This window comes from Hibiscus syriacus, unplaced genomic scaffold, assembly GCF_006381635.1.
Source record: "Hibiscus syriacus cultivar Baekdansim isolate YM2019G1 unplaced genomic scaffold, ASM638163v2 tig00112496_pilon, whole genome shotgun sequence".
Lineage (NCBI taxonomy): Eukaryota > Viridiplantae > Streptophyta > Magnoliopsida > Malvales > Malvaceae > Hibiscus > Hibiscus syriacus.
In genome coordinates this window covers 136657-197863 of record NW_024063346.1, presented here as the reverse complement: position 1 = coordinate 197863, position 61207 = coordinate 136657, and the positions used below count along the sequence as shown (strand labels likewise).

General features: G+C 36.6%; 2 protein-coding genes and 3 pseudogenes across 5 annotated transcripts; 2 read left to right on the top strand and 3 right to left on the bottom strand.

The window, feature by feature from the left end:
- Positions 1-5155: 5155 nt before the first annotated feature.
- Positions 5156-15414, bottom strand: LOC120180439 (annotated as a pseudogene).
- Positions 15415-31991: 16577 nt separating this feature from the next.
- Positions 31992-41092, top strand: LOC120180421 (serine/threonine-protein kinase STY8-like). Of its 2 annotated transcripts, none has more exons than XM_039185746.1 (16): positions 31992-32446; positions 32582-32696; positions 34142-34254; positions 34410-34529; positions 35442-35514; positions 36421-36531; positions 36872-36922; positions 37213-37352; positions 37445-37552; positions 38297-38370; positions 38720-38811; positions 39667-39762; positions 40084-40164; positions 40259-40309; positions 40681-40821; positions 40891-41092. In XM_039185746.1, exons 1-16 carry the CDS (start codon positions 32265-32267, stop codon positions 40948-40950), a joined length of 1608 nt encoding a protein of 535 aa, XP_039041677.1. In that variant the 5' UTR covers positions 31992-32264; the 3' UTR covers positions 40951-41092. The 2 variants fall into 2 exon arrangements, with proteins under 2 accessions (XP_039041677.1, XP_039041676.1); XM_039185745.1 differs by having other exon boundaries at positions 38636-38811.
- Positions 41093-43133: 2041 nt separating this feature from the next.
- On the bottom strand, positions 43134-45980 carry LOC120180462 (RNA-binding protein 2-like). Of its 3 annotated transcripts, XR_005521687.1 has the most exons (7): positions 45680-45980; positions 44867-45000; positions 44490-44775; positions 44300-44361; positions 44090-44171; positions 43850-43999; positions 43134-43535 (listed from the first exon to the last, which is right to left on the bottom strand). XR_005521687.1 is itself a non-coding variant. In XM_039185778.1 (6 exons), exons 1-6 carry the CDS (start codon positions 45771-45773, stop codon positions 43435-43437), a joined length of 756 nt encoding a protein of 251 aa, XP_039041709.1. In that variant the 5' UTR covers positions 45774-45978; the 3' UTR covers positions 43134-43434. The 3 variants fall into 3 exon arrangements, 2 of the variants coding, with proteins under 2 accessions (XP_039041709.1, XP_039041708.1); XM_039185778.1 differs by lacking the exon at positions 43850-43999 and having other exon boundaries at positions 44867-45003; positions 45686-45978; XM_039185777.1 differs by lacking the exon at positions 43850-43999 and having other exon boundaries at positions 44867-44999; positions 45682-45971.
- Positions 45981-46752: 772 nt separating this feature from the next.
- On the bottom strand, positions 46753-49436 carry LOC120180461 (annotated as a pseudogene).
- Positions 49437-52644: 3208 nt separating this feature from the next.
- LOC120180419 lies at positions 52645-59844 on the top strand (annotated as a pseudogene).
- The last annotated feature ends 1363 nt before the right edge of the window (positions 59845-61207 follow it).

Here is a 61207-nt window from a genome sequence, read left to right as displayed (position 1 = left end):
ACACCAGTAAGGAGAACTCGAGTACCTTTTTTAGAACCTAAACCGGGAGAGTGCAAGGAATTAGAGCTCACCCCAAGACCTCATTCCAAACCCTAAGATGCTTTGTTTCCTGCTTTATTTTCTGTTCAAAGCATGCGAACTAGACAAATATACGGCTAGGATTTGTTTGAAATTAGCATGCGGGATAGAAATCATGTCTGTATAGGAATATTAAGCATGTTCGGGTAGATTATCATGTGGGGTAGGATTTTTTATTTTTTTTTATTTTGATTTACCTCACTAACCCCTTTTATTTTTTGTTCTATTTCATTTTGTTTTCATCATTCGCATCATTTAAAACGAGGTGTTGATCCACCAAAAATATGTTTGTTAAGCATGAATAATCTGCATTAATGGACAAAGGGATTATAATACAAAGAGATAAAAAGCTCAGAAGCCCAGCCGTGGTCAAAGAATACTCGGAGGCAAAAGGTGCAGGGGCAAGACGAGGAAAATGTTACTGACCCGAAGAGTCCTTTCGAAAACTGCGAGATCAAGATGGCGAAACCCTTGTTAAGCTGGAGATCATTATTGATAAATTCTAGAAACAAGTCGATAAACTTTGGGTGGAGGGCTCCGATGGCACTTTCGTTTGGAACAAGCTCGACATAGAGTGAAAGTCGGCGATGTAGTCCTTCGAGACCTTTTGGGGGCAAGCAGCTCGTTATTTGCACATTTTAGCCAAAGGAGCCGGAACGGTTTGACAGGGTATTCAACCGGTGACAGACGAAGGCAGAAGACTAGTCAACTTATTAGAAGCTGTTCGGGGTCTATGCCTTCAAAATATTTTTGTCTCTTAAGACGTAACACTTTTGCCCCAATAAGGATTATTTATAATAACATGTACATTTTTTGGATCAATGCCTCGAACATTTCATGCATCATGCATTCAGACATATTGTGCATTTTGTTATTTTTCTTTACATTCACATTATTTTCCCTTTTTTTACATTCACATGTCTCATAAAAAATGAGAACATTTTGATCCTATGACATATAAGGAGCTTTACCAACAGTTGTTTGACGCACACGTGGTGTCACCATATCCAGAGAAATCCATGAAACCCCGTACCCCAGGTAGTATGATGAGAACACTCATTGCGAAAATCATAGCGGAGTCCCAGGGCGCACTATCGAGAATTACTCCACAATCAAGAGAATCATACATAAAATACATAACAAGAATCGGATCGACTTCAACAACTTGGGGGCATCCAAGTGAGGAAGACCATTTCATCATTTGAGACATTTTGTTTGAATTTGTTTTTTTTTATTTTTTTCTCAAGTTTTTGTAAGGACTTTTAAATAAATTTATGTTACTTTAAAGATGTTAAACAATGAATCACATTTGCAAACTTGCAATTCTTTGAATATCATCTGAATTAAGAAACTCTGAAATGGTTCAAAGTTACATATCTTTGACGTAGTAACATGATTTAAAAAAAGGAATTTGACTTTACCCAGAATATACACTCAAACACCGTACCCTGCTCTTGTAATTAACCAATATAACATTTTCCTTTCATTAGGTGCGGACAACATGGGGCATCATTTTGCATATGACATTATTATACTTTTTATTTAAGACGTTCAGTGATGATAATGATCTTTACAGATGGAATAGTCGAGTAAGTGAATCTAGTTTAGGTCAGTTGCTTGAAAATTGAACTCTAAAGATGAAATTTTTTACTTTCAACAAACACCTAGACTATAACAGATTCTTCTTGACAATCTTAAGAAATTAAATCCGTAAAACTGAGCTATTCCACTAAGGCAATTGGTTACAGAGGAAACTCGAAAGCCCTGGCTTTATGAATAGATTGTATTCAAACCATGACATTGCTCGGACACTTGGCAATTCGATGTTTGCTCCACTGCTTTTGTCAGGCCGAAGACTTTGTGATGAGATGAACCCTTCATTTAAACCTGATAAAAGTGATTATAATGTTAAGCTGTCCATCTAAAGTAATTGGTTAAACGCCCGACTTTATGGATTCAGCTAGCCAGACAATGGAAAATTAAATCAAATTTATCTGAGCAAGAAATTTTCGATAATGTTGGACTAAGGGAGTTAATGAACACCTGTTATAGTCGACTACACACGAGCACTCAAGAATTTCATTTTTAGACCGATATTTTTCGCACTGCCTTTGTTGGAGGAGCCTACAAAGCTTGAACAAATGAAAGATTTCAGAGGACCAAAATAAAATGTCTAGTAATTGGTCATTCTAGTTGCGTCATTATGTCCGCACCCAAATGAAATGCCAAAGCATATTTCGATATTTAAAAAAAATGACATTTTGGGTTACCAAAACCTTAGAAAGGAGGCTAACCTAAAACCAACTCATCCATTTGAACATTTGTCAAAGATTTGTAACTCTAAAAGCATTAAAAGAGCTCTTGATTCCTTTGATATTTTTTGAACTCACATTTACAATTTGATTCAATTGCGAACAATATTTTACAACATTTTTATCATGTCTCTCTCCTAAAACAAGAAAAAGGAGAAAAACATTTTCAAGCAGAACAGTCTCAGATATGAAAGGTCTGTAAAGCCAAAGCTCGGGAAGCAAATGGGACACGATCCATTCCAAGGACCTGATTGACAGACAAAGCACGAGACTCCATCCAGAAGATAACACATAATTTATTCATATTGCATGCATCTTAAACATACTTAGGTGCATCACATTCATCATTTTAGCATACACGTTTTTGCAGCTTTTAGAGTCAAGTTTTGACTTCAGGATGAAGGATACTCGATTCTCAAGCGCCTTCAAAGAAGGATGGTGGTTGATTAACTCGGCAGTAAGAAGCTACACCTCAACCGACTTGACATCTTAGAACCAATTTCAGATAGGTTCGAGAACCAGTTCAAAACAAATCCAGTTCGACACAAACTCAACCATGAGCAGTATGTTTCCAGTTAACACTTTCAAGCCTGATTTCAATTCCACGACGAAAGATATCCGGCTCACAAAATTTGGCGAAAGGGGCCATCATTTATTTAAAGGAAATTTACAGCACAACTTAAGTCAAGAAAAGTTGTATGTCAACAAACAACTTTCCAATTTCATTCAGAGTCTATTTCAACTTCGCAGCGAAGAAAATTGGACTCCAGACAACGCATGTTCAACTTCACGACGAAGGGACCGCTAGTTGTCAACAAACAACTTCTCAATTTCAGAGACAATTTCAACTTCACAACGAAGGATATTGGACTCCAGACAACGCAAGTTCAACTTTACGACGAAGGGACCGCTGGTTGTCAATAAACAATTTCCCAATATCAGAGCCAATTTCAACTTCACAACGAAGGATATTGGACTCCAGACAACACATGTTCAACTTCACGACGAAGGGACCGCTGGTTGTCAACAAACAACTTCTCAATTTCAAAGCCAATTTCAACTTCACAGCGAAGGATATTGGACTTCAGACAACGTATGTTCAACTTCACGACGAAGGGACCGCTGGTTGTCAACAAACAATTTCCCAATATCAGAGCCAATTTCAACTTCACAACGAAGGATATTGGACTCCAGACAACGTATGTTCAACTTCACGACGAAGGGACCGCTGGTTGTCAACAAACAATTTCCCAATATCAGAGCCAATTTCAACTTCACAACGAAGGATATTGGACTCCAGACAACGCATGTTCAACTTCACGACGAAGGGACCGCTGGTTGTCAACAAACAACTTCTCAATTTCAGAGCCAATTTCAACTTCACAACGAAGGATATTGGACTCCAGACAACGCAAGTTCAACTTCACGACGAAGGGACTGCTGGTTGTCAATAAACAATTTCCCAATTTCAGAGTCAATTTCAACTTCACAGCGAAGGATATTGGACTCCAGACAACGCAAGTTCAACTTCACGACGAAGGGACCGCTGGTTGTCAATAAACAACTTTCAATTTCACGACGGAGGATATTGGACTCGGAACAATGCTACTTACTTGGATTTCAACTTCACGACGAAAGATATCCAATTTTAGGCTCAACTTCACGACGAAGGGGCCACTCGCGGTTTCAACTTCACGACGAAGGGAATCGTGCACACAAGCATCATCCATCTTTAGATTGGATTTCAACTTCACGACGAAGGATATCCAACTCGAGAAGGCTATCTACCAAAGACCCCCGAGTTCGATTACACTCAGCTTCGAGGGCACATCATTTACAGCATAACTCAAGGCTAGAAGGGTTATCTGTCACCAAAAGACCTTCGAGTTCGACTACGCTCAGCTCCAAGGCACATCATTTGCAGCACAGCTTAAGTCGAGAAGGGCTACTGCCAAAGACCCCCGAGTTCGATTACACTCAGCTTCGAGGGCATATCATTTACAACATAACTCAAGGCTAGAAGGGTTATCTGTCACCAAAGACCTTCGAGTTCGACTACGTTCAGCTCCAAGGCACATCATTTGCACCATAACTTAGGGCTATAAGGGTTATCTACCAACCAAGACCTTCGAGTTCGATTACACTCAGCTCAAAGGCACAATATTTGCAGCATAGCTTAAATCGAGAAGAGCTATCTGCCATCCAAAAGACCCTCGAGTTCGTTTACACTCAGCTCCGAGGCACATCATTTGCAGCATAGCTTAAGTCGAGAAGGGCTATCTGCCAGCCAAAGACCTGAAGAGTTCGATTTTATTCAACTCGATGACAGCGATGAACTACTTTCTGAAAGAATTTTCAAGCCGAAATCTTTAAACCAAGAAGAAGACAACGATCCAATTCCAGGAAGACCAATCACATTTGAGAATACCAGACAAAAACTGGTTGTCTTTTTCGTCTTTGCCCTATTCTTGTTAACACAAGAATATGCAAAGAGTGGCAGCTGTAGACACCCATTTTTGACCGGGTGATTCCCATATTACAAATAAATTTATCATATTATATGCTTGAACAAAATCATCTAATCATTTTAAATGAAATAAAAGATATGTGTAGTCTATATGTTGATTAAATGGGTTGATGTATATAATTTTTAGTGAGAAAATTATGCATTGATTGAAAATTTCTAGGCCAAAAACATATATGCTGAGCAGACTGAATATTATGGGCCTTGGGCGAGCGCCCCTACTGCCCCGGCCCAAGGCCCTGTAACCCATACAAAGGGACAGATCCGAGCAAACACACTTTCACAACCTCAACTTGCAATGCATATACATATTTCTATGTACAAGATGATGCCTTTAATGAATTTTCTTCCAAAGTGAAACCAAGTGTTGTGGTTAAAATCCATGAAGCGAGTTTGCGGCTGTCCATTGAGAGTTTGGTTGTTGATGGATGATGGATGTATCTGTAGCTGCTGGTGCTGTGGGATCTGCTGGTCACCAAAGTGTGGAGCAGGTTGGTGGGGTAAAAATTGAGGAAGCGGTCCTCTGTTGAATGGATTTCTGTTCGTAGCTGACATTTGACTGGCTTGTATCTTAAGCCGTTGCACTTCTTCCCTCAATGCATCATTCAGTGCTGCAAACCATAAGAAAATAAATAGTACATAAATCTTTAAAATAAATAAACAAATAAAACATAAAGAAGATATCTTCAAAACTTAATTTGTTAACTGTACGGACTGCGTTGATGACCTAGCAGGGATCGGTTACATTAAAAAATGGTTTATGACGATATCCATATGGCATCTGAATACCATATGAAAACAAAAAATGTGACATCTATATGGCAATCACTTAAAGTTTTTATGGTTACAAACATCATATTTGACATTTGACTACAAAACGGTAATAAGTCATAGGTTAAGTTCACCTATGGCGCTCTCACCCACTGCAAAAATGAGAAAAAACATACATACCATCTCTAAGCTTTGATTGTTGTTCCATAGCCTGCAGCCGCAGTTTGAGTTCCTTATTCTCAGTAGTCAATCCAGTAGTGTCTCTCTGCATCATAGTAAAAATATATATATTTTTTTATAGAAAGGGCCTCATTAAAATCCTCCTTCAATCCCTCCATGTTATGAGAGTAACATGAAGGAACAACGAAGGAGGAAAGGAGAGCCAAGAAAACTTTTATTCACAAGAACCAGATTACAAGATTGAACAAACTCCTACACTTCCAACGGAAGAACATAAAACTTAACACAAAACATCCAACAAAACAGGGAGAAACAATTCCTGTTAAACAACACCACAATAACCAAAATCACCCTATCCCATCTTTAGCAAGTTTATCAGCTTCCCAGTTTGCCGCCCTTGAAATATGCCTAAAAATAATATCCTTTCCAATCAAAAGCGAAACTATATCCTTCACCAAGGATAGATGCAAATGAGGGGTTAAACCCGGATTCTGAATCCACTTCAGAGCGTTAGAAGAGTCTGATTCCAAGATAACTCTATGATTTGTGACAAAATCCAACTCCCCCATAAGACAAATCCCTCTTTTGATAGCCAACAGCTCTGCCAAAATAGGAGGACCACCCCCTACTGCTTCAGAAAACCACTGAAGCAATAGACCTCTGTTATCTCGAAACAGACCACCAATACCTCCTTTTTCCCAACCCGAAACCATCGCTCCATCAACATTTAACTTTAGAAACCCCTCCAGTGGAGGAACCCAGCAAGCAGGTTGAGAGCAAACATTTCCTAATCTACCAATCGAATCAGCAATTTTCAAATCACCTACTAGAGAATCTAGAGGAATACCCACATCCTTGAAATGAGCACTAAACCAGGAAGCCACTCTAAATCTAACAATGAAAGATAATCTGACCAAATCCAGCTTTTCTTTCTGAAAGATAATCTCATTTCTACACTTCCATACTGACCACATCACTGCCCTAGGAATGAATCTCCAAATCAAAGAGTTAGTCATAAAATCATCCCACAAAATTAGAAATTCCATGGTACACTTTGGAGTCACCAATGACACATTCCACATTTTCAAGAAGGAGGACCACAGACCCCACACAACCCTGCAATGCAGAAACAGATGAGAAACTGATTCCACCTCCCTACCACACAAAACACAACGTTGGTCAACAATCTCTGCAACACCTCTCTTTGCTAACTCCTCTTTAACCGGTACTCTATGTTGCACTAGTTGCCAAACAAACAATTCCACCCTTGGAGGAGCTAAACCAGACCAAATAGTCTTATCCCAATTCACTTGATTTTGATCAGAACCACGTTGTACATAAAAAGCGTTTATACAAGATTTAGCTGTAAAATTTCCTTCACCATTCCCTAACCAAATCCAACAATCATCTTCAGTAGGAAAAGGAGAGGTATTATTCAACATAGAAATCAACTGCATCCACTGTTCTACTTCCCAATCAGCCAAATTCCTTCTCATTTGGATGTCCCACACCCAACCCGAAGCATTATTTACCCTAAACTCTTTCACTTTACCCGATTTATTAATTGAGAGAACATAAAGTCTAGGAAACAACGATTTCAGGGGAACATCACCCAACCATACATCATTCCAGAACTGCACATCTTCCCCTTTCCCCGCCTTCAAACGCATATTCCTTTTAAGACACTCTCCAAAATCATCACTGTTGAAGAAGTTTTTCACCACACCTTTCCAAATCCACGATGCACGAGCTGGCACCGAATTCTCCAAAATAATGGACTTGGGATCCAAATTGTAGGCGGCACAAATCACTTTCTTCCACCAAGATTTCTTTTCAGAAGAAAACTTCCAAACCCATTTTCCTAATAAAGCTCGGTTCAAAAGTGCTAGATTAGGGACCCCTAGACCCCCCAGATTTCTTGGTTTAGAGACCGACTTCCAGTTGACCCAATGGATTTTCTTCTTATCAATCGAATCCCCCCACAGAAATGAAGCCATGATAGAGTTAAGTTTGAGTATCACAGTAGCTGGGATTCTGAACATAGACATAAAATAGACCGGAAGAGAGCATAGCACCGATTTGACCAAAACTACTCTTCCCGCTATCGACAGAGAATTAGCTATCCAACCACTCAATTTAGCATTAAATCTCGCCACTATCGGATCCCACATAGCAGCCGAATTCCTCTTGTACCCCAGAGGCAGACCTAAATATTCAGATGGAAGATATCCAACCGAGCAGCCAATAACTTCAGCCCAATTAGTTAGCTCCCCTTCTTCAACATTGATTCCAAAAATCCTGCTTTTACCTAAATTTAACTTCAGCCCCACCAGAAGTTCATAAATCAGTAACACTCTTCTAATATTCCTCAACTTACGAATGGAACCTTTACTGAAAATTATAAGATCATCCGCAAATTAAAGGTGTGACAGCTTGAATGCTCGGTCATGCAGTCCTAAATCAAACCCCGAAAACAATCCCATATCCACTGCTTTAGTTAACAGTAAATGCAACAACTCCGTAGCCAAATTGAAAAGCATAGGTGAAAGTGAACAACCCTGTCTCAAACCTCTGGAAATATGAAATTTCTCCGTTGGAGATCCATTTAACAAGACCGAAATCTCAGCAGTTGACATGCACTGGAACATCCACGACCTCCACTTTTCACCAAACCCCATTTTGCTCATAATTTGAATCAAAATTTTCCAATCTACTGAATCATAAGCTCTCATAAAATCCACCTTGAAAACTACTCCCTTCAGCCCTTTCTTCCTCCAAAAATCAATACTCTCATTAGCAATAAAAGAGCAATCCAAGATATTCCTCCCCGGAATAAAAGCAAATTGGGACTAACTTATAATATCATTGAGATACAAACTCAATCTTCTAGCTAAGACCTTAGAGATGACTTTATAAAGACCTCCCACTAGGCTAATTGGCCTAAACTCTTCCAACCCCTCCGGATTTGCCTTCTTTGGAATAAGAGAAATGAAGGATAAGTTAACCTCCGGCTCCCAAACCTTCCCCACATAGAAATCCCTAAAAAACCTCATCATATCAACCTTCAATTTAGGCCAGAACTTCTTAAAGAACCCTAAGTTCAGACCATCCGAACCCATAGCTTTGTTGATATCCGAATGAGCAATAGCTTCCCAAACTTCCTCTTCAGAAAAAGGCTTCTCCAAAGCTAAACACTGACCTTCGGACAGCTTGAGAAAATCCAGATTTAATTCCTCTGCCTCCAGGGTGTTTGTTTGATTATACAACCTCTTGAAAAACTCCACCACTGAAGCTTTAACTGACCTAGGGTCTTCAACAACTTCACCATCAACTTTGATAGCTTTTATGTAGTTTATCCTCCCTCTAATTGCTGCACTATGATGGAAAAACCTTGTGTTCTTATCCCCCTCCAATCTCCATTTCAATCTAGACTTTTGCATCCAAATTGATTCTTCCTTCTTTTGTAACTCCCATAATTCTCTCTTTGCTTCAACAATAGAATTCATTGACACCAAAGAAGACCCTTGTTACAATTTCATTTCCATATCCTGTATCACAGACTCCAAGGTTCTGATTCTGCCTGGTAATTGGAGAAAACCCTTACCAGCCCAATTTTTTGCGACATCCTTCACCCGGTTAAGAATTTTGGAAATGGGTATCGAGTTTTCCTGTGTACCCAGATTGAACAGTTCTTTTGTCAACAGTTCACTAAACCATTCCTCCTCCAACATATAATTAAACAATCTAAACGGATTCGGCCCCCAATTGCACTCCCTATTCTCCAGCAGAATAATATTGTGATCAGAAATGGACCTAGGCTGCAGATTTTGATTGATCTTTGGGAATTGCGAGAAAAAACTATGATCAACTAAAAACCAATCCAATCTCTCAAAAGTGGGAACTTCCCTATTATTACACCACGTGAACTGACCTCCCAATAAAGGCAAATCGATTAGATTTGCCTTAGAGACAAAATCTCGAAAAATATTCATCGACATCAAATTCACATCACCACCCCTTTTCTCTTCCTTCGTCAAAAAGGCATTGAAATCCCCACCTAAACAAACTGGGCAATCCACCTGTTCCAGAAAGGAAAATAAATCCCTGAAAAATGGCTCTTTATCAGCCTCCACACTTGGACCATAGACATTTATGAAACAACAATAGTTTGGCATACCATCCAACCAACCCTTTAACGCCAGAAATCTAGTTCGGATGACCTTTTCCTTCACCACAAATACCTTCTGATTCCACATTGTTATTAGACCATCAGCCGAACCTACAGCAGGCACAACTGCCCAACCATTAAGGATTTTACCTCCCATTTTCCTACCTAACATAGTGCTAACAATTTCCAATTTGGATTCTTGCAAAAATAAGATAGTTGGTTTTTTCTCCTCTACAAATCTCCTAATGGCACGTGCTTTAACCTTCCTACCCAGACCCCTAACATTCCAACACATAATGGACCATTCTACCATCAAAAGCATTTTATGACCATAACCCCTAAACCAACTACCACCCCTCAAACATCTCTATCCTTCACCAAAGGAACAACTTTGGTCAGGAATTCCTTTTCTCCTCCTTTAAACTTTACCCCCAATAAATTGGATATTTTCCAACACTCCATTGCTTCTGTCCTCCTCTGATTCTTTTCTCCTGCTCCAATACCATCATCCATACCATCACAACTTTTGGCAGCCCTCCTCCTAGCATAAACTTTATTATGATATCCTCTCTCGACATTATTACCTGATACACTCCCCCCAAAAGGTCTTCTCAGTGATAGAGACACATACCCATTCTGCATACCATATCCAACCTGTGTATCTGAAATTGAAGGCTCATTCTTATTTCCATTCTTATTTGGTGATTGACTAAAATGCTCAGGCCCAAATACTTCCCTCCTTCCCATGTTGGAAATAAGCCCATCCTCTTGAACCACTTTATCTTTCCCCGAGGTGTCTCCTTGTAAGCTGACCACCTTTTTTCTCCCATCAAAAAAAGTCCCTGACACAGTCTGCTTGCTGCAACCTTCACCTAGTACTGTCCCCTCGTTACAAAGGTCAACATTTGAACTGTCCTCGGCTTCAACGCTATTTTTCAAATTTCCCTCGTTCATTGGGCCACCTCCCTGTGAAAAACCTCGAACCCACTCTTCAACCCTGCTTCTAGAGTCTGACATCTGCTGAGAATTAAACTGCCCTTGCAGACCACCTCGATCCTCCCCTTTGCTCCCCTCTGACGAATCCCTCTCCCAAGGAACCACTGTTCCTCCTTGAGAACCATCTTCATCGACCCTTTCATCATCTTCCCCTTCCTCAAGCTCAGGGAAGAAATCATCACTGCTGTCTACCTTAATCTTGATAGTAAAAGACCTTCCAAGAGTATTAAAAATGACATATGGAGGGATGTCAAACGGACTTTCAACTCTTAATAACATCTGAGCCACCCTGCAATCAACTCTTTGAGCTGTCTGTTCTTGAATCTTCACTAATTTGCCCCATCTCGATGCCAAACTAGTAAAAAAAGAAACTGACCAGCAGTTTAATGGAACGCCCATCATGGATACTGAACAGTAAGGTAATGGAACACCCTTCTCTTCGATCACAGGCTCCAACCTTTCAAACCAAAAGGACAAAACTTCTCATTTATCTTCTATAGCTGCTTCTTTCTCCTCCACAGACCGGAAAACTACCAAACATGCATTTTTCGTATAACCCCATCTAACTACCTTAACATTGATTCCCTCTGTTCTCAATGCCCTTTGCACAAACTCAACCTCAAATATCACTTTAACGATACCTGTTAATGAAGTCCTCAGCCATGCTCTTTCCTCCAAAGGAATGAAGAAATCCATGTCGTTCTTCTCCTCTCTCCTGTCCCCAAGGTTTCTGGATTGCTGACCCTCCTCTTTTTTCAAACCTACTACCGTATCCTTATATGTTCTGCTATCCTGGAACCTGTTCATCATCTCCTTCTTCCTAGCCCCAACCACTTGGCTAGATGCATTTTGCCTTTTCGAAACCTCGACACCTACACCTCCAGCCTCCACTACTCTATTGCGATTCAAGTTCCTCGGACCACTACTCCTCTGATATTTCGCAAAAGATACTAATATTCTCCTCCCATCAACAAGGACGTTGTTCATCTTCTCCTTAGCAGCAATCAAATCCTCCTTACTCGCAAAATGCACAAAAGCAAACGTCTTGTTCTTGTAGTTGGGTCTGCTATTAACAAACGGAATAAAAACTTTAATCACCTTACCAAAACGGCTAAACCGATCCCACAATACCCTCCTATGCACTCTCCTACTAAGAGAAATTAAGGCAAGGAATCAGCAGAAGCAACTATCAAACCAATCATCAATTAACAATTTGGACAGAGACACGAATATTATCACATCAAGTCATCAACCAAATGAAATCATGTAAAAGATGTACATATTCTTTATAGTTAAAATTTAAAATATCACATTGTCTGCTTGATAATAATGAATGTAGAACTGGAAAAGTAACAGATGAGGGGAAAAAGAAAGTTGATTGAACAATCAAACTACTAAGGATTTTATGTCATCGATTATGATATTTTATATTCATCGTATTTCGTTATTCAGTTATATTAGCTGGAGTAACAAGTCAAGGCTTAGGGTCGCACAGGGTCTTTGAGAGATTATGAATTGAGATTTTTCAGGCTTATATCTATAACCAAGTTGTATGAATGCATCTTTTCTTGATCAAAGATTCTTTTGAGAGGTTTTTCGTTATTTATTTGAATGAATGAATGCATCTTTTCTTTATAAAAAAAACAAGTTGTAAGTGCAGACCATCCATGAGATCAGAAGGAAGATCTGCAGAGAAAAGTACACTGTTTTTATTTTACTTTCATAATAAGGAAAAGGTAGAGGATGGGTTTTTTGCTTATTTATGCTCTAGAGAAAAAGAGACATGAAGTCAGCAGGAAAGTGCACCATTTTGTTTTTGCTTTCACAAGAAAAAGCTAGAGGAAGCCATTTCCCCCCATTCAAGCCCTAGAGAAAAATGATGCATAAAGTCAGTGAAGTATGTGATTTGCAGGATATACATCTATATGTAGTAAAATGCATCTACATACAACACGGTAACATACAGAACAGACAAATGTTAATTAGATAGTAATACTATATTCATTCCTCAACTTAAGATCAGGTTCTTGAAAGTATTTGGATAACTCAAGAAGCTTTGATATGAAACAGTTGAAAATCCATGGAAAAAAGGAGATTTATACATTACCTTCATTCCTTAGCAGGAACAAGGAAAGTGCATAAAGTTTCCTTACTCTCGGCACTTAAAATGACATGAATCCACCTCAAGAGTGTTAAATACTTATTTTCATTTAAATATTCTGTGATACACCTTAAAAGCATTAAAAATTATCATATAACATAAGTACTCAAGTTTTAATGTTTTATCACTAAACACGATAGATTATTTGTCTGGAAATACACCTGTCACTTGGTTCTCATTTACCCTAACATATCCCCATTGACAGAAAGGTTCAAAGTAGAGCTGCTTATCATGAATCACAGATCTGGCTCCCAAAGTGTGAAACTATTGAAAACTAGATTTCACATGTGTCAGATGCATACCATCCAAAAGTAGAGTCCCAGCCCATGCGAGACAGGCATACACCCTCTAATACCAAGGTGGTGGATACAATGAACTGACTGATAGATTTAAGAATGAAAATGATTCCTAATAATAATGCCTCAAAAATTTTCTATGGTGCAAGTATTTCAGTACGCATAGCAAATTTCCCCTCGTCTTACCTAGGGATTGATCAATGATTATTATATAAGGTAATTATGTCAGAAAATTTGTAAAACAAAAGACAATGGAACTTTTCAAGAAGGTACAAAGTGGCAAAAGATACTGGCAACATAGATTAGCTTACACAGAAGCAGTAATACAAGTCCATCATTACATTGAACTGCTCTTGCAATGAAGAGGATTCTATCCATATGGAAATTGAAAACAGTCGTAGAAAGATTTTCCTCTTAAAAATTCAAGTTGGTTTTAGGGTTCTTCCCCCTCCCCCCAAAGGAAGAAATTAAAACCTCTACTTTTTTTACATAGAACAACTAGTTCTTCAAAATAGTAGTAAATTCTATAAGTTCCAAATAAAATGGGAAAAGTCTATTCCAATGATCACAGAAGTGATTTGACCTATAAACGAATAGGTTAGCAGGAGTTTCAAGCATATGATAATACATGTATAAAGCTCCACAACCAGTAGTAGCTATGACAGTTGCAATTAATATACAACTAGAGAACAGGAGACTTTGCAACTGGAAAACCGTTTATAAATGATTGAGGTATTATATTACAATAACTAAATGTAAAGAAAACCATTTGAATTGTACCTGGAAAGTTTACGTTCTAGAAAGGAGCAACGGTCTGAGTTTTAGACTTTAGAGTCGTAAAGCCAAACTGAAAAGGCAAAAATTCAATCACCTGTAACGGTTTGACCTGCGCGCAGAGATTGGTAGCTTCTTTCTGAAGTGTCTGAACCTTCCTCTCCAGCTCATTTGTGTATCTAACCTTCCTCTCTTTTGAGCGTGCAGCTGATTGCCTGTTAGCCAGAATCCTACAACACAAAACAAACTTCATTTAGTAAGCACCGAGTGACATTCATAAGGCAACAAGTATTCAACATTTCCCCCCTTCGGTAACCTAATTACTAGTATACTGCAAACTAAAATCCAAAAAAATAGTGCATCACAAAACAAGGGGAAGGGTCTACCAAGGAAACAAAAACAAACTTGTTTTTTGTGAAGAAAATATCAAAAGGAAAAAGAAGAAAATCATATAATTACCGGTCCTTTTAATCAACTAAAAATAAACATTTGACAAATTCCACTTAATAAAAAAAGGTAGTTGTAGATAAAAAAAACAGAGAACCTTTTAGCTCTCTTGGGATCAATAAGAGCAAGCTCAGCAAGCCTTTCAGGAGCCATAGCTGTCTTAACACCGTCAACAGCCATCAAAGACTGAACCTCAAAGGACCCATCCATGGTGTTAGTATGCCTATGATGAGCCCTCTTCTCTCCCACCCCTGCTTTCCCGCCAAATTTCTCATCTCCAGCTCCTCCGGAAATTGCGGGTCCAGTGAATCCTTGTCCCTTGAAGAAATCAGAGTAAACAGAAAGACTACGGTGATGAGAAAAGATATGCCTAGGTTACCATGGGAGGAGAGAGGAGGGTGGCCGCCGGACGAGGAGTCGTCGGAGGAATCGGTAGGAACGGGGATGACAGACGGCGGAGTGGGATTGGATGAGAAAGGTGGAAGGTCAAGGGAGGAAAGATCGAGGTCGGAAGGGTCGAAGAGGAGAAGATCGTCGAAACGGAAAGTTGTATCGGAGTGACCCCGCCGGTGGTGAGCTCCACGGGGAGGCATTTGGTCTATCGATACTTTCAGCTTTTGCTCCATCTTTTCAGTTAAAATAGGCGGAGGATACGGTGGCGGGGCGGTGGTTTACTGGAGCAGATTATTACTATTATAGTTTTATTAATTCTGAAGGAAATGAGCTGAAGAGCAGTGGTGAGAAATTATTAAATTAATATAAGCGGATTTGAGATACATACTATTACAATGGGAAACAGTGTTGAACTATTATTATAACAAACCCCAAAAAGTGGAGGGGGCTTAATTCACATGTCGGTACCCAAATTATATCTTTTTTTCTCAATTAAGTGCTCTTTCTTTTAGTTAAAAGTGGTGGTATGATGATGTGATTTGAATATAAACTTGGGTCAAAAATCCATACATGATATAATTCATATGATGATAAGATTTGATTTTTGAAATATCAATATTAATATTTTTAATTAATAATAATAATAATTAATTTTATTAAATAAAAATATAACAATAGATTTATAAGACGAGATTATAAAAAATAAAATAAATTAATTATGTCATTTAATATTTTTTAAAAATTATTGAAGTGCATAAACCAATGTCTAAATAAATAATAAGATACCATCATACAAAAAATGGTGAAAATAAATCAAACAGTTAAAAAAACGATATATACAAAATCACGATAATTGGTGAAGAATAAATCTCAATATTAATATAAAAATGTATACATTTGCAATATGAATTTATTACAATTCAACCGTGATTTATACTTGGTGATACTTGGTGATTGTGAATACCTATAGGCCTAAGATTTTATGTTAGAGAGATGAAAAATAAACTATCGATAGAAAATACATTAAAATAATTTAAATTTTTTAGGAAAATGATTACCTTCACCTGTCCTCCCCTTGATTTATTGTTACCTATTAATATGATATAACTAATCTGATGATCTAAATTAAGAGTATATAAAAAATATTTAAATAAACGTCAACTACGTTAAATTTAACTCTTAAAAGAAAAAATATAATAAATATAGAAAGAAATATCTATTACTTTTTTTGGGAAAATGATTACTACAATGATTCTAACGCATAAACAACACATTAAAAAGAAAAGAAAAAATGAAAGAAAAATTGTTAAGGAAAAATATATTTTTTACATTAAACTTTTTGATCAATTTTTTAAATTTGACTTATAATTTTGTTTATCGAGTAAAGAACAAAGAAATAATGAAAGTAGTTCATATTTCAGGAGACAATTGACAACTCACAGATTCTAGACATTATAAAAATACTTTGTTAAGGAAATGGCGGTGAGAGACCCAGTAGCTATTGACGTTTGATAATTAAAAATTGGAACAATTGCATGGACCGCCCGCCATTTGGCAGTTAGCCTCCGCCTTTAGCCTTGCGTTACGCGTATTCATCCCTACCACCTTCGAAAATTCTTTCCTAGCATAAACAAACTTTTTAACTTCAAATTAAATTTGACTATAAATATTCAGCCGATTAATTAAATTGTTTATCTTTATTTTTACATATTTTTTTAGGTTACGAAATCTAAATCCATTAAAAATATATTATTTCCTTTCTCTAAATTCATCATTTTTCTCATTTTTACGTAAAATTAAAATTAAATTTAAGACTCGTCAATATATATATATATATATATATATATATGGATTTTACGTGTTATATTATGATTCTTTCATTAGTGGTTGAATACAAGATAAATAAATCAACTATATTTTTAAAAAAAAAGTGATTGATAGTAAATATATTTGATATATAAAAAGATGTATTTTAAATATTATTGTTGGGTAAGCAAATTGGAGGGTTGGGTAGTGTGGAACTGGGGGCATTGGATTACCTTATTATTAAATAGGTAAACATGTTAGAGAGAATCATATATTAAATAGGTAAACATGTTAGAGAGAATCATACTAACTTATTCTGTTCACCCACCCAAATACGAACGTCTAATATACTAATATCAACACATTTAAAAATGATTAATAAGGTGCTATCATAATGCAATAGAGATTAAAATATGTCATTGCATGGCAGCCTCCAACAGCGGATTGGTTCAGGATAAATGCGGACGGTGCCCGTAATAACTCTACGGGAGAGACCACATGTGCGGGAGTTATAAGAAACCACATAGGAGAATGGAGGATAGGTTTGGTATATGTTCTATTCTCGAAATTGAGTTGTTCTCAACTTGGCATTGGGGGCAGCCTACTATCCTACCTCCCACTTACCTCATTACATATGGGAATAAGGGTCAACTAATTTTTTATAGGAGAATGGAGGACATGTTTGGTATATGTTCTATTCTCGAAATTGAGCTGTGGTGAGTTTATGAGGGCCCCCAAAAGATGTGGGAGATTGGAGTGAAGATGGCAGTGTTAGAGACGCATAGCAAAGAAGCGGTGAACCTAATGGAAACAGGATCAAATGAAGGCATCTAACGTTGTTACAACACATCGATAAACTGCTTACAAAGGATTGGATAGTCAAGATGAAACATATCCCTAGAAAATGTAATATAATTGGGGATAGGCTAGTCGAATGTCATTAGTGCCTGACTCTGAGATGTGGATCATCCAAGGCACATTAGCACGACGTACTTCTCTTGTTCGAACAGAGTCTGATAAATCCAAAGAAAATTGTTATATCATCTATTCAAAAGGGAAAAATGAATATGGATATGTAACCCCCTAGACCCGGCCTATGCGTTTCGACTAAGTCTAGTGGATCACATTATGATTATTAAAGACATTTTTCGAAACCGTTATTCCATCAATATAAAATCACATTATAAATAACATGAAATTATAAACAAATTATACTATCAAAATCCAACTCGTAAATATAGTACCAATAAATAATAATTTAATTTAAATCATGTCTTCAAATTCAATATCACAATAAACCGAGCAGTATTAGCAAAAGAGTTATCATTATAAAATCCGATATTTTAAAATAAGGTCCATGTCACCAAAATAAAGTCAACTTGCCAGATAAAAACATTACAATCTGATTTACTTCAAGAGATATGTTGATCCTCCAAGTGCTCGAACCAAGGTATCTAACCAACAGTATCTGAAAGGGGAAAACATTTTCAAAAGGTGAGCTAGGCTCAGTGTGTCCCAACATTTCCATAAAATCACAATAGGTACAAATCATAGTCCAGTAATCTCACAAATTCGTAAAAGAGTTTAACTTTTTGAAAATCATAGTTTAAACCCTTTTCCGGTACACCATCAGTAGTTCCCAAAATTATTTTCCATATAGCTTACTTTATGTACATAGCAAAAAGAAAGCCGACTTAAGGATAGGCTCTGAAGCTTGTATCCTTAAGCCCAAGTCAATAAGTCCATATAGCTTACCCTAAGCACACAGCAAAGGAAAGCCGACCTAATGAAACATCTTGGGGCCCTCAAGAGTCACATTAGGCCCAGTTAGCTTGATCAGAGCTATTCCATCGTAATTCAATTCCAAAATTCAATTGCACCGTGACATAAATTCCATAAATCCAAAAACATGGTAATCATATACCATTTCAAAACAAAAATTAGATAGCAGCCATATTCCATAAATTATCACATTAAATTGGTGCATCAATAAAACAATAACCAATGAATTCGGTGTACCACATATTAAAACCAATAAAACAGTTCAGTAATAAGTAGGGAACACACCTCGACAATAGATTCAAATAACAAATCTACTGATTGCTGGTTTCACCACGCTCTGCTACAGTTTTCGAACGGGTGAATACTGGCACACGTGGTTTAACTGATCTAGAAGAGCTGGGTCGAGCTGTCGAACGATCTGGAGAGTCTCTTGTACCTTCAAACAATAATATTTATCAGTCCCAAATCCTATTTAATTGTTCAAAGCTAAACTTCTTAAGTATATAAGCATTTTTCGGGTTTGACTATCAATTTGAGGTATTTCGAGTCTGAATTTGGCCAAACAGATTGCGGAATCGGAATCAAGGCGTCGAAAAACATAAAGTATGACTTTCCGAAAATTCAAATTCTTGGTCAAAGTCAAAGTCAACCACTTTGACCGTAGATTTGGAGACCTTCGGATTCGAATTTGACAAAACGGACCACGGAAACGGACTCGGCACGTCGAAAACTATCAGGATAGGTATACTCGGAAAAGATTAACGGTCGTTTAATGCTCGATCAAAGCCATTTTAAGTTTTGGTCAAAGAAAGTCAACGGTCAACGGTCAACAGTCGGGTCGGGTCGAGTCAGACCGGTCAAACCGGTTCAAACCGGTTGAAACCGATCAAACCGGTCAGAACCGGTTGAAAACATGTTAAACCGGTTTCCAGCAGCCACTCGCCCTGCGGCGGCGCGTGTGGCGCGTGAGGCGTCCTCCGGGGCCCTAAAAATCCCGAAAAAATTTCTAAAAATTATTTTGAGCGATTTCGAGATACTTACAACGATCGGTTCAAATTTTTGAACAGCGGAGAGCTCAATTTCAAATCGGCCGAATCTTTGACTGCACCACTTCCTCACGCGCCGCCGTTTACGGCGGACAAGGTTGACACCGGTGAACTCGGAACGGCACAAGGAACACGATGGTGCGGGAGGTGTCGTAAACGGAGCAACGATCAGCGGTGAATTTAAGATTTCCTCGGCGATAGAGCTAACAAAACCGTCGCTACTTTGACTGGAAATTCTCGACGTTTAGCCGCGTTTCGCTTCAATTAAATTGAAGGGTTTGTTCCTCGCTCGATGATGAACACAACGGTGGTTTCAAAACAACGATCGGAATTCGGACGGCGTTTGGATCGGACTTGAAAGTGGAGGTGTGAGAGGAAGAAAATTAAAGAAATAGCATTTGTGATTTATGATTGTAAATCAGAAATAACGCTTAAATCATCAAGCCTACCGACAGTTTTAGGGGAAATTCAGGGCTTGGTCCCTGAATTTCCTTTACTTCAAAAATGGCATACAAGTTTCCATAAATTTTAATTTAGTCACTTAATTTCACTCATTTTCACAATTTACCTCTAATTTCAATTAATATTATTTTGTAAATATTCGGGTTGTTACAATTCTCCCCCTCTACAAGAAATTTCGTCCTCGAAATTTACCTTACGAGAATAGTTGAGGAAACTGAGCCTCCATTGACTCCAATGTCTCCCAAGTAGCTTCTGAGAGGCCTCGATTACTCCACTGAACTTTGACCATTGGAATTCGTCTATTCCGAAGAACTCGTTCATCTCTCTCTAAGATCTGAATGGGCTCCTCTTCATATGACAAATTAGGTCTCAGCTCTACTTCTTCAACCTGAATAATGTGACCTGGATCTGGACGGTATCTCCTCAACATTGATACATGAAAGACATCATGAATACGACTTAGCTCAGAAGGCAAATCAAGCTGATATGCAACATGTCCTACCCTCTTCAAGGTACGAAATGGTCCAATAAATCTTGGACTCAATTTACCCTTACGCCCGAATCTCAATACTTTCTTCCAGGGTGAAACTTTCAAAAAGACCCGATCTCCCACTTCAAACTGTATGTCTTTCCTTCTTTGATCTGCATAAGATTTCTGCCTATCAAATGCCTCTTTCAGACGGTCACGGATTAATCTGACTGTGTCCTCCGTCTCTCGCACTAACTCAGGTCCCAACGTTTTCCTATCACGCAACTCAGTCCAACAGATCGGAGTGCGACATTTACGCCCATAGAGCGCTTCATAGGGTGCCATACGAATGCTGGTCTGATAACTGTTATTGTAAGCAAATTCAGCCAACGGCAAAAAGTTCTCCCAACTACCATGAAAATCGATTACGCAACCCCGCAACATATCCTCCAGAATCTGAATTACTCTCTCAGATTGATCATCAGTTTGTGGATGAAAGGATGTAATATAATCCAATCTTGTTCCCAAAGCCGTATGTAACGCCTTCCAAAATCTCGAAGTAAATCTCGGATCTCGATCAGAAATAATAGACAATGGAACACCATGCAATCTGACAATCTCTGAAATATACAATCTTGCCAGCTTATCCAAAGTATAATTTACTCGCACAGGAATGAAGTGAGATGACTTTGTAAGTCTGTCAACAATCACCCAAACTGAATCTTTTTTCGAAGGAGTCATAGGCAAGCCAGTAACAAAATCCATAGTAATACGCTCCCATTTCCATTCAGGAATCTTGATAGGCTGTAACAAACCTGATGGATGTTGATGTTCTGCCTTAACTTGCTGACAAGTCAAACACCTAGCCACAAAGTCAGATATGTCTTTCTTCATACCAATCCAATAATACCTCTCTCTCAAATTTCGGTACATCTTATCTCCTCCGGGGTGCATAGCATATGGACTACTATGAGCCTCAGTAAGGATAGTCTGCCTCAACTCAGCATCATCAGGCACACAATATCTACCTTTAAAGAATAAAACTTCATCCTGATCAATTGCGTAATCTGAGTTTGTCCCTTGCTCTACTTGCTCAAAGATGGAAAGCAATGAGCTATCAAGGGGCTGCTTAGCTTTGATCTCATCAACCAAGGTCGGCTTAACTTGCAATTCTGCTAACAAAGTGCCATCGTCATATAAATTCATCTTGGCCATTAAAGACCTCAACTCTGATACCGTCTTTCGACTCAAAGCATCTGCTACAATGTTAGCTTTACCAGGGTGGTAATCAATCACGCAATCATAATCCTTTAGAAGCTCTAACCAGCGACGCTGTCTCAAATTAAGTTCCTTCTGGGTCAGAAGATACTTTAAGCTCTTATGATCTGTGAAAATGTAACACTTCTCTCCATAAAGATAGTGTCTCCAAATCTTCAAGGCAAAAATTACTGCTGCCAACTCTAAATCGTGAGTAGGATAGTTACTCTCATGCGGCCGCAGCTGACGGGATGCATAAGCCACCACCTTACTTTCCTGCATTAAAACACAACCAAGTCCTGAATGTCAAGCATCACTATACACTGTAAAATCCTTCCCGGACTCTGGTTGAATCAACACCGGTGCTTGAGTCAAAACCGCCTTTAATTTCTCAAAGCTCTCCTGTTGTGCCTCGCCCCAGTCAAACAACACATTCTTCCTTAACAACTTTGTCAAAGGAGAAGCAATGATCGAGAAGCCCTCAACAAAACGTCGATAATAACCAGCCAAGCCCAAGAAACTGCGAATTTCAGATACGTTCTTAGGTCATTTCCAATTCATAATAGCCTCTATCTTGCTGGGATCCACCTGAACACCTCGCGCAGAAATAATATGCCCCATAAATGACACTTCTTGAAGCCAAAACTCACATTTGCTTAGTTTGGCATATAGACGATGCTTTCTCAAAGTCCGCAGAACGATCTTCAAATGCTCGTCATGCTCTGCCTCAGTACGAGAATAGATCAGAATATCGTCAATGAAGACCACCACAAATTGATCCAAATATGGTCAGAACACCCGATTTATCAAATCCATAAAAGCTGCAGGAGCGTTCGTCAAACCAAAAGGCATCACTAAAAATTCATAATGACCATATCTAGTGCGAATGGCCGTTTTTTGCAACATCAGATCCTTTAACTTTCAATTGATAATACCCCGAACGAAGATCAATCTTAGAGAATACAGTAGCTCCTCGCAATTGATCAAATAAGTCATCAATCCTGGGTAATGGGTATTTATTCTTGACCGTCATCTTGTTCAATTTCCGATAGTCAATACATAATCTTAGCGACCCATCCTTCTTTTTCACGAATAAAACTGGAGCTCCCCATGGTGAAGTACTATGTCGGATAAATCCTCGATCGAATAATTCTTGCAATTGTACTTTCAACTCCTTAAGTTCCTTTGGAGCCATACGATAAGGTGTCATAGAAATAGGTGAAGATCACGGATAAGTCTCAATCTCGAACTCTACCTCTCTATCAGGAGGTAACCTAGGCAACTCCTCCGGAAAAACATCAGGAAACTCGCTAACTGTATGAATCTCCTCGATCGTGGACAATGCACCTTTGGTGTTCAAAATACAAGCAATGAAGGTCTCATATCCCTTCCGGATCATATGATCAATTTTCATCGCTGAAACTATATTGGAGAGATAACCACGCCGTTCACCAATTAACACAACAGTCCGACCATCTGAAGTCTTCAGAGTAGCCCGCTTGTATTCGCAATCCAGCTTTACCTTGTGTTTATTCAACCAATCCATTCCAAGAATTAGATCAAACTCCCCTAAAGGAAGTTTCATAAGATCAGCGAGAAAAATTTCTCCCTGAACCTCGAGAGGACAACGCCGAAATACTTTATTCACTAATATCGCTTGTCCTACTGGACTTGTAACTGTAACAGTATTTTCAGTGTTCTCGATCGGAATCTGAAGGTTTCGAGATACTGAGCTCGATACATAGGAGTGAGTGGAGCCATTGTCCAATAATGCAAAGTATGGGGTAGAATAAATAGTAAATGTACCTGCAATAACCTCAGGCTCATCTCTGTCATCACGACGTCTAGTTGCATAAACTAAAGCTGGATGTCTAGCCTCAGAAGCTGTTGGCACTCTATTTTGCTGAGTTCGGGCTCTACTGTCTGTCCTGAACGCTGATCCTCGAGTCTTTCCTTGACTACGATCTCTAATTGGGGTCTGTACTATAGTCTGCGAACGCACAGGAGTTTGGGTAGTGGTCTGCTCAAACGAAACTAACTTAGGACAATCCCTCCGATAATGACCACTAGATCCACACTGATAGCAAAGACCCATCTTCTTACGACACTCTCCTGAGTGCTGTTGACCACAATACTCACAAAGGGGCCCATTATAATACGACGAGGAACCGCCTCGACTGACAGCTAAAGGTGAGGATGCTGCAGGCCTGAAACGTGTATTGCTTCTCTGAGGGGCTGAAGTACGAGTCCTCTTTCCGGACTGTGCTGATGACTCCATCGGGCCTGAAAATTTCTTAGATCGATCTTGATCAACACGCTCTCTACTAGAAGCTAAAACCTCCACCTCTTCCGCATCTTTGGCTCTGCCCACCAGCACATCAAATATCTCATCCTGATGGGTTACAACTTGCCTACGCAGCTCGTATCTGAGTCCAAGGGCAAATTTACGACATCGATCTCTCTCCGTAGGTACCATACTGAATCCATACTTCAGCAACTTCAGGAACTCGATCTCATATTCAGAAACAGTCATGTCTCCCTGAACCAGGTCTTGAAACTGTTGTAGTCTCTGAGCTAAGTTGCGCTCTCCCAGAAAACGGCTCCGAAAGCGATCCTTAAAGAAATTCCAGGTCAAACGATCGGTAGGAACACTACTGGTCACTGACTCCCACCAAGTGTAGGCATTGCCATCTAACATCGCCACAGCACCCTGATATCTCTTAGTTGAGTCCAAACCCAACTGATCCATGTGTCTCTCTGTATCCTGGAGCCAATCCTCAGCTTCAGTAGGAGCTCCACCTATTTGTCCCCCAAAAGTTCTAACTCCATTGGCAATCAAAGTCTGCGAAATAGAAACCTCAGATACAACACCAGTAGCTCTGACTGCTCCCTGTATTAACTGCAGAAATTGTCTACCAAAATTCTCATCCAAAGCAACTCCGGTAGACTCTGACTCAATATCGGTCGCTCCTATTATCGGTGTAGTCATGCCAATACCAGCGACAGGAGGCAGATCCGTTGGGGTCGTAGGAGCATGATCACCTATCGGAGGTGGGGGATCTACCCGTATCTCATCGATCGGATCTGCGAATCTAGCCACTCGACCTCGTCCACGGCTAGTTCGACGACCACGTCTAGCACTCATTTTGATGGATCTCAAGTTTACTACAGAAGATAAACTTAGGGTTAGATAAGCACTTGGAGTCTCAAACATAATTAAAATCTTAATAACTTTGTGACATGGCCTTAGTAACTCGTTTTGTAAAATATTTCAAAACCATATTTTCAATATGGACTCATACACAGTCCGAGGGTTAAAAACCAAAAGCTCTGATACCAATAAATGTAACCCCCTAGACCCGGCCTATGCGTTTCGACTAAGTCTAGTGGATCACATTATGATTATTAAAGATATTTTTTGAAACCGTTATTCCATCAATATAAAATCACATTATAAATAACATGAAATTATAAACAAATTATACTATCAAAATCCAACTCGTAAATATAGTACCAATAAATAATAATTTAATTTAAATCATGTCTTCAAATTCAATATCACAATAAACCGAGCAGTATTAGCAAAAGAGTTATCATTATAAAATCCGATATTTTAAAATAAGGTCCATGTCACCAAAATAAAGTCAACTTGCCAGATAAAAACATTACAATCTGATTTACTTCAAGAGATATGTTGATCCTCCAAGTGCTCGAACCAAGGTATCTAACCAACAGTATCTGAAAGGGGAAAACATTTTCAAAAGGTGAGCTAGGCTCAGTGTGTCCCAACATTTCCATAAAATCACAATAGGTACAAATCATAGTCCAGTAATCTCACAAATTCGTAAAAGAGTTTAACTTTTTGAAAATCATAGTTTAAACCCTTTTCCGGTACACCATCAGTAGTTCCCAAAATTATTTTCCATATAGCTTACTTTATGCACATAGCAAAAAGAAAGCCGACTTAAGGATAGGCTCTGAAGCTTGTATCCTTAAGCCCAAGTCAATAAGTCCATATAGCTTACCCTAAGCACACAGCAAAGGAAAGCCGACCTAATGAAACATCTTGGGGCCCTCAAGAGTTACATTAGGCCCAGTTAGCTTGATCAGAGCTATTCCATCGTAATTCAATTCCAAAATTCAATTGCACCGTGACATAAATTCCATAAATCCAAAAACATGGTAATCATATACCATTTCAAAACAAAAATTAGATAGCAGCCATATTCCATAAATTATCACATTAAATTGGTGCATCAATAAAACAATAACCAATGAATTCGGTGTACCACATATTAAAACCAATAAAACAGTTCAGTAATAAGTAGGGAACACACCTCGACAATAGATTCAAATAACAAATCTACTGATTGCTGGTTTCACTACGCTCTGCTACAGTTTTCGAACGGGTGAATACTGGCACACGTGGTTTAACTGATCTAGAAGAGCTGGGTCGAGCTGTCGAACGATCCGGAGAGTCTCTTGTACCTTCAAACAATAATATTTATCAGTCCCAAATCCTATTTAATTGTTCAAAGCTAAACTTCTTAAGTATATAAGCATTTTTCGGGTTTGACTATCAATTTGAGGTATTTCGAGTCTGAATTTGGCCAAACAGATTGCAGAATCGGAATCAAGGCGTCGAAAAACATAAAGTATGACTTTTCGAAAATTCAAATTCTTGGTCAAAGTCAAAGTCAACCACTTTGACCGTAGATTTGGAGACCTTCAGATTCCAATTTGACAAAACGGACCACGGAAACGGACTCGTCACGTCGAAAACTATCAGGATAGGTATACTCGGAAAAGATTAACGGTCGTTTAATGCTCGGTCAAAGCCATTTTAAGTTTTGGTCAAAAGAAAGTCAACGGTCAACGGTCAACGGTCGGGTCGGGTCAGACCGGTCAAACCGGTTCAGACCTGTCAAACCGGTTCGAACCGGTTGAAACCGGTCAAACCGGTCAGAACCGGTTGAAAACATGTTAAATCGGTTTCCAGCAGCCACTCGTCCTGCGGCGGCGCGTGTGGCGCGTGAGGCGTCCTCCGGGGCCCTAAAAATCCCGGAAAAATTTCTAAAAATTATTTTGAGCGATTTCGAGATACTTACAACGATCGGTTCAAATTTTTGAACGGCGGAGAGCTCGATTTCAAATCGGCCGAATCTTTGACTGCACCACCTCCTCACGCGCCGCCGTCTACGGCGGACAAGGTTGGCACCGGTGAACTCGGAACGGCACAAGGAACACGATGGTGCGGGAGGTGTCGTAAACGGAGCAACGATCAGCGGTGAATTTAAGATTTCCTCGGCGATAGAGCTAACAAAACCGTCGCTACTTTGACTGAAAATTCCCGACGTTTGGCCGCGTTTCGCTTCAATTAAATTGAAGGGTTTGTTCCTCGCTCGATGATGAACACAACGGTGGTTTCAAAACAACGATCGGAATTCGGACGGCGTTTGGACCGGACTTGAAAGTGGAGGTGTGAGAGGAAGAAAATTAAAGAAATAGCATTTGTGATTTCTGATTGTAAATCAGAAATCACGCTTAAATCATCAAGCCTACCGACAGTTTTAAGGGAAATTCAGGGCTTGGTCCCTGAATTTCCTTTACTTCAAAAATGGCATACAAGTTTCCATAAATTTTAATTTAGTCACTTAATTTCACTCATTTTCACAATTTACCTCCAATTTCAAATAATATTATTTTGTAAATATTCGGGTTGTTACAGGATATTTTACGGATTAGAGGGAAAGCTGCTGAAAGTTGTCCTAAAATGGATATCTCAATTTAATATTTATACCTGTTATATTGTTAGTTAGAATGCGTGGGAGTTCACACCGAGTTTCCATGAACTGATCCAAATATCAGAGATGGTTGCCTTCAAATAACAGGAGGAGTCTCCACAATAGAATAATCCTTGTTTAGTTCCTTACCTCGATGAAGAAAAAAAAGTGTCATATATGATTAATACGGTGCTGAAGCAAAAATGAAGCAGATGACAATGATTTATCATGTGATTTAGAATTTACGTCTCTATTCTAGACATCAAGTTAAATTAAAACAAAAACCATGTTTTTTAAAAAAATACACATTATAATGTTAGACAAAAATGTTTTCTTTCATCCGCTTCATAAACATAAAAATTCTAATCATTCTTTAAAATAATTATTTATGATTAATATTTTCTCTGTCTCATAAAAGATATCTTTTATTTATTTTTTTGGATTATTTTTTTAAATTTTGATTAATTATTATTTAAAATTTATTATAAATAAAACTATGTAAAAATATAAAAAAGGATTATGATCACGAGCCTCATTAAAAATTCCCTAATCCTAGTAGGAGGAAAAGAGTAGACATGATATATAATAAGAGAACAATCAAGAAACAATAGAAGCTTACAAGAAGTTCAAGCACACTAAAATGCACAGTCAACAACCATCAACTTGAAGAGCTATTATCATTACGTAGAGCTTCTTTAACTATGTCTAGAGGACAATGCAGCAAATGAACATCCATAGCATCAGTTACAGCACTACTAGCCATGCAGTCAACTATACAACAACCTTGTCGAAGGTTTTTGTCTTTTAACATTATTCCAATAGTATTTTTTTCTTTTAACATTTCATACGTTTTATATTTTTTAATAAAATAATCAAACATTATTATTAATAATCAAACACGAGATTGACTAATTTATATACACATTATTATTTTTATCTACGTAACACTTCAAATTCGATCAAGACAATCAAATCGAATTTCAAAAAATACACAAATTCATTAGTGAAATCGATCTTGTACAATTATTAATGATTTTTTTAATAAGTATGCCTTTATTAGTTAAATTATGAAGGAAAAAATTCCAAAAATCAACGATCACAATTACAGTAAAAAATTGTAAGGTGAGATTGTTAACATTGAATTTTTTCACTAAAATAATTAGTATCGATGACTTAATTTGTTAACTTAAAAGTTAAATGATATAATTTGATAAAATTTTAAAAAACACAATACATTTGAAGCATGAGGATAACTTTAATGATTATAATGAAAATTATTCTCATGAGAATTTTGAAGTCTTAAATTTAAGTTTCGTCATACATAAATATTATGTGTGATTTCTCAATCTAAATAAATTTTAGATCCTATCCAAACTAATAAGTATTTTTGTTTTTGTAATATAATGATTCTTTGTGGTTCTAGTTAAATCAGCGGAATAACTGTAATTATAATTATATTTGGGTATTATATTAGTTGATTTTTATTGTAATTGTAATTGTTTTAAAACGTAATAGATAATATGTAAATTATTGTACGTATGAATCAAGTGACTTCAGTGATAAAAGAATTGTTGTTATTTTTTGAGGTCTCGAATTCGAGTATCATAAATGCCAAGGGTACGAGTATTTAATTTTAAATAGTTGAGAGTTATCTTTGAATAAATATTACCTTATACTCACCAAATTAATTAAAAAAAAAACTTAAATTACCGTATTTTTAAATAATATCATCACTGTTATATTATGATTATAGAAAATATTGAATCGTTTATGATTTTAGAAAAGGCTTAAAACACAAAATGACTCCTGAACTTATTAAAGTTGATTAAATTAACTCCTGAATTTATATAAGATAAAAAGTAGAAGAAGAAATTTGAAACGCTTTAGTACTTCGTTTTTATCTGGTTCAAAAGTCACGCTTTAGTCATGAATTTGTGTCCCTGTGTTACCGCATTCCTTGAATAACAATTTCTTCTGGGACATGAAACCTTATATGCTGGATTTAAATTACGATGGTGAACGCACGATTTTCAATCATATTATATTTATTTACGGTTGTAAATATAACAAATACTAATGCTGTGTCATTGCATTATTTTTGAAGTTCTAAGTTGTTTTAGAGATAGATCATTTACTTTAGAATTGTTATAACCTTTTCTGTTTTTCTGAAGCAATATTCGCATCTAGAACTTGGCAGCAAAGAGGAGTCTGATTGCAGAAGCGAGTAACTGAGCAGAAAGGTTTCCATTTTTTTGTTAAAAATTCAACTCGCTGGGTCTCCTTGGACATCCATATGATAAATGTTTTTGTAGTAATTTAACTATCTTATGTGTATGAATTCATCGAGTGTTTTATTAGTAAAAGGAAATGTTGCTCTCTGAGAATTAAGATTAAAGCCATGATATTAACAGGGTCTAGTTGCGAGGGCTTGCAGCATGGCCATCGACGAGTTTGTCTCGGTGTATTGGCAGTTGGATATTGAGTTGGCCCAGATGAGAAGAGGCAAGCAAAGAGATGAAAGTAGAGAAACGTGAGATGAAGGATATCAGGAAAAAAGAAAAGGAGGAGAAAAGGAGTCATTACCGAACCCTTTACAAGCATCGGCAGCTTCGGCACTTTCGTTTCCGGTGGGGGCGATGGTTCCGTTGCTGGCCTCAGCGTTCATAAAGGAGTATAAGGTGAGACTAGGCGCAGTGGTAGGTGCATTGAGCTTGGCTTTGCTGGTGTTCGGATGGTTGGGAGCCGTGTTAGGGAAAGCACCAACGGTGAGGTCTGAAGTTAGGGTGTTGGTTGGAGGGTGGCTAGCCATGGCTATAACCTTTGGGTTAACCAAGTGGGATCTGAATGTCTTTGAACTGCCTTTTCGGCTAATCCGAGTCATGGAACAGTAACCATGTTGTTTTAACTTTTCATTAATTAGTGCATTGGATCTATTGGGCCATGTACAAATGAGGTTTCGGCATACAATTATGGGCTGATATAACAAGTATGAAGTCCAGGAAAGCTTTAAGAGTGTCCTTTCCAAGAGACTAGAGTCAATTGTAAGACACGTTTATTAAATTCAACAGAATTGCCCATATCCACAACTGTCTTCATTAACCCCAATAATGAAAATTCCTACCGCACCACAACTTATCCACATGGAATTGGTGGCTTATTATTGTATCTGGTGAAATTAAACACACCAGTTGGGTATCGGTCTTCCAATTTATTCTCCAGCCTAGAAAATGTACGGGCACTAATGCTCTTCCATGGGAAAGCAATGAATTTTTCATTTAGTTTCATTGCTGAAAACGAATAAATTAAAGAAGGGAAAAGGATTTAATGTTGCTTTCAATATATTCCGTTTATAATTTGTGGAAATTCCATCCAATATCTAGAATCTTAATCTTACTTTTTATTATGTTATATATAAATATATATGCTAAATGCATGCTATTAGCTGCCGAAGTGTGATAAGAATATTATTTAAAGCATAACTCATAGTTGCTGAAAAAGATTAGGAACACAAAATAATGATAAAATTATTATTTATTATTCTTTCGGAAAATTAGATTCACTAGAATCACTGTCTTAATGATAAACAGATAACTCTTTAAGTTTAAGAAATTATGTAATAATAAATTTATATATATATATATATATTCAAAATGTATATAATTACATCATATGATAGACATTAATAAATTATTCTTAAAATAATTATGAGACTTATAGTTTATCGAATTTCAATAAAAACATGTAGCGTCATGTGCTTATTAAAAAATAAATTTAAAATAAATTACGAAGCAAATGATAATTCAAATATTAAAATGAAAGACGTAATTTAAAGATTAAATTATAAATTAAGATTCAAATTTTGGGAAGAACTGTCCCACTCCCACCGGGACCCATTCTCATCCTAGGCGTTACTGCAAATAGATCCCACCCATTTCTAAAATGCCAGGTGTCTAATTTCAATTTATAGCGCGTGATGGAAACATAGAATAAAGAATCCTACCAGAATGTGTAGTTGCTTGTCAATGCTATGATTTCTATCGTTCACGTCACCCTAGATAGCATCTACCCATCAGCTAAACCCAAAACGCGCGCAGCGTGAGTTCATGCCATAATAATATCACCGCATTTTCTCTTTCATATATTTTCATTGTCAAACAAAATAGGCGTTTCCGTCATTTCGTTGAATCTGTCGCCGTAAATTCTCTTTCTTATTTAAGGGTATTTACGTAACTTCAAAAAATATTTTAATCCAGGGAATTGGTTAATCCCTATCCACTTCGATACTCTTTTCCTTTCTCCCCTCCCTCTTTCCTCAACATTCGCTTCCCATGTTTTTTCCCTCTCCTAAACTTAACCAAATTTCCAAATTTGTCCTCCAATGCCTCTCAAAACCACCATATTCTCCCTCCATTTTTGTCCCCTCAGATTCCATTATTAGTCAAAGATCCTCTTCACTTTGATCAACCAAAATACACAACAATTTCCCCCTCATGCGATGCTAAAATAGAAAGAAGCAAGACGAAGAGAACAGGACGAAGAAGAAGTAGATTCCATTGTCGATGGATTTAACTGAGGGAGTCGGAGAGAGTTCATCGCCGCCGAGAAGCTTCGGTAGCTTTAACAACTACGATGTCAGAAACGACGTTTTCAATCGCTTGCTTGAGGCCGGCCATGAAGAAACTATTTCTAACCCCGACTTTCGCGACCGATTGGATTCTCACTTTAATCGCTTGCCCGTCAGGTAAAATTTTACTTCTTATAAGAATAGTTTATCCATTCAATATGTTTTGTACGTATTTTTATGAAGAGAGGAATTTTTAAGTAGGATAGATTGAAGCTGATGAAATTGTTTGTTCTTTTTCTTTTGGGGATTTAGTTATGGACTTGATGTTAATATGGAGAGAGTGGAAGATGTTTTGTTACATCAGAAGCTACTTGCAGCTGCGAAGGATCCGGAGAATAGGCCGGTTTATCACATCCGCTTCTTGGAGGTACTACTTCTTTCCTTTTTTAATATCAATCCAGGTTTTGTTCCTTTTTTTTTTTGCTATGTCAAGGCATGCTTATCAAAACAGGTCAAAATAGAACTATCGTCTTTTATTTCAAAACTAGTTCTTGTGTACAGCTGCTTGAGGTCAAGTTAATGTGAAGTGGCTGAAAATTGGATTTTTTTGGTGTTTCTGTTCTAATTCAAGCAAAGCGGTACAAACTAAGATTCATGTAGTGAGTTTTATTTTATTTTTTCATTCTAAAAAGTAGATGCGACAAGAAATATATATAATTTGCGCTAATTCGTTACAGGTCCATAATCATTAAAAAGTGTGGTAGAAACCAAAGTGTCGATCGTTGAATAATTGGGCATAGATGCTCGGTTTGTGGTACTGTTTTAGGAACATAGGAATGATGTGTAGAGGGACATCGGTGCTCAGAACGATGCCTTTTAGTGAATGAAAAAGAAAAAAAAGAAAACAGTGCCTTTCAGTATAATTTTTGGTTATTTAATTGACTCATATATATGAGGGAGCTTTAAACAGTCGGTAGCAAATTTATGAAGTCAAAAATCAGTTTTAGTTGAGCTAGTATTGTTAATTTGCATTAAGTGGAAAGCTAATGCATTTTAAAGAGAAGATTATTGGTGCATTTTTCCAATATCGTTTTGGTGAAACATGTTTATCCATTTACAAAGGAAAATTGGGTTGAAGAATTTTTGCTCAGAAAATAACATTTTTAATTGTAGCATGACCATATCATCAACTATATTGAAATAAAAAGTGGGTGGTGAGTTCTATCCTTGAAAAAAGAGGCACATTTCGAGAACCAAGTTTGGAACAACTATATTTTGAGGAAAAAATTATGAATATTAAAATTTTAAAAATCTGACAAAGGTACTTGACCATCCAAGCCAAGTATTTGCCAGGGGTCTTTTCTCATTGAGTCTGAACTTGGGAAAAAACCAATTCTTACTTGGAGAAGCGTATGGGAGCCCAAAACTAGACCTCTCTGATATTTGTGGAATTTTATTGAAACACTTTTGTGAAAGATTCAATTGACTTTATTATATCATTTGTAAACTGTAAGTATATATAGTGACACTAGTGCCGATGTAATTATAGCATATATCGTCCTTTTGCTGACTGATTTATTTCATGGAAAGTAAGTTGCTGACAATGCTAAAGAAAGAAGCTTGTCGTATACGTGGTTTTGTAGGTTTTGAAAAGTAAAAGTAGATGAATAAAGTAGAACACAGCGCTATAGTCAAATAACTGTTTCAAAATAATAATAACTGTAGAAGAATTGTATGTTATTGAACAGTTTATAGACCTGCTCCCATTACGGTATTATTTCTAGATTTTCTTGATATTTTCTTCATGTGATGCATGATTTTATTGCCTTCTTTTCCTGATTCTGCTTATTTTCTCCATCTTATGCCATGTAGAACCTTTCCACCAGAGGAGATGCAAATGATGATCAGCAATGTATAAATTCCTCGTCTGCCCAAAGGCCTTTAGATGATTCAGATGGTGAAAAGGTTGTACCGTTGCATAAAAGGTATTTATATATATATGTTCTCAATTCTCTTCCCCTTCCCCTTTTCTGTATTTGATCCTATCCATTTTTTCATTAATAACATTTTAATATCATTTTGAATTGTATCTTTTGGTAATAATTTTATTTATTAATGCTCAATCACCATCTGTAAATAGAAGCAGGGAACATCCAGTTGATTTTGAACCTTGCTCTAAGCTTGAGGACTTAAATTTGGATGTCAGAAAGAATTCCAAGTGTGCAGAGGATGGATATTCCCCTGAGAAATTTTCAAAAAGGTACTTTGTTGAAGAGTTGTTATACTGCTTTCCCTTTCTTTGAAATTTCCGCATTTTGTTTTCCTGTTTGTTAACTTGACCATGCATGAGTAGATTTTCCTACTTTTAGGAATGATGACCTCTGTATTTTATTTTTGTGGGTGGGTAGGGCGTGGAATGTTTGTGCTTGTGCTTTTGTGTTCATTTGGATGGTCCTCTTAGAGGACCACTTCAAACTGAAATGAAATGGCTAAATCGGAGCATTATCAACATTAGGTACTAAATAGGCTAATTCTTGGTGCTTGTATCATTCAGTTTTCTGCCTGCAACATTGTTGAAACTATTTGTTTTCTCTTCCTCTCACATGGAGTAATATGTTTATCTCAGATCTGTATGATTTTTGGTTTCCCTCATTGTTCATGTTTCTCTTGAGTGTATGTCGGTGATACCAATACCATAATAATACTTGTATTCTCATTCTTATTTCTTCTTTTTAAGGTTATTTATTTTATTCATTGTACAATGAGAGGGTAGATTGTTTTCATTGGTATGGCAAAACTGGCTGCAGGTCTTTACTGTACTGAAGCTTTTGTCTTAAGGGTATTATTGTAGTTGCTTTCTAACTATCTAGATGGTTATAATATCGCTTAAATATAAATAATTAGTCTGGAGAGATTCATTTGGGAACATTTTTATTTTTCTATGGATGATCATCGTCTCAATCTCTTTCTCTTCCCCTCTCTGCATTGACAATTGAATCATAAATTTTCTATAGCAATGTAGGTATATATGTACACAAGTTTAGCTTACGTTTATACCCATTCAGAATGCACACATATTAGAATTAGACTTAAATGCAGCTTTGTTATATCAGTCTTGGATTGCCATACTTTTGTGTGGGTAATTAGTTGGCTTTTGGTAAATGTAATGCAGGCAAGAGATTGTACATATTCCAATTCATGAAGTGATATTTTCTACCACTGACAGGCCAAAGTTGCTTAGTCAGGTATATTTGATAACAATGTATTCTCTTCTTTTTGAGCCAAGGATTTGTTTTCTCTAAGAGTAAATTTACATTTTATTCTCATGTTGATTTTTAAAGAAACACCTTCAGAATTCTCTTAGCACAGAACATCCTGTGGTTGCTATTGTCAGAGGGTTAGAGCATAAAATATTTTCAACTAATTCATAAAAATATCATCATATTCAAAAGGCATTTTCTTATTAATACTTAAGATGATAATCGCCTTTGGTAACATGAGGAAACTGTGTGCTACATGTTAAAAGGAAAAAGTTGCAAGGTGCACATTTAATGCATTCTTTGTCATCTTCACAGCCCTGGTTATAATTTCTACTGTTATACTTCTTGAATGACTGATGTTTCTATTGATATTCCATAATATGTGCATTAAACTGTACATCTGGTATAATCTCTATCTGCGCATTCAACTTTTCTTCGAACTGAGTTTCAGTTGATGCAAGACCACCCATGGAAAAAAATTATGAGCTTATCTTGAAATTGATTTGTTGCTTTCCTTGAGATTTAAAAATCATCTTATGATGCATGATCGTTAACTAGTTTCTTTTCTGTGGGTTCAATATATCAAAGGAAAATTTACAGTTTCTTTTCTGTGGCTTGCAATGATAATGTCCTGCTTAATCTTCTTTCTGTTGGCTGATAGGTGTAGTTTTACTTGTCATAACTTTATTATGTTGATCAAAATGTATGTTGTTTAAAATCTTTTTCAAAACAGTGGAGCAAGAATTTATCTTTGGTGAACAATGTTGAAACTTGTGCTACAATTACTTCTGGAATATATTTTTAAGAAGCTTACGGGGCTTTCCAGCATCATCATTAATCTCGTTAATCTAGTAGTATCTAAAATACTGACCATCTGTTGTTGCTTTCTAGCTTTCTGCATTGCTTTCAGATATAGGGCTTAATATCCGTGAAGCACATGTGTTCTCAACAACTGATGGCTACTCTTTGGATGTGTTTGTGGTGGATGGATGGCCTGTTAAGGTAAACATTACTTCATTAGATGTGTTTGTTGTTATTACATCCTTGTGTCCTCTTATTCTCACGGGCACTGTTTCTTTAAATGTTCTATTTCTTCCTGCCTTGAACTGTTCCTTGTGTATGTGTGTGTAATATGACTTGTACATTTGACCATAAATCCAAAACCCACAAGATTGATGTTTCTTTTATATTAAAATTTATCAAGCAGCTAAATTAATCAACATACAGTTTATCCCCAGAGAGTAGCCTTGTAATGTATTAAGGAGCATTGTGATTGTATTTCTTTTATGACAGGGATCTCTGCTGAGTTCGATTGTTGCTGACTTTGCAATGTTGTGGCCAGGATACAGATGGTTTATATAAAGCTATGGAAGAAGCGGTTTCCAGAAGCAAGGTAAACCTTGTCCCTATGAATTCTATTTATGGCATTTGATAAATAATTTGCATGTTAATTTCTATTCTCATAATTGATTGAGCAGATTATAACTCTGTCTTTAACCCCTAAAATACTTTGAATTTGTTGCATTTTTTTCTTCATCTGTAACTATTTTCCTCTTGTTGGATTCTGATGGATCTCTCATAACATATGCTGCCTGCTCATTTTATTTGCATGACCACTTATTCAAGTAAATTATAAATGAATGTCAAAAAGGTAATTCACCTAATGATTATTTGGAAATGTAGGGGTCGCTGTCTGGATCTTTGCATTCTCATTCAGCTATAGGTGATGCATTAACAGCACAAGAAAAATCTGGAAATTGGGAGATAGATAGAAGGCTTCTGAAGATAGGAGAAAGAATTACTTCTGGATCTTGTGGAGACCTGTAAGTTGTACCCTTATGAACTTACTTTGGGATCTTTTCTATTCTGTAATTTCCTTTGGTTGATCAAATTTCTTCTGATCCTTCATCTGAAGGTATCATGGTATCTACCTTGGGCAAGATGTTGCTGTCAAAATTCTTAGGTCTGAGCGTTTGAATGATGCCATGGAAGATGAGTTTATGCAAGAAGTGACAGTTCTAAGGTGAGAAGCTTTTACCTGTTACTTTAGAGTTTTGTAATGGCTCTCATTGTCTTTGCAACAATCATTAATTTTCTGCTGTTTACTCCCTTTGTATTTTGTTCAATAACCCCTCGTCTCCAACAGCCACTCAACTATTCAAAAGAAAAGGATAATGAAAGGAAAGAATAGTTGAATTTGTGAACACTTATGTTTTCATGTTATGGAGTCAGTGCAACTGTAGGTTCACTCAACCACAGAATTTGACTATTATGTATGACACGCCCTTTATCTTAATAAGCTATTGGCGTTGAAACAAGTTGTTGAAACTCTGTTATCAAGTCGTTGAAATAGCTTCGTCTTTTTCTAGAAGCTACCATGGACTAATGTATTTGTTCGATATGTTGTAAATTTGTTAGCTTCCTTTAAAGAAAAATGTAAATTTTTCTAGCATTCACTTAATGACAAATGTATAACAATATATTTTACCCTTTTGAGAATTACTTCAGTAAAATACAATCCTATATATTCATCTCTCTCTTGTGCACTAAAGAACAGAGGGCTTTCTCTTTACATCAATCCTATATTAGATTTTAATTTTATTGAGGATAAACTTGTGCATCAAGCTAATGAAATTAAATTTTTGTCTTACCAATAATCAACTGGCTAATTTCTGATGTAAGATATGGTTGGTGTTTCTGTATTTGTATTTCTGTAGGGACACAATTATATGGACATTGATCATTTTTTTTGGGTTCTTGAGTGTAGAGAGGTCCAGCATAAAAATGTTGTTCGTTTCATTGGTGCATGTACAAAATCTCCACATTTGTGCATAGTAACAGGTATGTTCCGTCTTAAATTTAAAAGTATCTTTGATTAAAGTAGTTTTTTTTCCATTCTGGGGTTGTCTAAAGATCTTTCAGAGCATGGCCTTAAATCGGGATTGCAACTAAATGAATTTATGTAGTTGATACCAACTGGGGGCTTCCAATCCCCTTCTCTGGAGCACCCTCCATTCACTTGCTGTTTCAACTTTTCTATCTGTTTAATTTCAAATATATATATTTTAAAAAATTCTCATTTCACAGTTCACATTATCATTTGCAGAATATATGTCTGGAGGAAGCCTGTATGACTATTTGCACAAGAATTATAATGTGTTGAAGCTCACTCAGCTGCTGAAGTTTGCAGTTGATGTCTGCAAAGGCATGGAATATTTGCATCAAAAGCACATAATTCATCGAGACCTGAAGACAGCAAATTTGCTGATGGATACAGACAATGTAAGATATTTTCCTTTAATATTGATGTAAGCGTGCTTAAGTGATTAGCTTATCTGATTTCTAACAATTAAATTGTTCTAGGTGTTGGGCAACATGACTGAAGATTAAGTTATAAACCAGAACCTTGAAATGCGTAAGAGGGGATTTTCCCCTGGATAAGTTGTTAAATAGGGTGGAACATGCATGAAGGATAGTAAACTAATTTAATCAGTTTGCTTACTATGGCTAGTGAATAGAATGCTGCCAAAATTCCATGCCTTTTTCTGGTTAAAGTGCAGATTAGGGTTGTGTCTTGAATTACTTTTAGCCCTTACTATTGATGGATTTGAAATCTTTTGCGTGGTAGTTTCCTCCATTAGGAATTAGTTCAAGTGCCTATTGATTTGTTAAAAATACTTCATTATTTTAATACTCTGTCCTTCTGAGGTTTGTTTCATTTTGGTTCTAGTTATCTACTGTCTTCTCGTCTCAAGCTAACCTCCAGCTTCTAGAGTTGTAAGTTTTTGCAAACAAGAGGAGTCGTTCGGTAGTCTACTAGACCTTATATGGAAGTTGTCATGAGTTAAGCAATAAATATTGGTAATGAAGTTTCTACAAGAGGGGTCACTAGGTAGACTATCAGACCTAATATGGAGGTTGTACTGAATCAAGCAAGCAATATATAGTTTCTTTTAATTATTTTATCACTGAATTAGCCGAAGTCCTTACAGTGCTTCTTGTTACTTGATCTATCTGTGATGCTATATATATTAAAGTACTCCTAGCAATGAAGTTTCTACAAGTTAATCGGGTAGACAGCTAAGATAGCTGGCTGTAATATGTATTGGCCGCTGACGAGTTGTGTTTTCTCTAAAGGTTGTTAAGGTTGCAGATTTTGGTGTTGCTCGGTTCCAGAACCAAGGAGGAGTAATGACAGCTGAGACAGGGACATATAGATGGATGGCACCTGAGGTGTGAATCTCTTATGTTTATTTCTTATTTTTCCTGTCCAATAGATTGAAGTACTGTGGTAGCCACCTTTAATTGTTTCAAACTTTGGTTTATATTTTGAGTCTGATGGGAACTTCCTTGGTCATTACTGGAAATTACCCATAACATCTGTTTGTTTATAAACTCTCTAATATTTGGATACATTGTTCCTTCCTCATGTTTTCTGCCTAAAATGTAGTAGGTGCAGGGTTAATGATTCGGTCATTACTTGCTGTGTACATTAACTGTAGCCGTGTTCAACTTCTTATTTTTCTTTTCATCGTTCTTTATTACTCCTACAAGGTTATAAACCACCAGCCATATGATCAGAAAGCAGATGTGTTCAGTTTTGCCATTGTACTCTGGGAGCTAGTGACTGCCAAGGTATTTCCCGAAATTGAAGAAAGTTGAAGAACAATTGTATGTTAAAGTGTTAAGAAGTTAACAGTTTCGAAAATTATTTGCCTTGTTGACGCAGGTTCCATATGATACCATGACTCCATTGCAAGCTGCCTTGGGAGTGAGACAGGTCTGGTTTATAAGACTGGGCACACTTAGAAACGGATCAATTATAATTTATAAGAGCCATGGGGTGTAATTTGAGAACATTAAATTTGTTAGTGTTCCAAAATATGGAAGTTCTTAACTTTAAAGCATATGACCTGGAAATGATAAAACATCAATTCCTCGTACATCATTTCAAGTGTCGGATAATTCTGCCAATAGATAGACAGATGCCTACATTGCATATAAAATGGAAATAGGCATGAACTTGGATTATTGTTCGTGCAAAAGCTTGTTATTTTCCTCGGGGAGTCTACAAAGCCACCGAGCAAAAGGGGGTGGTTAGCCTTGGCAAAAAATTTACTAATGTTTTTGTGTTGTTTCATTTGATTTCAGGGACTGCGTCCAGATCTTCCAGAGAATGCACATCCAAAACTCTTGGACTTGATGCAGAGATGTTGGGAAGCGGCTCCTGACGAGCGGCCTTCCTTCTCCGAGATAACAGCTCAGCTCGAGACACTTCTTGAAGAAGTTAAGGTAGGAAATTCTTTTATCCTTTTTAAGTTGAGCTGGAATTCTTTGGCTCTAATTAAGTTTGTCACACAGGAAAACATAGAAGTGAATGGGAACAAAAGAATTCTTTGTATCCAAGGAGAGCCTGCCTAATTCACTCATTTTGAAGATTTCTTTGTCAGATAGTTATTGAGGTTTTATAAAATTGAGGGAAAGGTGAATTTTAGTAAGACTATGCTATATATTTACTTACTACACGAAGTAGACAGAAAATGCTGATTCCTGATTTTGTCATCTTTTTCCTAATTGAACTTTCTTACTTGAAGACGGCTGTCTCCAAACTAAGACCTTGATTTTATATTGGTCCTTCAACTTTAAAATATTCTAATTTGATCCTCAAATTATCAGCTTATCTGAATAAGATCTTTCCTTTATTGAAACTGTAAGAAAATATCTCACTTTTTCTTAATCTTTTTTTAAAGTAATTTTAATTATAAAAAAATAAACAAAAAAATGAATATATGAAAATTTCCCAGATGTCGTGGCTCGTTAACTAGAAGCAAAGAAAATGTAGGTTAACTTCTGGTTTTAAAGGCAGTACGCTTGAGTTTAGACACTAAAAACAGCTTTGAGAAAGAGATGAGATTAAGCTGTTGATTTTCAAACATATGAACACTCTAGCCCCTTGAACGATGTCAAATGACTTTTTGATGACATCACCAACCACACGCTTGGTCTAATCTTATTCTGATATTAGAATGTCGTCAAAACATGAGTTGCGGATTTTATCTTTAGATTCATAACGGTGTGCAATCGTTTCACTTGTTTTTTTTTTTAAATAAGGTATTTGTATTGAAATGTTACAAAATACACTACCTCAAGGACCTCATTAAAAAACCTCCCTAAACCTATATGGAGAAAAAGAGTAATCCTTAAGGTAGATAAAATCAAAGAACATCTTTAATAAAGTTGATCATACAAAACAACCACCATCCCTAACTCCAGACATGGAGAAACAAAGATATAGACCATTCAATTTAACCAGACACTCCACAGCGAAGCATCGATCTAAACCAAGGACATCAATCTTCGAGCAAAAGACACCTTAGGCTCGAAACAGAATCATGGACAGCAGGATGCTGCATTTGCCACAACCACTAAACACGTGCTCCAACCTTGAACTTAGAACACATATAAAACACCTTTGCCCTTCACCTCTACTGTATATAAATTGCAACGCTTTGAGAACTAAAAGGATAAAAATGGCCTAGCAAAACTCTAGCAATCAGAAAATTCATATGCAAAAACTATTAAACTCCTCGCAGACAACTGGTACGAACAACAACATTACAATTTCCCAGAACCTTCAGAAGCTCAATCAATGACAACTCAAAATAGTGAACCGTAAATGCTAGACTTTGATTGCATCAATCGTTTCACTTGTACTACAAGTAAGCATGAGCTGTAAGTTCAATTTTCAATTTGGAAAATTATATATCAAATTAGGAAAACCTTAAAAGCACGCTCATATTTAAGAAGCACGAACAAGAAACCTCATTGATTAAATATTTAAACGTCCATTGTTAAATCATCCTATATTAATCAAAAAAATTAAGGAAAAACGAATTTCAATGTTATTTTAATAAAAAAACCACTAATAATGTCAGTTTACCGTGATCAATGACGACTATGTGATTGAAAAAAATAACCGGTTTATTAGAAATTTTCATAGATTTTCAAATTTTTTTTACTTGTTAATAAAAATTAAAATTACATTTATAACTATAAAAAGAAGAGATGAATTTCATTTAATTCAGGTGCGGGATTTTCATTGGCTATAAAATGCCACATCAGATCATAATAGAGTGCACACCATTAGATTAACGGTTTTAATAAAAGAACTAATTACTATAGATTATAGTTTGGGATCGAACTAGAATGTTTTAAATTTTGGAGACTAACATAGAATCAAAGTCATAGTTTGGGGACTATTTAATGCAATTAACCCCAATATGACCCCAATACGGACTATTTAATAAACGAAGAATTCAGAGCTGCCACTCATAACCACAGCAACCACACAACTGAAAGCAAGTGTTAAGATAGGTTATCTAAACGAAATACTATGAGAATTTAGAACCCAAGTGATTTACAAACTAAACTTAGCGAAGTATCTAACACTAATATCACAATGGACATCATTATTTTCACAGAAAACAATTAACATTCACAACTAAAAATACCCGTACGATTACATTAGCTAAAACACTAGTTTTTGACGTAGGCTAATTAACATCTGAAGCGAAAAATATTTATTCCTCTATTTGAACACTAAATTAAAATGCTACTACGATCTATACCACAAAAAAAACGAATCTTTTAGTTAATGTACAACACAGCTTCCTGGAATGTGCAAGCAATTCAAGAATTTCTGGATCCTACATCTCCTAAATTTCTGCGTATCTATAGCGCCAACAGTTAACTGGATTCAGCAATTTAGGTTGCGAGTAACAAAATATGCTATTCAACTAATGTGTACACTCCTCATAATCCAGCCACATATATAAAACATGTGAACCATAAAAACTGGCTTCAAGATGACTCGCATACAGCCTAGTTGTCTCCAGAGTGTGACATTCACCTTCCGCGAGCTCCAGGACCTGACCTTGGGCCTGGGTGCCGGGAAAACTGAAGTCTCAAGTAGTTAGAATCAGGATCGTGTTCATCAATTTTATAACCTGCACAATTCAACAAAACTTAAATTGGGAATTTGAGAATGCATTAACGCAAATGCACCTGTCAGCCAATGTGATGGACTCAACTTATGGCACGCTAAGTTCAAACTTCTATTTTCACAATTTCGTGTTCACTTTGTAGCAATCATTCTGGAGAAAAAAAGGTTGAGCATGTATATTTCTGCCTGCATAAAGCTCACATTCTTTTATAATCATTCATGCATGTCAAAAAAGAAACACACACACATATACACACAAACTGACAGAAACTAGAAACCAAGGCATATAAGAAAATTAGCGTAGTATGAAAAAGCTACCTTTCTCATTTTTCTTCTTTTTTTTTTTCTTTTTGAATTAGATGGGTGGGAAATTCAAACTCTACTCTTTGAGCAAGGGATATATACACTTACCGCTTGCGCCAAATGCTCCAGTGCACCATTACCATTTAAAGAGTTAATTAGTGTTTCCTATCGGTTTTTAAGAAAACAAACCATGTATCATTTTCCACCATTGAGCTAACTTATATGAATGTCAAAATTAAAAGAAGAAAAGATCACCTTGCAAGGCACTCATTGCAGTTGCTGCACAAGCAGGACTTGAAAAATCAACAAAACAAAGGATGAGAGGATCTCCACCACGCTGCATTGCAAATGTATCAGGTTTTAGCATTCAATGAAACAGTCAGGAGAATTTCACATGAAAGAAAACACAACGGAAGTCATGCTACAAGAGACAAATTAAATGTTAGACAATGGCTAGTCACTCACATGTCGAAATTCTTTGCTCACTAGTCGTACTTCTTTATATCCCACAAAAGGGCAAAAGATATCTAAAGCCTCGATCAAGGAATGTGAACTGATAGATAGACAGAAACAAGATAATAGAGCTAAAATATGGTACCATAAGAGTTAGGACATCAACATATCTTATCAAGTATTACATCATTAAATAGGATACGGGCTACTTCCCTCCTCGTGCTGTCAGAAGGAAGTCCCTCAACATATAGAGTATTCGTAGCATCTGGAGGTAGAGGTACAGTATCCCGACCTAACCTTGACATTGCATCCACTGGAAGATGATTACCATAACCTACATTTCGACCATTTGGTACCAGATCTGAAGCAGCAGATCCAGGACGACCCATCACAGGAGGATCAGCTATTGGATGAGCAGGCATTGAACCAAAAACAGGTTTTCCCAACCCACCAAATGTACTTGGTTCTCCAGAAGGAAAAGAAGATTGCTAAAAAGCAATTTAATAAATGCTTTAGAAAACAAAAATAGAGATGCATGGTGAGGAACAAATAAGCACAAGTAAAGGTTCAAGATGGTACCGCACTCTGCAGATAGCAATCATATGCCGATCCAATTGTTTTTGTATCCTTTACAGGGAGATGTCCACCCCGATCACCATCTCTAGCCAAATAATTATGCATCTCATGAGCTGGATGCAGCCCAGAAGGTGGGCCAGCTGTGAAGTTGAAAATAGAAAATATAGGTCAAACTCTTTTTTCTTAAAGCAGAAATAGTTTTCAAAGAGATGCAGAAGTGAAACAAGCATATTTCTAATTCATCACGAAGAAACCCAAAGACAAAAATAAACATTCCACACAGTGAATGACAAAATGTAAATCTGATAAAAAGTGGCAGCTACCTACAGTGGAAAAATAAATAAGCTCAAAGAAATTAGTCAAACAAAGGTCAATTTGAAACTTTCTTTTAATAAAAAAAGGTATCCGAACAACAAGAGTTATCAAGTTTGCGAAGGCAAAAAGAAACGTTAAAAAAAATCCTATAACTTAGGTTTTCAAGTTTCAAAATCGATTCCTTATCTGACAACCAATTGCTACCATAAAACTAAGGCTCTGCAATGAATATTGAACTAAATACTTCAAAATAAAGCATCTAAAATTTCTTTAGCATTCATTTTCATTGTAGAAAACAAAAATCAACTTGCAGGCGCGCTCAACAAATAACGAATCTAATTAAGCAAAATAAAACCTAACATTAAGACCAATACATAAGTTCCAAACACAGTTTGAAGAAAATTCTACCAATCTAATCGAAAGTTTTCGATATTTTCTAAACTAATCTGCCATGACTGCCAAGCACCTAAGCTAAAACAAAAATTGAAGCAAAAGCAAAGGTATTACCGTATTCAGTACGAGGTCGTTTAAGCGTCCCACTGGAAGACATCATCGGAGGAGTTGGCTGACGCCGATTCCAGTAACCGCCCGCCATCCCAGTTTTCTTGATTTTCCTATGCAAGGAAAAAGTAATTCGATTTTTTTGTATTTCCTTGTAGAAAAAAGAAAAATAAAAGGATTTTAATTGAGAGACAAGACAACGAAGAGTCTCTAGCCTGAGATTGACGAAACCCTAGCTTGCCTAAACATAAGTAATTCAAAATTAATTAATTCATGAAAAATACTAATAAACTTCGGATCAAAGATACTTCAGCCCGAAGCCAAACATAAGTAGGTGAGCCTAAACGGAAATAATTCTTATTTCATATTTATTTAGTCAAACAAGTTTAAAATAGCTTAGGAATCTCTATATATATTTTTTAAAAATTTAATATTTTATAGAACTATTATTTAAGATTATTAGAAAAATATAGAATAAAATTTTAAATACAATTGAAGAGACAAATGAGACATTATTTATTAATTTTAATGTGTCATATTATGTCTTTAATACGGATGATGGCGCAATATTCATTTTGTTATAAAATTCAAAATTTAATACTTATTTTATAATTTTTAAAAATTTAATATTTAAAAAATATTTAATATAATTTAATGATATTTTTAAACTTTACCCTCCAAAATTTTGGTTCTAATATAAATAATATTTGTTTAATTACTATTAATATATATCATGTATAAGTTGCAGATTCAATTTATGTTCTTTTTAATGTGAGTGAGGGAATAAACAAATTAGTCCATAGCAGTAGACTATAAATCATGAGCACTCTGCATGTTTTTCACCAGCTTCTCCATTATATTTTTTAATTTGATAATTTCAAGTTTTTGAGGTTTAATTATATTTTCATTGTACTATTAAAAAATATTACTTGTTGTGACATAAAAAATACCATCATCCGATATATATTATATACACATACATACATCCATGGACAAGTCGTAGTATCCCATTACATATGGATTACGTCTTCTGAGAAGATTAAGCTAAACCCAGCAAGACAGCGTAAGTAAAGAATGAGAATTGTAGATTTATTCCCCCTTCACTTCAGCACCGTATAGTGCCTTAATTTCTTCAACATCATCATAGCTGCCTAGAAATATCGGAGACCTCTCGTGTATCTTTGTCGGAATCAAGTCAAGTGCCTGCAAAAATAAATCAGATTAACATTAGCAAGATATTAGCTTGCAGGCTGCAGCAAAACCAGAAGCATTTCTTTACCATAGTTAATGTGATAGTTTTATCAGTGTCATTAGATCAGCTTGATAATAAAATGGTTTGATGTAAATACCCGTTGCTTGCCGGTGAATGCCTGACCTCCAGCTTGTTCCATCAAGAACGACATCGGAAAGACCTCGTAGAGAACACTATTTTACACAGATTGCTCAAAATCAGTAAGGAACTAAGCCTCATTTGTAAGTGAAAGTTTTGTCTTGGATCCAACATATTTAACAAGCTTGCATTACGCACCGTAGCTTCCCGTTGGGGCTCTTCTTATCTGCAGGGTACAAGAATATACCTCCGTAGAGGAGCGTGCGGTGGACATCCGCTACCATGCTGTTATCATGATGTGATGATCGTAAGATCAATGTTCAGATTGAAGGAAACAAATTCGTGTCATTGAAATTAAATGAATGATATCAAGATGGAAGAACATTAAGAAGTCAGTGATGCTAATCCATGCAGGTGAATACATGTCCAAAAAGAAGGCATTGTCCTTAAGGAACAAACAGAACAGATATTCCTGTGGATCCTCCACAAGCAACATTCATCGCATCACAAATAAAGCGATGATATCCTTCATTCTATGACAGAATTGGTATTCCGAGACAACAGTTGGGGATAAACCAGGCATGGTAACTCCATTGACAACATAATCAATTATACCTTCCGATGTATCGAAGAGACTTTGGAGAGGAACCATCTTTAGGAAACTTGCATTTTTCCACATACCTGAAGTTCAAAAAAGAAATGAGGAACAATGCATAGGAAAACAAGTTGACAAAACTACACTTGCAAACTGAACTAAAACATACTTGGCTGTTGGACCATCCCAGTTCTTAGCATTCCCTTCATTGACTGAATAAATCTTCCCTTTCTTTGGAATCTGTCAAATAAGAGCCATATAACTTTATATTCGGTATGATGACAATGATTGGTTCAGAATCCATTGTTTGCTAAAATCTGGCTCGGTTCGAATCATATTTTTAATCGCATGATTAATCCAATATTAAAAAATGTACCTTGATGTCGGGGTGAGTTAGTATGAACTCTCCAAGAGATGGATCCAGGGTGAATCCATTAACCCTTCTCCGGTGCTCAACACAAGCTGTAAAATCATAACATTTAAGTATGTACTGGAGGCCATAATACTGCAGGAAGCAGCCATAAAATTACAATATCCCTTGCATCAAAGAAAGAAAAACCGAGTATACAGATGGCGCTTTTACTTGCAAGAGAAAACATAAAAGGTAGATTGAACATAGAAAGACGTGCAGCTGCCAACATCCGAGTAAACGTTGTACCGTGCAAGCGCTTCCATACATGCAATATCCAGCTGCTAACATATGCTTCCCAGGTTGCAGCACATCATCTAGAGTTGGAACATGGTCATCTTTCACCATGTATATCCCAAAAATCTAGATGAAAGAGAACATATTCAGTTGACCACTGCAATATCAAGTTATCTTAGAACAATAATTACTTGACACAAAATCTGAAATGGCATTTTGGAGGTGAAGAGCCATACTGATCCAATGGAAACTCCACAATCAATGTTGGAGGAACCGTCCAGTGGATCAAAAACAACACAGTACCTGAGTTGTTTAAGACAGGTTCATATATATCAAATGTTCAAGACAAATCTAACATCAACACTATGCTCAATAGAAACAGAGAAGAGATCAGCTAAAAACACCTTCCACGCTTTGAGCGCTCCACAAAGGTTGCCTCTTCGTCTTCTTCAGAGACAAGGATGCACTGGTACAATATCAAAATATGTTAACTGTTAACAGAGAATATTATAACTTCTCCGATGTATACAACAAAAGTCATCCAGCTACTCACTGTTCTGCCACTGCTTACTAAAGCCTTGACAAAGACTTCATTTGAAAGCACATCCAGCTTCTTTTGCTCTTCACCCTTTATTCACAAATAGACAAACTTACTCAGTTTGAAATATTAACACCACATGTAGAATATAAGAAGAATCAGTGGTTTGGGAACTACTTGCCTGGACATTAGTCTCCCCAGAAAGTCCAATGAGTTTGGCAAGACCAGCCTGATTCAACAAAATATCAGTGAATGCATAGTTGAGATTGAAACTGGCGACCAAGTATCCCAAATGAGTTGTCTTAAAGAAAACCCAATAACAACAACTAAGATGAATGTATAAAAGAAAGACCTTGTTAACAGCAGTGCAAACGAACTTGCAACCAAGAACAATGTGATTAAGCAAGATGGAGAAATCTCCACGAGACTCTGGATACTTGGACTGCTCGTTCAACACGAAACGTGTTATGGTCATCAAGTCAGTCCTATAAGAATCCGCTTCATGATCCATCTCGCTCAACCCCTACAAAATCCCAAAAGAAAAGCAAAAGTGGTGGATTTGCTTCTTTTGATGTGGGAAGGGAAGGATAAAAATAACTTGGGGGGGCAGTGGGTGATTGCCGAGGGAGGGGTTATCTGCTAGAAATGGAAGCTTTTGGGGACACGTGGGGGGAAGAGAGCAAGGCAATGAAGGTGTGGTCTTCACTGAAGATAACGAGCTAACGGATTTCGTCATCTTTCTTGTCATTCAGGATTTCGACGGTTATGAATGATGTTGTTCTGTATTTTGTCTGTGTTTTCAGTGAAATGGACGAGGTGAGTGGACTTCCAGGAAATTTAATTATATCAGTAACCAATCCTTTGTTTTATTGTCAGCTTCAGACAGCGAAGTATCCAATTTGAGATTGCCATTTGGTGCTTCTGCTTTTCTGTATTTAGATTTTTTTTGGCACGACTGTTGGAGTAATTACTCTCTTTTTTTCATCATCTTATTTTTATAGAAAATATTTACTACACGTCCAATGACTGATAGTTTTTTTATGAATTAGACAAGTTTATTATTAGTAGTAGATTCTATTTATTTGTATTTTGCATCATTTTCTTAATAGCTATCGCTTGCTTATTAAGTATTTTATTCAAATCAATATCTATTTAAACAGGTTGATTTGCTGGAAAGAGCCTCGTCGGCCGGCCACTTGATTCATTAGTCGTGACAGTAACACTGTCTCTAACAATGAAGGTGTGGTCTTTTAACCCCAAATACTTCAACTGAGAATTCTTGAGTCTGAAGGGTAATCTGTAGCATCTGACGGTACTAATGCTTCTAGTCACGGTTCTGTACCAAATGATTATGATGCTTTATGGGATGTATATATATGGGGCGAGGTTATCTGTGATAGTATTGCGAAGGTTGCGCCTGATAAGGACACCAATTGTTTGAGCACAAGAGCAGATGTGCTTCTTCCAAGGCCTTTAGAATCTAATGTAGTTTTAGATGCACATCATGTAGATTGTGGGATCAAGTATACTGCCCCGGTTACAAGGCAAGGTAAAGTTTTCACATGGGGTGAAGAATTGAAGGATGACTTGATCATGGTTTTGGGAAGGAGGTCATTCAACCTCATCTTGTAGAATCACTGGTTGTTTCTAGTGTTGGTCATGTTTCATGCGGAGAATTTCATACTTGTGATTACAATGGCTGGGGAACATAGCCAAAATCGTCCTGGACATGGAGACAGTGGCGGATTCATGCTTGTATCAGGGTGGGCCGAAATGTTTACATTATTAACATATATGTTTTCACCCTAAAAATGTTTTTGGATCCACTACTGTATGGAAACAAGGAACTCCGGATTAAGCCCACGTGTTCCAGCATTGATTGATTACAAATTTCACAAAGTTGCTTGCGGACATAGCCTAACAGTTGGTTTGACAACATGAGGGAATATTTTTAAAGTAATCCTTAGCCGACGGAAAGATACAATGTTTAGTAGAAAATATTTCAGGGGAATGTGTTGAAGAAATTGCCTGTGGTGCATATCACGTCGCAGCTCTGATAGAGGCGCCAACGTTGTTGCTGAGTGAGTTGCCAATAATTGGGTCTCTTGGACACTCCATAATTTTATGTTTGCTTTTGAATATGTAATTTGTTTGGGTTGTCTAGGACTAGGACAGGTTTTTATTGAACCAAAAAAAAAAAAACAAGATTACTGCGCTAACCAAGTGGGTTCCATTTCTTCATGCTAAAGCTGCATGCATGGAAAGCACAACCTTCCCCACTCCAATCAGTGAACACACAGAAGACAGAGCACATTATTGTTGAAATTGTCATGAGGTTAAATTTACAGTAACATTATTTGTAGCCATAAATACATGGAGACTCAAGGCATAGCTTTCATCATGCTTGCAAACTTTTTCACTTCAAATTTTGGATATGAAAGTGGATCATGTTGCCATGTCTTTCACTTTTTAACTAAACATTTCTTTCCAGACGCGTGCATTATTAAGTAGATTAATCTCACAAAATAGTAATTTTCCCACGTTAACATTTCACTTTTTTTTTTATAAATGTAATAAAATGTAGAAAAACATTATAAAATTCCACTCGCCTACTACTAGTTAATCTATTGGGATAAATTTTTTAACACCATCTAAATTTAAATTATAACATTATAAATAAAATAATTTGAAAAATCTTTATAATATTAAATTAAATTAATCGATTAATTGATTATTTACTACATGTTATATATGAAAATTTTATTCCATTCATCTCTATATTTATACCGAAAGAAAATTAAATCCCATTAATAAGTATTATTTACACAGAAATTAAAATTAAAACATGTATTGTTATAATAATATTCTTTTTAATTTATGTAAATTTATTAAAACAAATATCCATAAGTCTATTTTTTACCACGAACCAAGCTACCTAAGGTGATAAAGAAATTGTTGTTATTCCTTGAAGTCTTGGGTCCAAACACGATAAATATCATGGGTGTGAGTGTTCAATGTTAAATAACTAAGAGTTAATTTTGAATAAATATTACCTTTTTAAATTACAAGTAATTAATTTTATTAAAAATAAAAAATATCCAAAATTACAATGATGATTTATAACTATAATAGTAAACTAAATAAATAATTAGGATACCCTCACAACTATAAACACAAAAAACTGGCTAATTAAGATCATATAAGGACTATACAGTGAAAAGGTAAAAAACTCATCTAAAAAACTCAAACAATAAGTAGATATAAACAGATCTTACTGATATGACAAACGAATCACAACAAAAGGTCTAATTATTGGAAGACCTCCAATATACGCAAATAAGAGTCAAACATCTTGAGAAAACTATATATGAATACATGTTGCGTGTCCAAATTCAATTCTAGAGTCTAAAATAGGGAATATCATCGAGATAACAAATGAACCTCATATTGATTAGTCGCGACGATATCAAATTTAATTCAGAGAAAAATAAATGACAGAAACAACTAAAAGACCAAAGAAAATCTAAAAAATGTATCATGTAAAAAAAATAAAGAAATAAATAAATACTGACAACGATAATTAACACTAAACCTAATGTCGCTGTGTACAAACCAAAGATGAAAAAGAAAAACAAACAAACAGTAGCTTAGAGGAGAAAAAAGGAGAAGGAAGAAATAGTATTATTTTTTAATCTATTGTTTACTGCAACAATACCTGATTTTCCTTAAATTTTGGCTTATTGTATGTAGTATTTAATTATTGCCGTTACATCAATATTTAAAAAAGAAAGAAAGAAAGAAAGAAAGAAAAAGTTACTGAAAATAAAAAGAAGTGCATTGAAAGTATCTTCTCAAATGTTTCAACCTCCTAGGCGACTTCCTGCTTTTGTTTTTCATCTCTGACCATCTCACGTTTTTTAAATTTAAAAACACACACAAACACAACCGTCGGAAAACTCCAGCTACCCTCTTCTACCTTCCCGTCCGGTAACATCCGTCTGTACCGCCGGCAATTCCCTTCAGTCACTGTAGCAAAATCGTCATTTTGACCCTTGAGTCGTCCCGCCATCAGTCTAGTTTAAGGGACCGGCTTAATGGTGGTGGATTGAAGAAGTGAATGCTAAGGTTTCGGTGTTGAAAGAGGAGAGTCCTATAGATCTGCTAAATTGTTGCAGTAATTGTTTTGTTTTTGTGTTCGCAAATGGGCGGTCTAAAGATGTTTGGATGTTAAGCGTAGGAGGGAAAGAGGAGAGAAGAGAAGAAAAGAGAAAGGAGGAAGTGGTAACAGCTGATGATGAGTGGTGCTCAAGAGAGCGATCGTAGAGGGAGATGGCATTACGGTTTTTTCCTCACATGGAATGGCAGATCTTGTTAGCTACAGCAATGCCCAACGTGACATCGACCAGGTCTTTAAGAATTTTGTTTAACTTTATTTATTTCTTATCGATTTTGTTTCCTAACTTTTTTTTATTTTCAATTGTGTCCCCCTGTTTTCTGATCAGAGGGGTAAGAAATTATGAGTAATTTTGGGTTTCTTATTACTCTGTTGAATGGCTAAGATAAGTATTCGGTTTCTTTTTCTAGATTTTAGGAGATTCTAGAAAGCTGGAAAAAAAATACAACCTTTCGTGTGCCTAATTTAGTATAATCTCAAGAATTGTGTCGAGAATGTTGAAATCTATGTTGTTTCTTCATTTTGAGAAAATTTAGGGGGGAGAATGGTTGACAATTTAGGTTAATGAACTTGGAAGGTGTTCGCTTGTTTAGTTCAGGTAATTACACTTTGACATTAAAAATATCATCTAGTAACTGTTCCAAATGTTAAATCCCTGGCATCTGCTTGACATTGTGTAAGTAATACGCTCACAATTGACGCATATTAGACCTATAAATAAGGTGATATTATGAACATCTGAGATATACATAAAACATGCATATTAGTTGGGAACAAAGTGAGCGACGCTTAAATGTGCTATGTGATGATACGCAATTATTGATTTCTGATTTAAGTGACTTTGTGATGTTTGGTTACTATCATTGTTCTCTTTCTTGATGGTTATGTTGTTGATGTTTGAACAATTTTCTGTATATATCTTGATATCGATATCCTTTTACATTTAGTATTCTTTACCTAATGTAGGAATTAATAGCTTTGAAGAAGGGTGCTCAACTTTTGAAATATGGTCGCAAGGGAAAGCCAAAGTTTTGTCCATTTAGACTCTCTAATGTAAGTTTGGTTCCATATTTTGAATCCTTCTCCCATGTTCCTGAGTTGTGAATTTGACTCTTTTGTGCTTTGTTAGACAGTGTTAAACTGAAATGTGCTCCAACATCAAAGGACATTAAAACAACCATGCATTAAAAGTTTATTTTGTCTTGTTATGCAATGTTTAAAAAACATGATAGGTAGGTGGTTGAATTGGTTGGACCTCCAGTTGGACAGGCTAGTTTAATTTTATTAAATGTTAAAACACTAATTTAATTTGAAACAAATATTAAACATAGCTAATAATTAACAAAAGAAGATACATTTGATTAATAATATAGTCTTCAATAAAAAAATACTAAGGTAAAGCTTCAACTCTTAACAATTAAAAATAAAGTTCCATACAAATATATATAACTCGTTTTTATTATCCTGTTCTTTACTGGTTTGACTGTCACCCAGTTCTTTTATAGCCACTTGACTAGACAAGCCATTGTTTCACGGTTCAACTAGCTGTTCCAGTCTCTGACTCTGAGATACTAGCCTTTTCCACTTTTTAGGCTTGCCACTGTGAAAATTGAAACAGGTATACAGTGACTGGTTATCTATTTTCGTATATGCTGTCTATTACATGTGAAGGATTGTGTCAAATAATAATAGTAATTATTTTAGGAAAGACATTAGTTTATTATTATTAGGATCAATTTATCATTATTATTTGATTATGAGAATTCTTAGGAGCAAGTCTTTTATCCAAGCAAATTATTAAGAGCAAGTGTTTTATTCAAACAAAGTATTTAATCCCTATTCAAAGAGGCTGATTTTTTTCAATAAATTTAAGTCAGAACTTTAAAAGAAAAACCTATGAGAGTGATCAATCCATTAGTTGGGATGGTAACACTGTCCCTAACTTGATATGATTTTAGGACTCTTTTTAACTAACAAGTGATGATGTTTTACTTATTGCTTGGCTTTGCACCTTTTTTTTATTTATTTCTAAATCCAAAAACAAAATTTTTGTTAATATCAGCACATAATAACTGTTTTCATTTGTCAAAATTGCAGGATGAAACATCTTTAATCTGGAGTACAAGCAGCGGTGAAAGAAGTTTGAGGTTGGCTGCAGTCTCTAAAATTATTCCTGGACAAAGAACTGTGAGATCCTTATGGTTCTATTGTTACACACGCAGTATATTATACTCTATTCATTTTTCTATTTTTTCCCCAGAAAATCTAGTTTGGTTCCTGCTATGCTTGCATAAATGTCTTCTGAGTTATGCTAATTTTTCCTCTTTTCTGCTATATCAGGCTGTTTTCCAGCGGTGTCTCTGTTCTGAGAAGGATTATTTATCCTTTTCTCTTATATACGACAACGGAAAAAGGTCACTTGATCTGGTTAGTGATGGAATTTTGATATTTTGTTTATAGATAAACAATAAACCATTGTCGATACTCGATACTTTTTTTATCTGGTTATTATCCCCTTACTTACATCTGTTTTAATTAATGTCCTGTTGGCTCCTAGATCTGCAAGGACAAATTTGAGGCATAGGCGTGGATTGCGGGCCTCAAAGCATTAATATCTTTTGGTCAGGGTGGACGTTGCAAAATTGATGGTTGGACCTCTACCTTGATGTAATTCCATGTTCATTCGACTCCTTTTCAGTAATTGTTTTGTGATTTTTCTGTTGCATGGAGTGACATACATAATGATTCCAGTTTGTGCATTTTCAAAATGTGAAAATGTTTTGCCAGATAATCATTCATTATTCATGAAACAATTCCAGAACTATCTCCTAAGCTCTTGCTATATTAGAAGTCTGTATGTATATGAAGTTACTCGGTTGTTTGATGAATTTTGACAGTTTAGGTAACTTTTTTTGTATTTAAGTCTTCGTTGCTTTTTTCTTTTATTTACGAAAATCCTTTCAGTCTTAAGCATAAAATTCATGGCTTTTTTAATATAATTGATTGTATTACTTTTATAGCTACAGTTATAGATTTGTTTGACAGAAATGCTCATCACTGATTGATTTCAGGATGGCACAGACCTGACATCAAATAGTGCAAGTGTCAGTTCTGTTAGAAGTAGTCGAGATATTAGCTCCCCTGATATTTCTGTCAGTTTTAACCCAAATACTTCTCCAAAGAATTTGGGGCCTGAGAATTCTTTTCAGTCTGCAAGTTCACATGTAGCATCTGACGGCACAAATATGCAAGTAAAAGGACCTGGTTCAGATGTTCTTCGTGTAAGTGTTTCTAGTGCTCCAAGTACTTCAAGTCATGGTTCTGCAACAGATGATTATGATGCTTTAGGGGATGTGTATATATGGGGTGAGGTTATCTGTGATAGTATTGTGAAGGTTGTGGCTGATAAGAACACCAATTATGTGAGCACAAGAGCAGATGTGCTTCTTCCAAGGCCTTTAGAATCTAATGTAGTTTTAGATGTACATCATGTAGCTTGTGGGGTCAAGCATGTTGCCCTAGTTACAAGGCAAGGTGAAGTTTTCACATGGGGTGAAGAATCTGGAGGACGACTTGGTCATGGGTTGGGAAGGAGGTCATTCAACCTCATCTTGTAGAATCACTGGCTATTACTAGTGTTGGTCTTGTTGCATGTGGAGAATTTCATACTTGTGCCATTACAATGGCTGGGGAACTTTATACATGGGGAGATGGAACTCACAATGCTGGGCTTCTTGGTCATGGTTCAGATGTCAGCCATTGGATACCAAAGAGAATTTCAGGTCCTCTTCAGGGGCTTCAAGTTGCTTCAGTAACATGTGGTCCATGGCATACGGCCTTGATAACATCAACAGGACAGCTGTTTACTTTCGGGGATGGAACATTTGGTGTCTTGGGCCACGGTGACAGAGAAAATGTTCCATATCCAAGAGAAGTAGAGTCTCTGTCAGGATTGAGAACAATTGCTGTGGCATGTGGAGTGTGGCATACTGCTGCAGTTGTTGAGGTTATTGTCACTCAACCTACTACTAGTGTTTCATCAGGAAAATTATTCACATGGGGGGATGGGGACAAAAATCGTCTTGGACATGGAGACAAAGAACCCCGGCTTAAGCCCACGTGTGTTCTAGCACTAATTGATTACAATTTTCACAAAGTTGCTTGCGGGCATAGCTTAACAGTTGGTTGACAACATCAGGGAATATTTTTACAACGGGAAGTATTGTTTATGGTCAACTTGGGAATCCCTTTGCTGATGGAAAGATACCATGTTTAGTACAAGACAAGCTTTCAGGGGAATGTGTTGAAGAAATTGCCTGTGGTTCATATCACATCGCAGCTCTAACTTCCAGGAATGAAGTCTATACTTGGGGAAAAGGAGCTAATGGTAGGTTGGGCCATGGAGATGTTGAAGATCGAAAAACTCCTACTCTGGTTGAGGGATTGAAGGATAGACATGTCAAGTATATAGCTTGTGGTTCAAACTATAGTGCTGCTATATGTCTCCATAAATGGGTATCCGGTATCGAAGAATCTCAATGCTCGGCTTGTAGACAGGCTTTTGGGTTCGCCAGAAAAAGGCATAATTGCTACAACTGTGGACTTGTGCACTGCCATTCCTGCAGTTCAAGGAAAGCACTAAGAGCAGCTTTGGCCCCTAATCCTGGGAAACCTTATCGTGTCTGTGATTCCTGTTTTGCTAAAATCAACAAGGTTTTTGAAGCTGGTAATAATATGAGGAATTCTGTACCTCGCCTTTCAGCTGAGAACAAGGACAGGTTGGATAAGGCTGAAACAAGATTATCCAAATCTGCTTCTCCTTCAAATATAGATTTGATTAAGCAGTTAGATATCAAAGCAGCCAAACAAGGAAAAAAGGCTGAAACATTCTCCTTGGTTCGCTCAACTCAAGCACCTTCTTTATTACAATTGAAAGATGTTGCTTTCTCTACTGCTGTAGATTTGCAATGGACAGTTCCTAAACCAATTCTTACTCCATCTGGAATGAGTTCCAGATCTGTTTCACCTTTATCAAGGAAACCTAGCCCTCCACGATCTGCTACCCCAGTTCCAACAACATCTGGACTTTCTTTCTCCAAAAATGTCATGGATAGATTGAAAAAGACAAATGACCTTTTGAACCAAGAAGTGCTTAAGTTGTGTGGACAGGTAAGAATGCTGTTGCTGGTGCTTTCAGTATGTATCTCCATTTGAGGCGATTCTTATATTTGGAAAGGGGATGGACCTTCTGGTGACCGAGTCAATGAAATTCTGATGATTATAGATTTGTTGTAGGTTGAGACCCTGAGGATGAGATGCGAGCTCCAAGAATCAGAGCTTCAAAAATCAACGATGAAAGCTCAGGAAGCTATGGCACTGGCTGCAGAGGAGTCTGCTAAATCTGAAGCTGCCAAGGAAGTTATAAAGTCGCTAACAGCTCAGGTTATTTTCAGCTTTATTTTGTTCCCTCTATTGTTTACTTGAACTCTCTTCTTTTGAAATCTGTTCTCTTTAACTTTCAACGCAACCACTCATGATGATGATTGAATGACTCCTTTCATTGTCTTATATGTTAAAGTACTTTTAGTCAACAACCCTAGCTTTTGTTTTGTCCTTTCATTTTCTGCTTGTAATTCTCAAAAGGATTTTATTCTTATTTCAATTCCCCAGCTCAAGGATATGGCTGAGAGGTTGCCACCTGGAGTTTATGAAACTGAGAGCATTAAACCAACATACCTTCCAAATGGCTGGAGCAAAATGGTGTTCACTGTCCAGATTCAAATGGATTGGGACATTGAGATCTGATTCAATTGGTGGCTCTTTTCTTGCCTCCCCACTGCACTTGATTCTGCCGCAATCAATGGCCATTCAGATACTAGGCTGCTGAAGGGTACCACAGGTTTGCAGGAAGGGAACAGTAATTTGTCAGAGGCTGTTGATGAAAGAGAATCTGGATCTTTCAGAGAGAGCGAAAATAGTATGAAATGCAGAAATTCTGCATCAGTAGCTAATGGCAGTCAAGCTGAGGCTGACTGGATGAACAGTATGAGCCTGGAGTCTACATAACTCTTGTAGCACTGCAGGATGGAACTAGGGATCTTAAACGTGTGCGGTTCAGGTACATTTTCGATGTTCTTTTATATCTCATCATTTATTAGGCTACATCTAAATGCAACAATAAATTTAATAGCATAAGGGGAAAAGAAAAAGATGAAGTGGAAAGCCTACCGGATTTTTTATTTGACACTAGAAATTGAGTAGGGTTTGGTTGTAGATTTTCAATATCCTATCATTTATTTGATTTAGAGTAAAATTGTTTGCGGAAATCTTTAAAAGAAGAAAGCATGAAAATAGAAGAATCAAAAGCACCCATCAATCTGGTCTGATTCTTGGATCCATGTAGCTGGTGGATGCAATAGTTTGCATAACTATTGATCTTATAAATCTTAGATGTTCAGTATATGTTCTTATATGCAGCCGGAGAAGATTTGGAGAGCACCAAGCAGAATCTTGGTGGTCAGAAAACCGCGAAAAGGTATATGAGAGGTACAATGTGCGTGGATCAGACAAAACATCGGTTTCTGGGCAAACTGCATGCAGATCAGAGGGAGGTCTTTCTCCCATTTTGCAAAAGTAGGGAGGGAAGTTAGCAGGGACCCGTTTTGTGCATGTGACAAGACAAAGGAGCAAGAATCAAATCTGTAATCCCCTTTTCTTTCTCGTTTTGTGTTCTCTTTTACATTCTCTTTTAGATTCCCCTCTGTTTTCTTTTTTCGGTTGGCCCTCTGTAATTTAGTTTCTTCCATTTTAATCTGTGGGTATTTGACATGTATTGTAATGTACATAAAATCATCAATGGCTAGATCGTGGATAGTCCCGGCATGAAAGTATCTTTTACCTTGTATTTAGTCAAAGCTCACCCCTAAACGGGAGGCATCTTATGTGTCCCCCGCGATCTTATGGAAGAACCCTGAACCCTGCATCGTTTGTGTAATAAATATAGTTGGTCTTCGGGTACGAGTGTTGACAGTGTGAACATTTTTTTAACAAGACCGTGACCAATATTCTGTAGATTGGTATGTGTGTTGCACACTTTGACCTTCCTAATTCCCCACTATCCCCCTTTTTTGTTTCCTCGTACCAATAAATTCAAAGAGGGCTATCACAATGAGTAAATCTATAGCAGATGTTATTTTTTTTTATTTTAATTTATTTCTTCAGTCAAATTACCCTCGGATGTTCAGCGCAGCACATATAGGCTACATCTGTATAACGTCGAGGTTAAGACCGTTCTTAAGTACTTCATGTATTGGGAATGTCTCAGGAAAGGCGAGTTAATATACGGCTAATATACGGCGTTACAGGATACATTAAAAGATATTTAACAAATTCGATTTAGCGCTACCGGAAATGTTGTCTAATAATAATGTAGTAGGTCTAAGTCATGAAGAAATATTAAAAAATTGTGCAACCGACAAACTTAACTTGTCGGTTCGTGTCGATCCAAATTAAAAATGTCGATCCAAACGATATAACAGGTAAAACTATGACAAAACCAGTATTGAAATGATAAAACCGGTAAAGCGCTACCGGATACATTTAAAGTGTCGGTACTTTAATATAAGGATCGACACTTCGTGAATTTAAAAGAGAAGCAGTTTTAAGTCCTATAAAGTGTCGATACTTTTAAAAAATGTATCGATCCAAAACGATATACCAGGTAAAAATATGATAAAACCGGTAAGAAAATGATAAAACCGGTAAAACGTTACCGGATATTGAAAGTGTCGATACTTTATAAAGGATCGACACTTTGTGAATTTAAAAGAGAAGCAGTTTTAGCGCCTATAATGTGTCGATACTTTAAAAAAATATATCGATCCACAACGATATAACATGTAAAAATATGATAAAACAGGTATCAAAATGATAAAACCGATAAAATAATACCGGATATATTGAAAGTGTCGATACTTTCGTAAGTATCGACACCTGACATAAAAGTATCGACACTTTTGTATTTGTATCGATTAAATATAAATAACATATCCGATGAAAATATAAGCTAAATATCATCTGAAAATAGATAGAACGGACGAGTTTTTGAAATCGAAGCGTAATTGTTGCTGCATTTCAGAAGGCGTTTCTAAAGCGAAGTTTGTTTGTTTGTTGCTGCAGTCGAATCGAAAAGTATGTTGTCGAAACCCTAATTTTTTATTATTACAGTAATCGCGATAGGGTTTTT

Bases quoted from the DNA above. Each gene is read 5' to 3' on its own strand.
- LOC120180421 (XM_039185745.1), top strand. From the start codon at position 32,265: ATGGATTTAACTGAGGGAGTCGGAGAGAGTTCATCGCCGCCGAGAAGC. The intron at 32,447-32,581 runs GTAAAATTTTAC...TTGGGGATTTAG, and splicing joins TTTAATCGCTTGCCCGTCAG to TTATGGACTTGATGTTAATA. The intron at 36,532-36,871 runs GTAAACATTACT...TGTTGTGGCCAG, and splicing joins TGGATGGATGGCCTGTTAAG to GATACAGATGGTTTATATAA.
- LOC120180462 (XM_039185778.1), bottom strand. From the start codon at position 45,773: ATGGCGGGCGGTTACTGGAATCGGCGTCAGCCAACTCCTCCGATGATG. The intron at 45,004-45,685 runs GTAATACCTTTG...TCAACTTCACAG, and splicing joins ACGACCTCGTACTGAATACG to CTGGCCCACCTTCTGGGCTG. The intron at 44,172-44,299 runs GTGAGTGACTAG...TTTGCAATGCAG, and splicing joins TGAGCAAAGAATTTCGACAT to CGTGGTGGAGATCCTCTCAT.